The sequence below is a fragment of the Leiobunum rupestre genome, chromosome 9 (assembly GCF_980474605.1).
Source record: "Leiobunum rupestre chromosome 9, qqLeiRupe1.1.hap1, whole genome shotgun sequence".
NCBI lineage: Eukaryota > Metazoa > Arthropoda > Arachnida > Opiliones > Sclerosomatidae > Leiobunum > Leiobunum rupestre.
Window position 1 is genome coordinate 47,585,211 of NC_143392.1, and position 56,224 is coordinate 47,641,434.

Here is a 56,224-nt window from a genome sequence, read left to right on the forward strand (position 1 = left end):
GCGAAAAACGGGATTTTTTCATTTAATGAAATTATCGCAAGAAGAAAATTTTAGATATCAAATGTGGAAGCCCTGTATAGACGTCTGCTATGCTGTCGTAACTCGATTCTGCAGTTTTATATTTCAAACTACTACTGGCAAAATATTATAACCTTAATTAATATGCTGTTTTATATGTTAAATTAAAATTTTGTATAAATACATATGAAATTAAACGGTCAAAGCAGTTTGCAACTTTCTATGTAAGCTAATTCTCTTAATAAATTTGTAAAACAGACATGTACTTAATTCTATATATTCAAGTCTGCACTTATTATTTTAAACTTCTGGTTTAAAGTAGAATTATACATCAGTATTTAAATTTAGCATGCATCATGAAAAACTGAAGATCCTCACAAGTCAAGAACCCACTGGTAGTAAAAAAGAGGGACATTAGAGTTACATTAAAATGACCACATTTCTTTCTAGAAAGGCCTGATGAAATGTGTGCAGTTACCCTGCAGTAGCCGGTTTGAATTGTTAAAGGGACTTTCAAGAAAGACCTAGTCGAATTGAAATAAGTCATTCAGTCATAACTGTGGGTTCCCAATGTTCGGCAACTGAATAACGTATTTTAAATTGACTAGAGGGTCTCTTGAAAGTCTTTTTAATAAAAGAAAATTCATGACTTATCTTTTCTAAGCTAAAGGACAAGACACATGGCTCTCCTTGCACTTGCAGGCTCTCTCTATAGGTCGATAATATCATCGGTTGATTGTGACAGAGCCGCCTAGATTTAACTCTAGGCGGCTATTATTGTGAAAATAGAGGCTATAACTGCACCTATTCTGTTAACTTTAATAACTTTCTTGATAAAATTGATTGCAAATCACTTTTATTGATGACTTTTTTTACTAGTTTAGTTTCTATAATGATTTTCAGCCATTTAAATGCTGTAATTTTACACGTAATCCTTTACAATTTAAAATTTTCTCAGTTTACTGTTACAGTTTCAAGGCTCAAATTTAAGGAAAGGGTTTTAAAATATATAAAACGTGAGGAAAAATTGATGGAAATTCTTTTAGAAATATATTTTGCTTTTTAAAATAATTCCAAAACATAACTCTTTAATTCTAAAACATTTCCAATATCTGTTCCTTCATTGATCCCAACTTCCCCTTAAATCAACCTTCCAACTGTTTTGATTAAAGTATTTTTTATTAAATAGGTGTCCCTTTGCTCTGCCTCACAGGGCATATTTTTCCTAAAATTAATAATTTAAAATAAAAGCCATAAGTTAGGAAATAAATAGGTTTAATTTTAAATATTTTGAACAGACATTTTAATATTATTGAATGTAATTTAATACATTGAATATTATTTTGAATATTTTACTTAACATTGGGAAATAATGATGATAATTGGTTATGTCAAATTGAGTTTTAATTTCCCATTAAGACTTAGATGACAAGATAAAATGTGTATAACTGGTTCTAGTGAGCAAGTGAAATATGCTAATTTTGGTAAAACTTTCAATCAAAAACAGACCTTTGATGAGATAGTGTTTATGGGTAGCATAGCATGATTTGTGAAGAGCTTTGAATCGTTTACTTTTCCAACTCTGCCGAGCTTTCAAATTAAAAACCAACCTTCTGTAATTTATATTCACCGAGGCAAAGTGTAATTTATATTCACGAAGGCAAATGTGTAATTTATAGCCACAAAGGCAAACATTTATCAACAGTACTTGAATGGTGGGTCTCTTTAGCCCGGTTCTGGCTGTACTACCTTACAACGGTATGGGTCGAACACTACTGATGATAACAGATCCTCAAATAACAATAATTTCAGTCTACTCACTCAAGCTTTTGAATAATTAAGACGCCTTTACATAGAGTCATAGAGGATTAAGTTTGAATGCCCAGAACGTTTATTGTTATGAAAAATTATTCAAATATCTACCATACTTCATTACTGTAACTAAAATTCCCAAAATTATTTACACCATGCTAGATGGATACACCTAAATTAAAATTCAATGATTCATTTTTTTAACTCTTTTAAAAATCAGCTTGGTAAAAACATTATGGAAGAGATAAAACAAAATTAACTTAAAAATAAATTTCACTTTCCACAAAATTCTTTCTGGTACTACTAAATTATCTAAATACGTTATTTTTTACCTAGAATATATGATCGGGTTCTACGGGCTAATTTTCCCTACGAAGCAAAGGCTTAACAGGTTAAATGTAAATTACTATTAAACTGCAATTAAATTAATTACGATAATGATAATTTTTAGTTAAAAAATACTTAATTACGTATAAATAATGAGATTTAAATAAAGTTCCCATAAGAAATGGTTTATTATTTCTTGAGTAAATTGCGAAAAACAACGTTAACTCGAAGACGGACAAAATTTGATTTTTGCATTTTTCCGGGAAACTGGTTACGAGCTGATCAGTTGGCCTTCCATGTCAAAAATAGTACACTAACTCATTACAGTACGAAGTTTCTTATCTACAGTCGACTAACTTTCGTTAAATGACGGGATTCTAATACGTTTCTCGCTGAAGTTGACAGTAGCAACAAATCCGTACGGATATCTCTGTACTGTACACAAACGCTGATACATTAAAATTAATTGTAGTACTGCCAGACAATAATTGTTGAAAGTAAGAATAATCCCGCTTGGCATCCTCAATACTGAATCTTGGGCATGAAAATCGCTTAAAATAAAGTCTTAAAATTTTTAGCGACCCGACTATTGATTCTCCTGCGATTGGCTGTATTAATTTTAACCATAGGAAATCGCGCTGACCCCTTAATTCTTAATTATACATCTTAATATATTGTTCTATTTCCTGTATTCGGTTATTTATGTATATTTATTATATCTTCGTCATATTGTTAACTCTAACCAATAACCATGTAACTCTGGTTTAAACCCTTATATTTAATTAAAGCCCTTTATCTTTTAAACCGTGGGTTTGATCTTCGTTCCGATAGCGCTCTGCTTGGTGTGTTGCAAATTTCAACAGTTTATGGGCCTAGCACGCTTCCACTGCGTCACTAGCGCACGGATGATTACCTGATGCTCTTAGTACCCTCGCTTCTGTTTCGATGTACAGCCTTCTATGTCATAATATTGACAAACTGTCTGGTCCCGAGTATCGGCGGAGCTGGAAGACACAAATCAGCAATGTCTGCACAATACGAGATGTATTACAGGCTTTTGCCAACTTAACAGACACTTATGAAAGTTATTAGAGGCAGTGATGACCCAATTTGTACGGCTTCTCTAGCCGAGGAGAAAACTGCCTTTCACATTCTTTGTAGCTGTGATTTTTATTTGGCTCAAAGGTTTGAGCATCCCGGTATGCACCGGTTGGAGACGCATTACAACTTCAACATCCCGGCCAATCACATTTTTAGTTTTTTGGCGGCAATAGGACTTTTTACTTAAAGTCACGTAGGTTGGGACTTGCAAAATGGACCTAGGGTCGAAGTGCATGGCTTGCCACCCCTTTCAATAAGAATATACTACAAAGTTGCGAAAATCGGAAACGGTATTTTAAACCAAGCCTGAGCAGAGCGAGCTGCAATGCCCTGGTTTACTAGGCTTATCTCAATTAAAGGCAAACGCAATCAGAGCAGTGAAAGCGGTGATTATAATTCATGGCTTGTTTATTAGGTAAAAAATAAAGAATAAGAACGATACGGAAAGTATTTTTGTATAGCGTTTGTTGTACACTCTGTTCAAAAAGTCTTTGCCCGTGGGAGATTTCGAACATTTTCGTCCGTCATTTCTTGTATAGTTGCATCAAGTCGAAGCGGACATCGGTAATAGATTAATAAAATGTTTAGCTACAAATTGGCCAAAATCATTTTCTGGATAGATTTATAATTTGGCCTATTTTGGCCTAAAAGAGGGGGTGTCAACTTTTTTATTTTTGATCTCAGGTCGTTTTAAACCCGATTGTCGTGTTCTCCGGGGTTGATTTATATTTAGAAAGTGTTGGAATTATTCAAATCGATGCATTGGTTCAAAAGATATTCACCAAAGAAGTTTTCACAGAAATTGAGAAATATCTAAACATCTTACCAAGCCATTTAAAATAATAAATGTTGACGGGTTTTGTCGCCATCTATAGTTCCTAGAAGTAACCTTTTTTGTTTAATTCTAAATATGTAACAAATTGAAGGTTAACATAAATATTTTCATGTGCTCATTTGATTCGGGGCATTTTAAAGCTGAATCACTTACTTAAACTGCAAGGTTCGCGCATTTTATACCGAAAAATTACGACCAGGGTATATGCATTTAGAAGAGCTAGGATCGTGGCATATTGATTCAAGCAGGGTAAATGTGTATGGATTTAAAGGAGCTATCGAAAGTCGCTACTCGGCGCGGACCTTTAATTGACCTTTAAAATAACCAGTCTAACGCAATCTCAGCTTCAGCCTAGCAAATATCCATACGGTCCTATATTAGTACTAACGATAACGTAAACGTATTAAACACATATGAAGTTAAGTGTTTACTAACATACGTAAATAAACTTTTGAAGTCATCCGTAGCCCTCGTTAGGCGTAATTTTCAGATTTTGGTAATTGGTGTTTGCTACATATTTTGCTGATTACCCGGGGCGGCACCTTCAATTATCTATTTCGATTTTAACCTGTTACCTTAAGCTCCCCTCACTTTTCAGGGTGTAGCGCGGAGATTTGTTTTCGTCGTCTTAGGATGCCTTCACGCGTTGCTGCGACATTAGTTAATTGTAAAAGTTTAAAAACCGCAACATTATAAAAAATTTTATAAAATTTCTCGACTTTTCAAATTTGTAACTAAAATAAACACTATATTTAAAATTTATATTTTAAAGTTAGTTAACACTTGTAAAATAAATTTAAAACTATTTTCAATATATAATATTATATAATTATAATATAATTGAGGAACTTTTAAAAATCTTTGCCTACACCTAAATATTTTCTGGCGTCGCCCCTGTTCGTTTCTCAAATGAGCACATGAAAATATTTATGTTAACCTTCAATTTGTTACATATTTAGAATTAAACAAAAAAGGTTACTTCTAGGAACTATAGATGGCGACAAAACCCGTCAATATTTATTATTTTAAATGGCTTGGTAAGATGTTTAGATATTTCTCAATTTCTGTGAAAACTTCTTTGGTGAATATCTTTTGAACCAATGCGTCGATTTGAATAATTCCAACACTTTCTAAATATAAATCAACCCCGGTGAACACGAAAATCGGGTTTAAAACGACCTGAGATCAAAAATAAAAAAGTTGACACCCTCTCTTTTAGGCCAAAATAGGCCAAATTATAAATCTATCCAGAAAATGATTTTGGCCAATTTGCAGCTAAACATTTTATTAATCTATTACCGATGTCCGCTTCGACTTGATGCAACTATAAAAGAAATGAAGGACGAAAATGTTCGAAATCTCCCACGGGCAAAGACTTTTTGAACAGAGTGTACATTGGTTAATACGAATCTTGGTTTATCTTTTAGTGTCCCAAACGAGTTTAAGTCTGTCAAGTTCTTGTTTTTGGCAGCTTACCCACTTTTATTTTTAATCGGCTAGTACAGGCCATTAAGCGCACTCACCCTTCGTAGCAACATTCAACGGGGCAAGTGAACGACCAGACAGTAAGTATTTTTATTTAATTTTTTGTATGATATAAGGAAAATATTGGTATTCTGGTATTCCCAAAGTAGCCTGAAAGCGAGAAATTTAGCGGGAGACTTCCAGGTAGTCAAGGATACTTTGGATAGTGATGACGACGATTTGGTCAATTCAATTCTGTACTTACTAATGAATGGCCAAATAGTTGTTCAATGTGGAGAATGACTTGTCGAAATCGAAACTGAGGTCGACGCTGATGTGGTTGGCACCATAAAACATATTTTCAACCAAATATGTAAAATAATGGTTTTTGTAAGTTTCGAATAAAATAACCACAAAATAACTGAAATGTCGATTTAAATAACCCGACCGTTTTTTCATCAATACTTCTTCCTATCTTTGAATACCCAAATGTTGTTGTTGTTTAGGCTTACATCCATACATAGAATTAATGTAATTATATTTTAATTCTATATTTCATATCAGTTTCATTTTGTTAATCGAGATCTTTTGTAGTTAATTCCCTAAATTAAGCGTTTAGTTTGATAAGAAACCGCAAGCAAGATCCATTAGACTGGTTGCCGGTTTTATTCTAAAAGGGTAGCTAGGAAAACTGCTACATATGAGTTTTCTGTAACTTTAATAAATTTAAAATTGTTATACCACCATGACATGAATCAGCTCCTCTATTTATATTTTATGTATAAAATCAGCATTTCTCTATCTACGGTGTATTCAGATTTTATTTGGTTGACCACGGTTAACCCATGGATTAAATAAACTTATATGTAAGGTTATTTAATCCATGGTTAAGCAGTGCAATTAAGAAAAGTAAGGAAGCACTTTACTTCTTGCTTCTGCAAACAGGGCGACTCGTAACCTATATCTGTTCTTGCTGACAAAAAGCATGAAATTAGAGTGTCTTGAAGTGCGTTTTTCCATTTTTAAACTGAAAATGGTCTTGCACAATTTTAAGCATAATCGGTGAACGTCGGTATAGAAATATAATAACTTCTTCTCTAAATATAAAAAAGAGTTAAATCTTGTAAGAACTGTTGCAATATGTTCATACACAATACTCATAATCCAAAGAAAACACATTTTAAATTTATTTTTGTTATAAATAGACGCATACGTTGTATTTAATTCATATAGCTTATTTCTTATATAAGTTGGACTTCAACTTTTCACGTTAGATATTTGTTCATCAACCCTTTCAGAGGAAAATAGATATCCAGAATATTCATATGAAAAGTTTCAAACTCAAATATTACAATAAAGTTCATTACTCATACGACTATGAGTTTTTAGAAAATAAACAGAGTTCTAAATTACCAAATCTATAAATTATCTAAAATATGGAACAACAAAATGATATGGATAACTCAAATATATTTTTAAATATACTAAAATAAAATAGTGCCAACTAACGAAATAAATGTAAACAATTTTTGCCTTATCGTTTACATGCATATATTTGCGAAATATTCAATTACTATTAACAGGAGAATCATTTATGGCCACCATGTGATTGATTAAGTGAACCCACGATTTTGGGAGTGTCAGATAAAAACCATGTTATTTAACCATTTTTCCTCAATCGGACAACCATGTGTAAAGCCATTTCTAGCACCTTTAAATATCTCAGTCTCTATCCACTGAATAGGACTAATTTTGATTTGATTTCTCGTTACGACACAAAATTATTTTATAAACAACAAAAAGCAATTAAATTGAAAACCATTTCCAGTTCATTTAAAAATAATTTGTAAATTGCTGTACAATAAATTTCACGAAACAATGTTTTGCAAGTAATAGTAGAATCTTATTTTAGTTTCCGGATTTCGAAATTTGCATTTTTCTAATCTCAAAACAATATTCTAGTCAAATGACTATATCATTTCAATAAAATATAATTTTTTCCTTAAATTCGTAACCAACGTGTTGGAAATTTCGTTTTAAAGGAGGATTGCCAGGTGGCTGGAGCGAGGCTTTAAACACCAGGCAGCTATTGATGATGCTGAACTCCCTAGCCATTCGCTACTAGAAGATATTATATTTTAGAAATATAAATATAAATATGTTAAATAATTTAAAAACACTAAAGTTTGCTTATCCGTAATTTGGAATCTAACATTTTTTTTTAAATACGCAATTAAAACCATAGTAATGTTTCTTTAATTTTCGCGAAATTAATAAAAGTAACTTTTTAGGCCCCACGATTTCTTTGACATAGACTTCGTAGTGTATGGGTTCACATAATGCATCAGCGGAAAAATGAAGAAAATCCCTTTACATATATGCATTTTTGGTAATATTAAGACATTTTCATTAACAACCTTCGACACTATAATGTTTAAACGTGTAACATATTTTGGCATCCGCCTAAACATCTCCATATTGACTTGTTGTATTTTGCTTTATTTGTGATAAAATATTTTCTTAAAAATATAATTTTGATGTTTGACAACCTACGCTACAGCCAAAAAATACGTAAATAAAAATCTACTCTACGGATGAAGAGATTAAATTTATACAGATCAAATAGTTAGTTCCGATATTGTTCGCTAGAGGTGGTTAGAATTATTATAAAATTTTCGGAATAACTGAACCATTTAAAAGTAACGTACACAAGGTTGGAAGTACACTTAAGCTCAAGAATGAACAATTCTGTATTAGAAAGTTTTTGATAATTGGAAATCATCGTCCACGATTCGTCTATGTTCAATTTTTTCCGATTCAATCGGAACGGAATTGTTCTTGTGGTTTCTCGAGTGGTTGTTAAACAAAGCTCGAACCACTTCAAGATGTCGTCGAATGTAGTCAACTTTAGGATGGATATTCGATGCTTCTGAAAAACAGTGTTCGGCTTCCACCAAGTTTCCGGATTCCAAAATGACGACGCACAGGTTGTGCCGTCCGTGAACATTGTTCGGATCGAGTATTAGCAATTTTTCGTAGCACTGCGTGAAACCATTTAATTAATTAGAATTATTTGAACCATTGTGCTAAGCGAGTATGCGTCATACCAAGAACCGTTTTCGTTAGCTAAGAATATTTAACTATAGCCTTTGTGGTTTTCTTCTTTAAAACACGGAAGAACAGAGTTCTACCTTCATATTCTCTGTTTACGTAAATGCATTCTTGTTCAAAAGATCGATCTTACTATAATACCGGACGAGATATGCTTAACAGCTGATGCGAAAAAATACAACACTACGATCATGGCTTATTATTAAATTAAAAAAATGTTTATATTAAACTTATTATTTACCATGGTGAATATTAGTAGAAATTATGTTTAATTCAGAGAAAACGGCATGGTATTAGAAGATAAAACTTATTTTATACATAAGCCGAATAACCCACTACGAACTATAGTAGCTTCATATGGAAACCCAACGTACAACACGGGAAAAATTTTATGTAATATAATTTCCCCTTTAATTGGAAACAATATTTCTTGTTTAAAAAACTCTGAAGATTGTATTAAAAAACTAAAATCCCATTGCCCTGTCTTATCCCAGAATGACGTCTTAGGGAGTTTTGATATAACCGATATGTATGGTAGTATCCCTATAAATGAAGCCCTTAAATTATTGGAATCTAAATTGAGAAATGACCCTAATTTATTACAAAGATCTCCTCTTAAAATCAATACAATTCTTAAGCTTTCGGAATTATGTTTAAATAGTACTTATTTTGACTTTAATTCCCAAATTTATAAACAAAAAGACGGCCTAGCAATGGGGAATCCATTATCACCGGTTATAGCAAATCTCTTCGTGGAAAATCTAGAGGATACCATTTTTGGGTCGGACATGGACAAAAATCATTTGGCTTGCTGGCTTCGTTTTATGGATGATATATTTTTTGTATGGAAGGGAGACTTGGATTCATTAACGACTTTTCACAATGATTTAAATAATTTACATAACTCTATTCACTTCACTCTTGAACTAGAAGTTAACCACGAAATTCCTTTTTTAGACCTATTTATTAAAAATGTTAATGGTAAACTAACCTTTTCATTATTCCAAAAGCCTACTCATTCAAAAACCTTTTTAAACTTTAATTCAAACCACCCCAACCATGTAAAAACATCAGTCGTAAAAGGTTTAAAACACCATATTGAATCCATATCTGATAACCCAATTGCGGATAAATTAAAAATTAAAAATCAGTTAATTGAATCAGATTATCCAAAAACACTTATAGAAACCATATTTGACAGAAACTTAATCAGCATGCCTTCTGATATGAAAAGTAAACCTAAAGAGGAGGTTTTAGTTTTACCCTATATACCTAAAACCACAGAGAAACTTAAACGTATTTTGAAAAATTATAAAATAAACTTAGTATCAAAAACCACTAATATACTAAAAAATCAAATTTCTCATTTAAAACCTAAAATAGAAGATTCCGCCATTCGAGGCGTTATTTATGAAATCCCTTGCTCATGTGGAAAAACGTATATTGGTGAAACAAAACGTTCCATTTTAGACAGGATACGTGAACATAAATCCTGCGTGGCTAAGGGCGATATGAATAACGGAATTTCAAAACATATTTGGTCTACGTTAAACCACTCTATTAAATGGGATGATTACAAAATTTTAAAACGGGAAACCAATTGGTACAAAAGAAAATTCTATGAAGGATTGTATATTCGTAAACTAGGTAATTTAAATTTAGATAAAGGATGTCAAGAAGTAACTAATTGGGGTAATATTGTGATTTAAAATTTTATTTTATTTTATATTTATATTTTAATAATTCACCTTTACTTTGGATTTATCGGTTACATTGATTCTATTACACACGTAAATTGTTAAAATCAGTAAAACTTTTGTTTATTTTTTAACACGCTGACCTTCTGCTCGCGTGATATTAGAACTTGAATATGGCGCGTGGTAAAATTTTAAATCAAATTAAAACTAACGAACGACTGAAGAAGAGCCTCGGCTCGAAACGTCTTGTATAAAATAAGTTTTATCTTCTAATACCATGCCGTTTTCTCTGAATTAAACATAATTTCTACTAAAAAAATGTTTACCATGAAGTCAGCTTAACGAAACAAAACCATTTAGACGTACCTATTTTTAGATAAATGTGTTACTATTTTTTTTATAAAACTTGAAACCTTTTGGGTTAATTTACAGTTGGCTAAAATATAAACTACTTAAGTACCAAAATTTAAGAAAACTCCCGTTAACAATTTAAGAAAACAAAGACAAAATTATGGAAATGCCAGCTAGTTCACGTTAACTAATCGTCATTTCTATATTGAACATATTATACCCATCAATTATTTATGCGCACGTGAAAAACCCTTAAACACCCATAAAATGTATACCTTTTGGGCCATATCTAAATTTTTCACGAAAGTGAAATAAAGATCTCCGAGTAGAAGTAATCCTTTAATATGGTCTGGATGGTCCTGAAACGAGGATAAAGGGCAATATTTAAGAAAATAACAATTTTTGTGCCAATTTCAGAAATATATCGATTTTAGAAAACAAATTATCGTTCACTTTCAAATTTCATTGATGATTTATTTTCTTATTTCTATGTTTCCTCCAATTTTCAAAATTATACACTAAGGCCGAATTATTGAAAATTGCGATACCGTTGATATTATCGTAGGGCCAAAAATTGGCTTGAAATTATTGACTAGTACTAATATCATTATAAATTGTGAATTCGCAGCGTCGATATATGAAGGCTTACTTTTAAAAGGTGTGTCACTACAGACAGTGCTTCGGCTTTACGTTCCTGCTCCGACAATAGCAATGCCAAATTATAGAGAGCGCTTCGAAATGAAGGTTGAATCTAAACGGAAAGATTTGGAAAAGTATAATTAAAATCATAGTAATAATATGAAATATAATATTGATAGTAAATACAATAATATCCCTAATGTTTCGTATACTGCATTGCACCAGACTAAAGGACTTTTTACAGAAATACAGGGAAATTGGAGGCGAGTGAGAGGGTTGTGGATAGCTCCGCAACAGCGCCACTATACTAATTAAACTAGTTTTAACCTTGCCTGTTTTATAAATAGTGGAATCCAAAATATTTGGATAAAACTCTTTTTCAAAATTCAAGAATGGATTCTCAGCTGTTGGCAACCAGATTTCAAGCGAAGCTAGAGTGCTAAAAATCATCCACAACTCAAATCTACATTTCCCCGACATTTTATTTATACCGGAATACGATTAAAAACAAATATCCAACCGGAATATTTGAAATATATATTTCGTGAATTTATCCTGAAATATAATAAAACAAGAGATTTTCTGGCAATTAAATACAAGCATTAGAAAAATGGGTTTGTAATTTTTATGGTGCAAGAATCAAATTGTTTAAAATTCTTTTCCTTATAGTTTAGATCGCGTTACCAATTGAATTACTATTTCATGACTAATATTTATAATCTTGTGCTATTAAAAGTTATTTATTAAATGGTACTATACGCGCCTTTTGGCAGCCATATTTGAAAAGTGTTGTGGATCAATTGCAGTGTAAATACTATTGGATTGATCTACAATCAGTTCGAAGAGAAAAACAGGAACGTTACTTAATTGAAAAGTAATTATTTATAAATAAATAATTAATTAATTATAATAAAATAAATATATAGTTATAAATAAATAAATAATTAATTATAAATAAATAAATATATAGTTATAAATAAATAATTAATTAATTATAAATAAATAGTAATAAATAAATAAATAAATAATTATAAATAAATAAGTAATTATTTATGAATAAATAGTTATAAATAATTAATTATTTAATTATAATTAATTAATTATTTAATTATAATTAATTAATTAATTATAATTAATTAATTATTTAATTATAATTAATTAATTTATTATAAATAATTTATTATTTAATTATAATTAATTAATTTATTATAAATAAATAGTTATAAATAAATACATGATTAATTATAAATAATTATAATAATATAAGTTATTTTTCTTAAAAAAAGAAAACCGGTATTATACGAAATATTTTTATATCTATTACTGTGTCGTCTATCTGTCTACGCCAAGCTCAAAATATATCAATATTCATAATACCAACACCTTATATAAATAACTTAATATCACGTACAGCACCATCTATTCTTTTACGTGAGACTTTTAATGTAAAAAGAAGCCTTATTGCTACAAAGCGGAACCTTTACCTCAATGGCTTTTCGGAACCATCTTTCGGCGGCCTGTTTATCTTTATTTTCCAAAGAGGACATTCCAAGTCTGAAGTAAAGTGTCTCGTTTTGTCTCCCTCTTGATGCGGCCTCTTCAAGCCTGATAAAAGAGAGCAAGGCGAAAGATCAACAAAAGTGAAACCTACGTACAGGGTGTTTAAAAGTTAGGAATATTTCTAGAAAAGTGAGATATTGGAAAGCTTGGGTTTAAATTCTTCGAACAAAAAATGAAGCACAATGTTAAACCAGCACGTTCTTTCGTTGATATTGAAATACTTATATTCTAGTTAACTTCTTTAAAAATTAATATTGATTTATTTTTTGGTAAATACTTGTCGAGGTTAACTGTAATAATTAGTGTAGGGAGCTGTTGTCTCTTATGACATGAAGAGCTTGCCATCACCCTCCTACTCAATTTTTCCCGGCCACCTAATTATATGGCAATAAACTTGCTAGATGCCTTGGGTATTTGCCTAGCTTAGTATTATTTATTTATTTTTCGATTTAGAAATTTAATTTAAAAGTGAAAGGGATATTTCTTTTTTACGATGAGCACAAGTTTCTCCCGCACATTTTAGGGTAACCCGATTACATTCCCCAAACTAGAAACCACTTATTGGCTGAATACACGTTTCGTGTGCGGATAGTTTAAGGGCTTACACCCTGTATTTATAAAAGTGGCATTAGCGAACAACGATAAAACGGATCAAATTTTACCTTTTGAGCCCATTTGGCGTCACACTTTTCGATCCCGGAGGTAAAATATTTCGGAGCTGTTCGTCTTTTAATATCGCATTTTTTTTTTCAAAGAAAGAGAAGATATCGCGAAAAGAGTCCGGGAAAGGTTTTATATTCTTTTCATTTCGTTGAAAATTTCTACAAAAGGTTTTCTTACTTCGCGCGGAAGAATTCCGGCTTTTCTATCTTCGACGGAAAACTGCGCCTGAGGCTGTTTCACGCCCAATTGAAAAGACGCTCTTTCTGTACGTTCGAACGATTTTCCGGAAATTTTGCCGTTGTAATCCACCAAGAATTGTCCGACCAAACTTCTGCCAAGTACTTTCGCGATAGAATAAACTAGTTCAGCTTCAAACTTGAATGGCCTTGTATTTATAAAAGTAGACGTTTAAATGGACAGTTTGGATAACGCGAGTTTATAGGAAGATAATTATACTGTATCTCTTTTAACGCGTTATAGCTCAAAAAGGTGTCGTAAAAATGAAATTAGAAGTATTAAATAGGCATTTTAATGAAAGGTATACAACTTCCATTACTGGTAATGTCATTCTCGTGAGATGACTTTTGCCGGATCCCGCTCATTTTTATTTCAAAATTGAAATATATTTTGAATGAAATTAATGTTTTGCTTGAATTGTAGTTAGGTGTCGGCGTCGGGATAATTTGAATGCTTTCGATAATTATCGATCGAAGCCAACAACCAATTCCGTTCTTCTTCCAAAGTTCTTATTAGGAACGCATCTACACGCGAAAAGAACAGATCTCCGCACGGATAAGCGCGGTTTGTTCTTTTGATTAATTTTCTGTGGAATCTTTGAAGTTCTATGCCAGCTATGATTTTGCTTATACAGTGCGATTGATACGTGAATTGAGTTTAATCGAATAAGTTCATACTATTGTTATCATTATTTTTATTTGCCCTCGCGTCATTTATACGCGGTTTCTGTCAAGTTTAAAATATCGCGTGAGGTATTTGTTGAGATACGTTTTTCTGTAGTTTTGATTAACACGTCTTCCTCGTGCAAAGGTTTTAAGAATTTTACGATTAAACGATGTAAAACAAATTCAAGAAACTCAACTGCACCTTTTGATTATTTTGGGTAGCCTAGTTAATAGGACAAAAAAACGCTCACTGACATGAAAATACTTTTCCCGCTGAATAATACCTCATAAAAATAATCGATTCATAACTTATTACATCGAGACAATATGATTTTTATATCAGAATATTTAAATACATTTCACATTTTAGATCGGGAATGGACACTTCTCTCATAGCTTAACATATTGACGATTACAACTTTTAATTATTTTCATTGTGGAGAAAATTCATTCAATTTCAATAAGATGTTAATTGAAAAACAGGTTAACTTCTTTCAGCACTAATGAAAATATGTTTTTTCTTTTGGTGCATCAGCATATAGCGTAAATAAGCGTTAAGAATGACTCAGTATTTATTCATGAAATTAAATTTTATGAAATTAAGTAGGAATCGTTCGGGTAAACTTAGTCAAGACCTTTATGTTTTTGTTTCATTTGTATAGTATTATATAGTCGTTTAACAAACAAACGCGACAGGAAACGTAGGTAAGAAAGACTAAAATTACTTCTTCAAAAATAAAATTGGTTCAAATTTAATATGTTTTAAACTAGACGAGAAGCCCGCCTTACAGGCGGGCCCTCAGCTAGTTGTGTGTTTAGAGACACTCCACCCCAGTACGCCCCCTAAACCCTTTTACCCATGCGAGAATTTCCGTGGCACCCTTTACCCCATAGTCGAACCACCGCAGTAAGGCACCCTCCCCCTTTTACCCATGCGAGAATTTACGTGACACCCTTTACCCCATAGTCGAACCACCGCAGTAAGGCACCCTCCCCCTTTTACCCATGCGAGAATTTACGTGGCACCCTTTACCCCATAGTCGAACCACCGCAGTAAGGCACCCTCCCCCTTTTACCCATGCGATAATTTACGTGGCACCCTTTACCCCATAGTCGAACCACCGCAGTAAGGCACTCTCCCCCTTTTACCCATGCGATAATTTACGTGGCACCCTTTACCCCATAGTCGACCTCACCCCGTAAGGACCCCTCCCCCTTTTTCCCATGTGATAATTTCCGTGGTACCCTTTTACCCGAAGTAGAACCACCCCAGTAAAGCCCTTCCTCCCCTTTTTCCCCATGTGATAATTACCAGGGTACCCCCAGTAAGGCCCTTCCTCCCCCTTTTCCCCATGTGATAATTACCAGGGTACTCACCATTTTTACCATGTGATAATTACCGTTCCTCCCCTTTTTTCCCATGCTATAATTACCGTGGTACCCACCTCCCCCTTTTTCCCATGTGATAATTACCGATTTACCCACCTCCCCCTTTTTCTCATTTGATAATTACCGTGGTACCCTTTTCCCCATAGTAGAACCACCCCAGTAAGGCCCTTCCTCCCCCTTTCCCCCATGTTATAATTACCGGGGTACTCTTCCCCCTTTTTCCCATGTGATAATTCCCGTAGTACTCCCCTCCCCCTTTCCAATGCGAGAAATTCCGTGGTACCTTTTTCCCCACAAAAATAACGCAAACTCTCAGACGTAACAAACCCCACTGTACCCCTTTAAACCCCCTGTATCCAATGGCTGATGCATAAAGGCCACGGAACTAACGTGAGAGCCATGGGACTTTCAAATCGGAACGACCCCTAAACCCTCCCCCCCCCCACAGCCCTTCTGAAACTACCCCATACGACCCCCCCCCCCCTCCGAAATTCGCCGCGGAAAGAGTTAGTTTCGGGTGTATTGCGAATTGGGACAAACACGACCCAACTCTCAGGGGCGACAGATTTTGAGAATTTTTAGAAACTGACATTTGCGTCACTTTTGAAAATTTGTAATAAAGAATTTAAAAACCAAATCGGAAATCAAAGCCGATTCGATGCGAAAACGCGAATCGCAGCGTACGTAAAAAAATGCCACACGACCCTCGCGCCCGTAACGCACGCGCGAAAAGCGTCAGAAAATCGATAAATAAATCTCCAAAATCGGTTGATGAACGAACCTACCTACCAACCTACCTACCACCCAACCAACAGCTTTTTATTATATAGATATGGTTTATGCTAATGAAGAAAACCTTAAATACATTTTTTCAATAGTTAAATATATATGCTATTTTAGTTTTTTTTTCAGTAAAATATGGATTATCATGAAAGATAGCGTGTAATAGAAACTAATTTCATGTATTTTAAAAGAGATATTGAAAGTCATGGAGTATCTTCGGCACCTCATAAATGGTGGAGGTGAATAGAAAAAAAAATAAATTTCAGCATTTATTTGACATGAAATGACTTAAGTATTTTTTAAGCGCACGAAAGACGTGTTTTTAAGGACGTGGTTTGGTTGGCGATTTGCTAAGTACCACTGAAACCTCCACTTTTTTATTGAAAATGCATTCCTCGTCACGGAACGATTTTTGAATAGAGAATGTTTGCCCTTAGACTAACAATACACCCGTGTGCTACAGGCTTAAAAAATTTAAGCCAAAACCCAGATAACCGAAAATCGAAAAACGATAGATTGATATAGGCGTAAAAATGTTTCGATAAATTTGGTTATTATCTACTTTCGCAACGTAACTTCAGAGGTCTGCAATCCCTTCGGCATCTATAAAATGCCAATAGTAGACGACGTACAGACAATATCGATCTACTAAGACTTGTCTGGGCAATTAGGATTTTGTTGAATTTATGAGAAAGCTTTAAATTAACAATAGACGACATAATAAATCTCCCGTTAATTTAAAACTACCAACACAATTTTTGAAAATGGTGAATGTTCCCGCAAATAAAAAACAGTGTTTGTTTATTACCTATTTATAGCAATCTTCTTAGCTGAAGGTGATCGAGATTTTTGAACGAACAGAATCAAATTAAGAAGAGAATTCTGGAAGTATAGCAAAACGCATTTAATCAATAAAATCATAATTAAACACTATTAACTTGCACAGAAATATTATATAAAAATAAAGGAAAAACAACGATAGTTAAAAGTGCACATGAAGAAATTTTTTTAAGTCCGACTAGTTTCGGCTGAGTTGTTGGGCCGTCATCAGGGGTATGACCCGTTTACAAAAGATTCACTTATTTATAACCTCGTTTCTTATTACAAAAAAATTTTCCAGTTATACAATTTATCGACACCAGGTCCGTAATCAGAAGAACATAAGAAGCATTCTCAACATTTGAATTCGAAATTCCTTCACCTAAATGAGACCCACAAGTGTAAATCAAAAACTGAACTACAACCCAACGTAAGTGAAAATGCACAAACTCTCATAAACAATAAAAAAAGTTCTCAACTTATCGTCCTTGGTGCTCTCCAACAATGAAACTAAAGTGTTATCATTAGGACTTAACTTCGCTATCAAACCTAAGTCTTTAGATAAACTAAATTTAGCTAGTACAATCGACAATTCTTTATATCGCCTAGGAGCAACTAGTGATACAGCTTCAGATATTAGAAAATCTACTATTGACGCGGTTAACCAAATTAATTATAAAGCAATTAATAGCAACCTTTCTACCAATGAACCAAAAATCTTACACAATCTGGAAAAAATGATAGTATTTTTATCACTAGATCAGATAAAGGAGGACAAGTAGTTTTACTTGATAAATCAAACTACCTAAATGAACTCCCAGAACTATTAAAAGACACTTGTTATAAAAAACTAGAGAATAATCCACAAGAAACTTACCATACTAAAGTTAAAAAAACTTTAAACTCTTGTCACACCCTATATCCCGCCACTTGTAAGAAACTCATCCCTAAAAATTATCATCCTCTTAGATTATACGCTCTTCCCAAAACCCACAAGGAAAAATTAAAATTTAGACCTATAGTCTCTAATGTTGGTACGTCAAACCATAAAATCGCACAATATATCGCAAAAAAATTTGTCCACTTTTCGAAATCTAATATGTACACTGTCTCTAATTCTAAAGAGTTTGTTGACATAACAAAAAAATTGGTTTTAAATGAAAATGATTTAATGGCATCATTCGATATCGTGTCCCTTTTCACTAATGTACCGGTTAAGGAAGCTATCGAGTATTTTGAACATAAATTAATCGAAGCTAAATTTTCCCCAATAGAGGTTAATGATATCTTAACCTTAACCAAACTTTGTGTAGAAACCCCCTTTTTTATGTTTAATGGTGAATTTTATGAACAAGCTGAAGGTCTACCAATGGGTTCCCCCTTAAGCCCCTTATTAGCCGATATTTTCCTTGATAACTTGAAACCAATGCTATTAGAAAATCTAACCAAAAACCTTTAACGTGGATTAGTTATATCGATGATATCTTTATTATCTGGCAACACGATATTGAAACCTTAAATAGATTCCATGATTACTTAGGTAATTTACATCCAAATATAAAATTTACACTGGAACTCATGGTTAATAATATGCTACCCTACCTCGACGTACTTGTTAAAAAAGTGAACAATAAAATTGAAACCACTGTGTATAGAAAACCCTTCTCAATATGTACTATCCCACACAACCGCTCTATGCACCCTACTTCTCAAAAAATGTCTTCTTTTTATACTTTGGTTTATCGTGCTTTAAATATTTGCTCTAAGGATAACCTTCAGTCTGAATTAGACTTTCTTAAATTGGTCGCTATCGACAGAGACTATCCTCCTAAAATTGTTGACAAAAAAAAATAACAAATTTGACAATTCTAACGACCTAACTAAACGAACTACTTTAAAACCATTTGATAAAAATTGCCCTATTATCTGTATCCCTTACTTTCCGAAAATATCCTCAAAAATAGCTAATAATATAAAAAAATTCGCTAAACTGTAACATCACGTTTAAACCAATTAATAAAATAGTTAATCGCTTAAAATCACTAAAAGATCCAATAAAAGCTGAAGATAAATCGGGCATATATGCTATACAATGCGAATGCAAAAAAGAATACATAGGACAAACTGAACGTAGTATTAAAAAACGTGTTAAAGAACATTACGCCGATGTTAAACACAAAAGATTAGAAAAATCTGTCCTTGCTACCCATATCGCTGAAACTAGCCGTGTTATTAACTTTGACTCTATAATATATAAAAAACATTGTAATAACCGCAACGAACTCGATATCTCGGAAGCTTTTTACATAAAAAATCAATAGAGGAAAAAAATTGTCTTAATCGTGATTACGGACCTGGTGTCGATAAATTGTATAACTGGAAAAAACTTTTGTAATAAGAAACGAGGTTATAAATAAGTGAATCTTTTGTAAACGGGTCATACCCCTGATGACGGCGCAATAACTCAGCCGAAACTAGTCGGACTTAAAAAAATTTTTAATAATAAAAATTTCTTCTTGTGCACTTTTAACTATCGTTGTTTTTCCTTTATTTTTATACAATAAAATCATGTTGAATATAAACAGTAAATATGAGCTAAATTCATCCGAGTTTACATGTATCTTCAAAACTAAGAAAATATTGAATTATAAAGTCGCTTCTGGTTTAAGGGGTTTCCCGCGAGCTCTTCGATTTCCCCTTCCATAAAAATTGGTAAGATTAACGGTAATAGTTAGTGTAGAGAGCTGTTGGCTCGCGTGATATGAAGGGCTTGCTACCACCCTCCTACGCATTGTAACCCGGCTACCTGATTTGATGGCTTTAAAAGTCGCTATATGACTTAGGCATAAGGTGGTGCCTTGGGTATTAGCGTAGCTGATTATTATTATTATTATTCTAGTTCATTGTATCGATCTAATTATATAGTTGATCATATGGTTTTATTTAGTGTTAGAAGTAGTTTACGCTATAGACGACTTTTTTCACAACCGCAGAATGTCTAAACCTTAAAGAAAACTAACTCGATGGAAGTAACGTAGATTACACGACGAAATAAAAATAAAAGTTTTAGGTAAAATGAAATTGACTTATTTCTAAATTCAAGGGTTTTTCCCTCCGACTATTGTTTTGCGTCAGTTAACTCGTTTGAGCTGAGTATGCGATGTGGCTTTCCCCATCCAACTTTTGTTGCCCATAATTTATCGCTATGGATTAATTATAATATTGAACACAATAACGTATGTGATACAAATACTTTCGAAAAGTATTCGGTTTGGTTCCGGTTCCTTCGGTTCTAAACAACTACCCTAGAAATAATTTAAGTTAATTGCGACTTAAAATATGAAACCAGCTTTTACACTAAAGTAGATCGCTACTCCAATTAGGTAATATAGTTCTAACTTCGCTGAGAGGAGGAATCAAGTTATCTAGGTAAAGGGTGATTTTTAACGGTTGAACGCGCTACATTTGTTGCAAAGAATAAACGATTTAAAAAAGAACGCTAAAATGTAATCACATGTTTTGTATATACAAATATAAAATCTACTAGTAATAACTGTCCACAAAAACTACCATTCGTTGTTTAAATTAGGCCAAAATTTAAAATATTTACAGTCCCTCTATATACGGCCAACCCGAATAGTCATTTTAGACTAATATTTCTACTCAAAACCTTCAGCATGTGGCGGATGTGTGTGACATTACTTATAAAGCCCATGTTTCTGGTACATAAGCAACCATTTTGTTGTAATTTCCCTGGAAAGCCTCTCAAAGAACTAAGATTATTTCTATCCTTAGTGTTTTAGATCCAACTTTGTATTTATAACTAGAGTGAACCCACCTCGTGATTAGGATCAATATCTAAGGCCTTTGTGAAACAAGAAAGAGCTTCATCACTTTTTCCTGTGTCTAAGAGCACCAATCCATACTGTAGAAAACAAAACCAAAAGAAGGTTCTTATACAAAATTGATGAAGACACAATAATATAGTCAAAAATCCAGATATTAAAAACTGTCAATTTTTGTTTTTTAAAAAAAATTCACGTAAATAAATAATTTAAAATTGAGTTTTATTTTCAAGACGAGCACTAACAATTTAAATACATACCAACTTTTGGACGCTGGATTTAAACAAAGAATTACTGACTCTCCTTTCACAATTTGTTAATGATAATACCAAACACAAATTCAATTTAGTACTATAAGCTACAATGTTTTGTAACATTTTATTGATAATATTTTCGGTGGTCATAATGCCAAAATTTCGTGTGCAATTCAGTGTTTAATAAGCTTTAATATTTTATGCCATAAAAAACTAAATTCATTTGTTCAAGAATAAAACAATTACGAGCTAAACATATTATATTTATATTTAGGAAGAATGATTATGTTGCGACAATCGCCGGGCACGTTGAACGCCTTTCCCCCGTCTCGCGCGGGGGGAAAGACAAAACGTCACCGGCGTTTGATTACCATCGCGTTAGGTGACGTATATTTTAAGCAGGCAATGAAATACCGGGACTATTCGTTTTATTTTAAGCGGAGGAGGGTACTGCGGGGACCAACGGGTGGATTGAGAGAAAGGCTAAAAACCGTCTCGACATAGACATTCTCCCTAGGTATGAATAAATACATTATTGTTATGACTATCTCCGTTAAATTTTTATAAATCTATGACGCTCGTAAAACAAATGATCTTTGATTGACTACTTCCACCGTTTCATAATGTCTATATCAAACGCGAGAATGAAAAAAGGATTTTTAATATGTTTTGATTGTGAATCCTAAGATGTGTTTTCCAGAGTAGCCATAAGAAAGCTCACTTTCCCCAAATCAATTGATTTTTTGTGGGGATTTGGTTTGGAAAGTCGGGAAGATTTTGTCATAAATGTTTAAAATTTGCAGTGTGCTATTCTTTCAACCAAAACAAACGTGTATTATTAAAAATAAAAGTAAGCGCTAATACGAAATTATTCCAGTGTGTGTTGTGCCACATTTATACTTACATTGTTATATAGATCTGCATTGCTGCCTTCGTTGTTTAGCGCCTTGGCGTACATTGCTTTCGCTTCTAAAGATCTGAAACATTAAATTCAGTGCGTTACGAAGATATTTATCTGACAACCAAACTCAATTTATGCCTTACTTGTTCAACTGCTGCAGTACTTGTCCTTTACTAATATAAGCGTCCATGTAATCAGACTTCATTTTTAAAGCTTCACCAATGACCTATGAATTCATAAATGACCCGCGTAAGTGAACAGTTCATAAATGAACTGAAGACTTGTTAAAATATCAGAAGTTTTAGTTCAAATTGAAGAGCACGACTGAATCTTCATCGTGTTATTCAATTTTAACTATATTATAACTAACCATGGTCCAAAAAATTTAACATATATGATGGTATCAGAAGCTATTTATAATGGTAAAAAAATATTCCTTAGAAAAGATTTCCGGAGACCAACATTGTGGAGACCAAACAAACAGTAGCGTCGCGGTGGGTGCCCGTATCGGGTGTCAGCTTTAGAGCGGCTTAGCCACATCATAGAATGTTAATTTATTCAATTTTAACGGCTAACAACAAAATCGTTAAAAAATAGGGAAAATAGATACTTTTCAAAGGTTTCAACTTGGCAGCTAATCTATTGACTCATTGAATCCCGTATTCTGGATTTTATTTAAAACACGTCCATCTATTGGGCGCTAGATCTTTCTCAATCTATTTACACTCGCAACTCTACAGAGGTTTTCTAAGAAACAGAAAAGATAAGTTGTTTCTGCAGATGAAATGGCACCCTTATTAAATAATAAAATGAGTGAACCAACTGGTCCGGTTACATAGTAACGACATAATTAACTTCACTAAAGATGTTTATCCTTTTTTATCCCGACGACTTGCTTAATGATTAAAATTATTTTCGGGATTCACCCAAAATTGAAAACATTTCTAATTAAAAATTATAATTTATGTAATCACGAAACTAACTAAATTATAAATATAAATAATTAAATAACTGTAGTTTTAAGTTTCAAATTCTTACTGTGCATTTACTGTATATCTGATTGGAAATACTCTCTATTTTTACGCCTATAGTTATAGGTTTTGAACATGATATATTTCATTTTTTGTAACTATAAAATACCTAGAAAGCGTAATTTTTCTAAAAGTAATTGGCTTTGGCTTTGTATAATCTTTAAAATAAGATAAATATTTTGAATTGCTTACTCTAAAGTTTTGTTTCTGTAATACTTATAAAATACACTTAAAGTCTCTTAAGAGCGCTGTAGAGGTTTTGAGAATTTTCATTGAAATGTAGTTGGATTTTAAGATTTTGTTTAATAATAGGATAAATGTCATGTCATTTTCCTTATAATAATTCATTTTTTCCCCTTATAGAAGCATTTTAGATTGAATTTCTCAAAAGGATTTTTACTTTAAAATAACGATCAAATACACTTAATGCAATAAAAGATCATAACATCTCAATAGATATTTGAAGAGGGTTTTGGAATATCAATAGAAAATGTGGTTCCTATTTTTAACGAAAATAAACGAATTTTAAGATTTTCGCGTTTGTGTCTTCGGCAGGTTACTTTTCTTTAATTTTAAATAAATAATAACTCGGAAAATAATCATTTACGCCACTAAATATTTGCATATAAATAATACTCACGTTGCTCTTTTTCAAAATAATAATAAAAAAACCAAAAAAGGTGGGATCAGCTATTCTTCAATTTTTCCGACTCCGTATTACTTTTAGAGTAAATTAATAATTGGATATAGGTCTTTTTCACGGAAACGAAACTGTGTTGAAGGCTTTTATATTTGGGGTAATGAGATTTTCCTCTTTTAACTAAACGAAAGCATTTTTCGTTTTTGTAAGTAAAATATTTTTACCCAAATGCATACTCAAGCTTCAAAATACCTTGTCAGCCTCGTTAAGACGACTTTGATTTTTGGCTATTACAGTGGCTAGGTTTAAGAATATCTGAAGGTGACTTGTGGTTATACGTAGATCCATAGGCAATGGTTCGTTGGAATTTAAAAATAAAGTTTTTGCCTGGAAATAATTTAATACGCAATGGTATAAACTCAATGTTATTTTTTAAAAATCATAATGATACATACTTTTAAAAACATCTCTTCGGCTTCTTTATGTAGTCCTAAAAAAGATAAAGTTCTTCCACTATATAAGTAACTTCTAATATCATCTGGTTGAAGACTGTAAAAAACACCAAATGAAGGTAAAATTATCATGCATTTATAATCTGTCCTACCTATTAAAAAAACAGTAAATCTTTATTCAAAATTGTTCTCCGGTTCTGGTATTCATAATCCTAAAAGTTTGACATCCACCGAAATAACTTCATTACCTTTTAATGATCACGGATACGAATTTTGGGTTAACTATCAGTTAAGAACTTTTGGGTTACTCTTTCTTTGGGAAATTTTGGTTATATATCTTTTATAGACATTTTAATAATATTTATTTTTAAGAATATTTAGTTCATTAAAAACCTTTTATTAAGAATTGTCGATTTACTACCACTTTATTTTCGGTTAACTTTCCCTTATCGCCTTTCATTTTATTATACATAACATTTAAATTTTTGAGTAACATTTGCGTTAAAAAAATTCAAGTACTTTAACCATTTTCTTTTTTAATTATCTTTTTAAATTTTGGGTTCATAAACATTTAAAAATCCAAACATATATAAATGCGTAAATCGGGAGATACATGTAGGCTTGAACTGAAAGCGTATGCAAACACTTACATCATGCTTCGTCTATAATAGAATAAAGCTTCTTCGTGTCGACCAAAATTTTCTAGTGACTTTCCGAAGTTGTTCAGTAATTTGGGATTTTTTCTGTTGACAGAAAGTCCGGATTCGAACAACGAATGATCGTTTTTCCTAAAGAAAAATTTAAACAAAATTGAAAGCTGTAAGCATAATGCTTTATAATCGTAGTAATAAAAACCAACAAAACAATACGGTATGTACTTCTACACCGTATTTTTTGTTTATTTTCTAGCAAACTTTACATCAGATCACGTATTTTATTAATACTTACCAGTCCTTGTTTCTGTGAAACGTTTTAAGGGATAGGCACATTAATAGGAAGACCATTTGAACTTGAAGGTGATTTTTTCTAAAAGTTAAAAATAATGGCGGATCAAAATTTATAAAACTTTTTATCTAAAATAAAGCAGATACAAATTTTTACTTTGATCGAAACTTTGATATTAAAATTATTTGTATTTGATCCAACTATAATGCATAATATTCAACTTTATTCCTATTTCATGAAAAATATTTAATCTTAAAGTAGGCCTAATTGTATGTGTCATGATTACAGTTAGATCTCATGTATAAAAATATATTCCATTTATTTAATGAAATATTTTTGATTCGGTTCTGTTAAAATAAGGTAACTTTTAACTAAATAACTTTTACCATAAGAACATTGAACTTTTTTATTTTCTTAAAATGTAAAAATTATTAAAATTCCAAAGATTTGGTTACGCTATGGGTATTATATTTTTATTTATCAAAACCATATAATCTAACGTATTAGGGAAATATATTTTGCAGAAACCATTTTTATAAGGGCGATAATATCCTCATTAACATAGTACCATCTTTTTCTTATCAAATATTAATTAGAAAATATTAAATATTAAATAATTAAAAATTAGGCAATTGCCCCTCAAATATCTACCATTTTTTTTACATTTCTAAGGTTTTTTCATAGTTAAGGCGAAAAAGTGGTCAGTACTTTTGTATGTCTGCATTAAAGTGTTCCCGATTTTTTCCACAACGAGAAATATATAATATAACATAATATATATATATATATATATATTATGTTATATTATATATATATATATATATATAATATTGTATACTACACGATTCACGGATCAAATCTAATGAACAGTTAAAGCAGGCCATTGATAATCAAAAACGTATAACACTCGACACACTTACGGCAAATATCCGTGTTTATACTTGATATTGAATAATATTAAAAAAATTGATGACTTTAGTCTCACTCATTGAAATACTTCTTAACCGAAATTACCCTATACGTATTTAAGCGACCTACTTTAACAATTAGTAACCCTTGCTTCCTCATACCGCGTTAGTTAATTTGAAACTGCCTATTGCATACAATATAATCTGACATATACTGAAAAGATTACGAAAAAGAACATACCTGTGATAAGTCATTAGATGATAGTATCCGTAGGCGACTAGAATGGAGAAGCCCATGCTTGGTAAATAGAGCACCCTTTCGGCCACAACGAAACCCACAGTAAAAAAGAGATTAGACGCTGGTAAAAAGGGAAATACCATCATCGTTAGACCCTGCAAAAGCAAGAGAGTTAAAAGTAAGAACACAATTTCACTACTACAGATAAGCATAAAGTACATCAGCTACATATTAAGACAATTGAGCTTAAAATTTATTTTGCGCGTTAAAATACGCCACCTGGTAAGGGTATAAAAGCAGGTAAATAAACCCACTCTACCTCACAATGTAAAGGTACTGCCACGCGCAAAAATGTAATTTTGAAATCGGTCAATTTGAGCATTTCTGAAGTAATGTGGGCTAGATATAAGCAATTTGAAAAAAATTTTAGTGTTTATAACCGGTTTAAACGAGCTGTCATTGAAACGCTTTTATAGGTATTGTGCTCATGCGTTACTTCGTAACCAATGAACTGACATCTCTCGGCAGCTACATTTATTTGGTTCCTCTTTGAGTCTGTTATAATGGCAAAATCTTACCATAGTAATTATGAGGCACTGTTTCTCATGCTTTTTGTGGTAAAGTGGATTGACAATTGTCCTCCATGATAAACAGCCTAAGGCAACGTATAAGGTCAGTGTCGCGAGGTTCCTGGGATCCCTCAGCCCTTGAACCAGAGGGACGCTGCCCATCGTCCAATCGCAACACAGAGAAGATGGAAAAATAAGTAGCCAAGAATTTAAGGCCAACAGGAAGTTATAAGTCAAATGCCGGGACGCCAGAGGGCTCACTCGTGAAGGGTTGTCAAACCTGAAATTTAAAAAATAATCAATTCACTTCAATTAATTACTCTTAAGAAACTGGAAATATTTACAACTGGGGCGTCGGCCCCAATTTATTCAGTTTAAAGTCAATCTTTTTAAAGCATAGACTAAGGAATATTTGACATGGGCATATCGTGAAATGTCTCACCGATTTTGCTTTTTCTAACTCTTTCACTGATTTTAATCCTTTAAGATTATAATTCTGTTAATCTTTGTAACCGTTTGTACTACGTTTTATATTTTGCTTTTCTAGCAGTATTTTATTAAAAAATGTTTAAGTAGACCCAGTGCAAAATTAGTTAAAAATAACAGCTTTAATGTACAATAGTATAAACTTATTAAACTTGGCCTTAGAACAAATAGACATTAAGGGGAAAAGAGTATAAGGGCCTAAGCTATTTTATGTTAAAACATAGTGTTAAACTAATTTAAAATGGTGGCCACCATTATAAAGACAAGTTTTTTCTTTTTCTCTTCCTTAAATTAGTTTGTAATGGTTTCTTAGTAATATATTCAAATTTGTATTAATTCTTACATAATTATGTTTTTTTAAAAAATATGTACACCAAGGGCTTACAAGTCACAAAAGGGACTTAGCTCAACCTCTTAAATGATGTAAATTTTTAATGACACCAGAAATAGAGTTTAATTGATTTGATTTAAATTATATGCTTCGACATCGCTAAATTGTCAATATGTTCCTGCGGGAATTTTTTTTTTAAACTCTCTAATCCTCCGTCTTTTAAAAAAATAGTTTTACGAATTAAATAATTGCTAAAACTAACCTGCTGAAAACGGGTAATTTGAAACCCATAATCCAAGACCTCCCTAAGAGTATTAAGCATACTCCTAGTATTAATGATACTAGTCTTGCTACTGTTGGGAAACGATATTGATCCTTTTCCATTGCTCCTCGCTTTCTCAAAGTGAGTTTTCTTCTATTCTAAAAAGCCAACGTTAGAAATTAATACAAGACTTATATTGATCCAATAAATCTTTAAAGATAATCTGAGACTTAAAATCATAGGGAAATATATAGTTAGATTAAGTTGGCCTGAACGAAAAATATATTTGAAGAACAAGAATCCTTTTCAAGTACTTTTAACTAACGAAACAGTCACAATATTAATCGCTTCTTGATTAAATATTTAATTTACCTTTTAGAAACGGCGAGTTAGCAATCCGTTGCAATTTAACGTTTTTCATACAACCAAAACCTTAATTATTATTTCGCCATATCTCTTTTATTAGTTTAAATTCTTATAGTTAAGCCATAACTCTCAAAACCTTAAAAATACAAAAAATATAAAACGTCTTAATTATGAATATTCATAAGTCAGAAGCCTTTGTTCGAAGAAATTGTAAACCTATACAAAATATTAAAAGATACGAAGAATTTATTAACACGTGTTTTGAAAAAAATATTATCGTTCTGCTTTGTGTAAGCTATGCGAGAGAATAGAATAGACTGACCACTCTGGTGGGAGAAACTAAAGCAAATAGGTTTCTTTTTCCGCTAAAAGTTGTTGGTCTTTTTCTTTTTTTTTTCCGCGTTGTGTTAAGTACTCCCACTACAAATTAACGTTGTCTCTCAGGACGCGTGTATGCATTTTTTGACATGGACTCCGTTTACAAATAAAATGCCGAGGTAGAGGGTTCCTCAAATTTCTGTTTTTTTTTAAATTATAATTTGATTGAAACACTTACTTTTCTATAATATGAGATTTCGTATACTGCACATACTGGTAGTACAGTTAAGCACTGTTCTTTGCAAAGTGTTCCTATGCTAGCTATGATAACGACGAAACAGGTTTTATACACACCTTTATCAGAGAGGGGAATATATTAATATTATATTCATTATTAGCTAGTCAAAGAAATCTAAAGTACCTCCTTCTTTAACATTAGCTGTCTTTCTGACGTAAAATATCAAGGCACTCAGATAAAACAGAGCTGATAGGACCTCTGAACGACCAACGACACTTGTCACCTACAATTGAAACAAACTTTAAGCACATCTATTTTAGGAATTAAATCATTAAAAAAAATTAAAAAATCACGGAAAATTAAACTTTTACTTTTAACCAATAATGTATTTTCTTAGGAAAATCGATTAAAATCTGCTAAAAATTTCATTATCCCAAAAGTTAATGTATTCTTGGTTACCCCAATAATTCGATCAAGTACCAAATCAAATATAGTCCTTAAACATAAATAAATAAATACATTAATGGCTATACACTCTAATTAAATAGTTAATTCAATTAAATAAGCGCTAGAAACTGGGATGCCTAAGAGTGAAGACATTCCGTTTTTTGGGTCAAACTGTTTACCCTTCTCTTTTATTCTATGAGGTTTAGCACATAATTAACCTGGATATTTCAAACAGTCAAAACCAAACGCCAGGTATAAAGGGATTACCGGCTTAAATGATATTTCCCAATGCGAATAAAAAGTCTTTTTAGGTCGTCAATAGAGAAAATAAACTACGAAAAGGCACCATCCACGAAACGCAAAGTTATCCAATTGAATATATCGAATATATAGTTCATCAAATTACTGACCAGTGTAAATATTAAGCTAAAATATAAACGTCGTTTGTATATTTCATTGGAAAACCATAGTATGAAATGACATCAATTTTCTAAGACGTAAGCTATGTTAAAAATTTCCTAACATTTGACATTCAAGAAGCTTTGGAGGCGGTTGCATAAAGATATCTTTTCCAACCCCAATCTTCATAAACCTTTTAAGGTAAACAAGCCATTGGATTTTACATTACATTTTTTTAAATTTTACGTGTGTTATAAAATATATTCTTCTAAATAATTTCCGGGAAATTATTGAAATGTGGTGTCATTTTCCAAATCGCTCTTAATAAATTTTAGAATATTGAAGATGGGGAACTGACGAACTTCTGTGAATTATAAAAGTATGACACTATAAATACTACTAGGGTTTTTAATAGGGAACGTCTTCATAAGTTGGACATTGAAATAGACTGATATCCTAGTCTTGCCATAGACTAATAAAATAAAACATCATTAACTATTGAGGATTTACTTACCGCGTCTGTGTGGATAGGGTGAACAGCGAATATAATGGCAGCAATAAAACTTGCTTTAGTTGGTAAGAAAAGACAGCAGCACCTTTGTGATAAATGTAATTGAAAGTATTTTGAAAATTGATGGTTATACTATTTTTGAAGGATTCTGAGTGTTAAACATAATTAGGAATATAGGATTAAGCAAGGAAAAAGATTCTAAATACCATTTAAGAATGTGATTTATTTAATTTGCGTGTAAAAATAACACATTTTAAATGTTATTAATATCAATTTTGAACTACATAATTGTGTTATGAAAAAATACCTTAAAATTCTTTAAAAAATCTGTACATATTTATTTAAGAAACTAAATAATTATCCGATAATCTATATTCAATTTTAAGCAAACAAGATTCATAGTTTTTAGATATGAATTTGTATCTAGTTTATCAATGAAAGGTTTAGATTTTGTTAAACTGTCATACATCTAAGTTATCAGTTACGCTTAACCCTTTAATTGCGTTATAATGTTAAGGTTTCATGCCATTATTATTTGGAACTTTCCTCACTTCGTATCCTAATAGCAATTGTTAAAAAATATAATAAAAGATCTTACCTGTAAAAGAGAAAACAAACTAAACAATGAAGAATCACGTTAACCAAGTGGTATCCGAAAGGATCCAATCCGTGCATGGCAAAATTTAGGCGGAATGTTAAAGTGCACAACGGGCGGTAGGACTTGTGACTTTCTTCCTAAAATTAAAATTCAAGCCGATATGTATGCAAATCATAGTAAGGAAGTCATTCCAAGACAAATAAGCACACCTCGTCAATTTTACCCCCTTATGTGTAATATAAATTTAGTTCTAAGGGATTTTTTATGTAAAAAGGTGTTTTAATTTTTGTGTATTAATTAATTAATAAACTTTACAGAGCAGCCACCGATTAGATGGCGCCACTAAGTACTTGCGTTGTTAATTTATTTCCACCAATGGATAATCAAGTGCTTTTTCATTTCTCATTGTTTAAAATAGATTAACCCCTACAACTTAGTAGTGCCATCGTATCAGTGGCTGATCTTAACATTTCCTCATTCCTTTGAAATATTTAAATCGAGACGAAAAACTTTATAATATGTTACCAAAGCTATTATTTCGCATAGCTCAAGGGGTTTTTACTCTTCATATTTCAATACACAATACTTTAAAAAACAGTAATCGTATTTTAAAAACAATTTGTAAATTTTATTATTTAACTCTATATCTTAGTATAGATGGCAGAATAGTCACTTTATCTATCTTTTTGTAAAGCAGCAATCAAAAGCGTTTTGTAATATTTTTTGACTGAGCCTTTCTTTAAATTGATCCTCAAGAACACCATTTCCATATTTCGACACGCTATCAAAAATTAGCACGCGTGACGTCAACGGAGAGTCCTATTATCTAACTATTACCATAAGTGCTTAAATGGAGAACCTAAATTTTGGTCCGTTTTTGGCGAACGATCGTTGATGGTGGTATGACATAGACATTTAGCCTTATAAACCATTGCTAATGCGAAGTCGTGTAAGTAAGTAAAGTTACCTTTCTTACGGGTGTCCCCCAGAAATCATTAAGAAAGATGTTAACGATCGGCGTTCGTGTTCGAATGTCTTTGTTTTCCTTAATGGCCACTACGTCATCAAAAACTAATCCACAGTAGAGGGCGTTCACGTAGCAAACGAAGGCTGACGTGACTATAGCGGCGGAATGCAAAGCACTTTTTGATAATGGCAAATTATTCCTTCCCGCAGTCGAAATGCTGGAAACGAACTGCTTGGTTTCACTCATAATTCAGAAACTGCTACTTAGCACTAGCACGGACTACAAATAGAAGTGCAAACAATATTAAAGATTAAACATTCCTAGGAAATATTTTATATCGAAATTATTTTATTATTATTATTATTATTAAAATAAAAATTGACAAAAAAACCATCAAAACTGATCAACTTTTGATCAATTTGAGGTCAAAATCCCTTGTTATTTTCAATGGGAAAATAAATATTTTGTGTTGTCAAAAACATTTTTCGTTGCCATGGCAAAATGGTTGCCCATTGAATAAATTCCCTTTAGGATTTTTCATGATACATGAAGGGCTACCAATCCCCCGAGTTTGAACAAAATCGGTGGTTTACACTTCCGGATGTCTCCTTGTCAGTGCTTCCAACCGATTCCTAGATAACAGTTGCGTTCCCTAAACCCAGAAAATAGTTGTGATAAAATATCAGAATAATTGCATTTACGTTCAGATATTATCACATTCGAAGATATAGAAGGAAACGGAAACAAGATAATTGAAGCCCGAAACTATTCTTAATTGAATGTTAACTGACCGATAGAGCGGGAACATTACTGTTATAGATTTGAGGTATCCCTCGTTTAAATTCCTATCGAAATTTTTAAAACTGTTTATTATGATTTGCTTCCACGAGATAATATATCTTTTGAATATAATGAGATAAATTATAGCGGATGAGTTAAGATCGGTAACTTCCTATAGATTCTTTAACGCGCGTATTTCATGGGAGTCGCCATTACCGTGCTACACGCGAGATAACGGGTTTTGGGGGAAAGAACTTTCCACGGAAGAGCTACGTGCAGTACGTCTATGGCAGCTGCCTGTGGAGAAAATCGTGGGAGGGTCCTTGATGGGGGGAAAGACGCGCGTAAAAGAGTGTATATTGAATCAGAAGAAATATGATATCAGATTTTTTTATGTGGGGAATAAATAGTTTAATTATCATAATAATCAGCTAGTGGTTGTTAATGCCTTTAAACAGGAGGCTGGGTGACCAGATCTGACTAACTGATTATCTTTAGGTATCTAAAAATATCTACCTCAATAAACTGATCAGTTGGCCGTAGGAAGCGCTAGTAAGGATTTGTATTTATTATAATTATTGGATAATGTTTGAACAGTTGAGCTGTTATAGTGTATATAGTTAAACCTCTTATTTGGGCTACATACGTTTTGTTAATTTTTTTATTATCAGATTCATTGAGATGTGAGCTCGACACTTTATTTAGACACAATTTTTATATTATCTACTCGAACATATGTAAACCCGGTCTTTTCAAATGACGAATAGATATACTACAACAATTATAGCGGCTAAAACTAGTCTTGTTAGTGTACGGTGTATTTATTTACCGGTCTTTTAACCGGCTCATGTGTCTACTATAGGATACATATAGATTCAAAGCATACACTCTGCTATGTAGGAATAGGTTGATTCCAAAATTCGGATGGACGATAAAGGTGATGAAAGCTATACATTCTTGCGAGTTGCTACTTCCGAGTTGGTTTCCTCTAAGTTTTCTTGCTATTTATAGCATATTTATCGTGGCAGAAACCACTGCAGCCAAAAAGGGATATGGATGCTTTAACATTTTGTTAGTGGGGTGGCGGAGTGTTTAGCGCTTTCGCCTCGCAGCAAGAGGAGCCGGGTTCGATCCCAACTTGTGGCACTGGGTGAAAACTCGGAACTACTCCTGCGTTGAGTTTGCAAGTTCTCTCCCCACTGGTTAAAGGGGTTTTCCCCCGAGTTCTTCGGTTTCCCCTTCGCATAAAAACTTGTCGAGGTTAACGGTAATAGTTAGTGTAGGGAGCTGTTGGCTCGCGTGGCATGAAGGGCTTGCTACCACCCTCCTACGTATTGTAACCCGGCCACCTGTTTAAAGGCATTAATAGTCGGTAGATGACTTGATTCTAAGGTGGTGCCTTGGGTATTAGCCTAGCTGATTATTTATTTTACTTGTCATTCACTAATTTTAAACAAATTATAAAAATTATAAATTAAAAATAAAAACTTCCAGAAAGTAAAACTTTATAAATGATAAACGAGCATTCCTGCTAGACCGAGTTAAGCTCTAAATAAATGTTACCGAAACGTTACACACTTTTCCACTTTTGTTTGCGGAGTGTCAAGATTCTTATATTCACAAAAATTTCATTTTCAACTTCAATTGATATGAAGAATTTTTTTCAATGCATACCATTTAACTTGGTGAATTTTATCATTTATAAAGCAATTGCTTTGACTAAACAATGCCTTGAATTTTGAAAGATCTCTCGTATTGGGAAAGTATTTTTCGCTTCAGTGAAAACTTTGGCTATAAACTATGATATATTTTCATATTCTTCAATTGCCTATTGGCGAGATAGTTCTTGGGAAACTTAATACTTAACCGACAGTCAGATGCTAGCAATATAATCAAACAGGCATTGGTCTCTCACTTGTTTCGCTTGAGTCTACACGTAATTTAATATTTTAACTTCACAAAAGTGTGTAAATTCCCAATCTGTATTAAGTCCAATTCTAGAATGACCGCGCATATTTGGTTGACTTCAGACCAAGTGCCTCGTGGTCAAGCCGAAGAAACACCGACATCCCCCAATAACTATTTCCACTAATTGACACACTTATGGAACATAATCATACATTTCTGATGTCGATTAAACAATTGGTTAAATGTTTGGCAAAATAATGTTATATTACTTATGTTAAAGGAATTGCTAATAAAATTATAGTGTATAGCTGGCGGCTACGTCACTTGCTTCAGACAGAAGCGCGTATGCAAAGGAGACGGTCTCAACGATGATGTCGAAGCAAAGTTTTTTTCCGAATCCTCGAAGGATTGGTCGGCCAGCAACGATGCGAGTTCTCAGACATAAAGTATCTTTTAATTAAGTGTCAGCTTGAAGCGACTGAAGTTGGACCAAGCACTAGGACGATTATGAGACGTGACCCCTTGCGGCGTTTGTTGTCTTTCCTCAGGGTAACCGAGGTTCAGACTCGAACTGTAAGAGAATTTCTTTGCACCTGATATAAATGACATTCTTCTCACGTGTGCATTACACTACCTGCAAACAAAAAAAAGAAAATTAATAAATAGACGGTAAAATAAATTCCAACGGCTTCCCAGACTCTGAGGGGTTTTTGAATTTGGGGTGGGAAAGAGGGGGAATGTTTCGTGACAGCATGGCTGCCAGCCTCACCGCTTAGCGACTTTAATTGTCACTGAAGTCATTTCAACTGTTTTTTACGTCTATTACGATTCATCTCAATTAACAATTTGTATTTTAATTTAAAAAATTCAAGTTATCGGTAAATTTACAGTTAAACAACCATTTTGTCAAGCTTTTATTCCAGAAATATAACGGTCAGTTTACTTAGATGGCACCACGTTCTCCACGAAGAATCACGATTTAGTTATTTGTTACTCGGCGACAGTAAAAAATCGGTCTCTGCCCATGCTCCACTACCAACCATTCCGGTGTTCCCTTCCTGGCTAGTGTCCAGTTTTTAAGTGGCAATGACGGTTTAGAATTCCACCCCCATTTATTTTACCGTCTATATAAACGTTACATTATATTTTACGTACAATTGAAAATATAGTAATTAACCATAATAAAATTTTTATTCTTCGTTACTAAATAACATGGTATAAGAATTTGACCGTAGGGAAATTCAGTTTACTACCTTAACCATGTTGAAAGACATGATTTGGTGTTGGACAATATTACTTATTCAATATAACATGGCACCAACTCGTAGTAAGAAGAACCAAGTTTGATCCCAGCTTGTGGAAATGAGTGGAAACCCGCAAACTCTACTCGGAAGGCGTTTTTTCCCGAGCTCTTCGGTTTTCCGTTCCCATAAACAGTAATAATAAGTGTAGGGAGCTGTTGGTTTCGCGTGGCTTACCACCACCCTCCTACGCATTTAAACCACCTAAATGAAAGAATTAAAAGTCACCAGTTGACTTGGGCCTTATGTGGTGCCTAGCTAGTAATTATTATTAACTGATTGTTACGATTGATATTAATGTAATATAGAACTAAGCTAGTCAACATTGAACTAAACATTCGTGGAATTTCTTGTTGGCGAGTATTATCTGCCCGTGGTTTAAACGGGGTCATTTTTAAAATACGATAACAGATATAACATTAATGATCTGTAACTTACGGACTTGGCCGTCGGCAGTTCACTTCAATGATTAGGTTTGCACTTTTGATCGATTAAATCCTGATTAAATCGAGATAAAAAGTATTTTCAAAATTTAGATCGTTATTTAATCACGATTAAGTCGATTAAATCTAGACTAAAACGTGCTTAAATCGGATTAAAAATTTAATCGCGATTGACACGATGAATACATTTAATCGGCTTAAATCTGATTAAGTATGTACCCGAAAGTGGAGTGATCTGCCCAACGGGGCTTTGCACTTAAGCTAACAATTTAACAATAATGTGTTCATTTAAATCGAAAGATTTAGCTTTTTCTATCAAAATAAAAATATTTTTTAAAACATAAATATATATGCTTTACTCTTTTAATTAATTTTTAATTTTTAATACGAAAATATTGGTATTAAAGAAATATCTTTTACTAGCTTTTTAAGAGTGTAATCGATTTTTAAGTAAAAACATATATTTGACCTAACTCAAATCTTATATCACTTCAGAGCGACCCATTTATCTAGCGTATAATTTTGTAGACGGAAGACGAAATTATCAGCCTTTGGTAATAGTCGCCGGTTATTGCGATTTCGAGTTTTTGGAACCTTAAAAGGTTTTATATTTACGTCGCTCCCATTTGACCCTATGCCACTAACTCAGAGAAAAATACAATTTACGAAAACTAATTACTGAACGACACCGCTGGGCCTCAAACCCGCAAGCGACGCTCGTGTTATTTTACTCCACCCATATCGGGTTTTATAGATGCATTTATCTTGTAAATGTTTACATTAATACCCGTCATCAGGGGAATATCGCCCTTTTTAACAAGTTGTTTGAGGCCAAACCAGCAAGAAGTTAGATCTCGGACCCCAATTACATGAAAATGCTTTCGGCGACTGAAGAATCATATATTACTGATATTAGAAAAGCTTTCAACGTTACTCTCACTGACATCGATCAGCGGAGTGGCGCGATTATCAATGTAATAACTAGGATTTAGTTGAATACTATACACGTTTTGGGCTGAGCGAGTACTTTTTGAAAATATCGATCAAATTTTAATGTTTAACATATGATGCGTAAAATGCTACACGCTGATCTTAGTTAAATGAAAAATAAGCTTATTACAAAAAATTAATTTCTAATTTGTTTAAAACAAGATATATAAGACAGAAATACGCATTTAGGCCACACCCCGAAAATGTGTAGGCGAAATTGGTTAGAGCTTCTTTTAGTTAAGGCCCGGACGGGCTCCTTTGGGGGCCCTCGGCAAGGAACTGAAGAGTGGGCCCCTTACCGAGTGGTGTGGTAATAAAAATAACTTAAATATTAAAATTTCTAATAATAAATTTGGTGGCCCCTTGAGCATGGGCAGTCTGTGATCGCCGACCAGCCGCTTTGGTCCATCTGGGCCTGTTATTGTTTGAGATTAGTTTAATCTGTCTAACTTTCTATTTACGTTTTTTTAAATAAATATGTTTCAGAACTACACCATACACAACAAAAGAAGTAACTGCAATAAGCTTAAAACTATAGCCGAAATCTTCCGTTAATTTTCACGTAAGGACCAAACACGCAAACCAGAAAATATTTCAATTCTTCAAATAGTTGGCGATTGATCGGTGAAATATATTGTACGATAATTTTTGTAAAATTTCTGTAGGCATTATATGGGTATTTTAAAAATGTACTGTTTACCTTACAACCAAAATTAGATAATATTTTGTTTTCCATTTGTAGTTGAGATTATAGAGCTGTAAAATAGTTCTGCGTTTCATTGCCAGGCTTCGAAAACATAAATTTTATTTAACAAAAAAAATTTTTTAATGGCATTAAATATTAGAAAAAGATTATAATAAACTAAATGAAAATAAAAATTTATATTTAAATAATTTAACTGAAAAATTTAAACAAATTAATTTAACTTATATTAAAAGAAATTAAATAACATGTCTTAAATAAAATAAATTATATTATGTATTAAAAAATAAATTAAATTAAATATAAAAGATATTAAATAACATGCTTTAAAGAATTTAATTTAAATGTATGAAAGAAATTAAATAACTTAAAGTAAAAAATAAAATTACATTTATTACAGAAATTAAATAACAAGTATTAAAGAAATTTCATAACATGTATTAAAGAACATGTATTAAAGAAAATAAAGAAATGAAATAGCATGTATTAAGAAATTAGATTTCATCGATTAATATAGTAAAATTATGATTGAAGAACATGAGAGCTCAAATTTCGAATATGTAAGATTCCCGTTTTTAGCGTATTTGGAAACCTAGCGACCAAATTTCCGATTGTCTTCCACTGATGATATGAGAATGAGTATTTGGTTATATTCGGCTAAACTATAAACAGTACCTTATACTTATGTAAGTAGAAATTGTCTGCAGTTATTGTCGTAAATAAGAAACTAAACAAATAAAGCGAAATAACTATATAAAATAACTGAATTCTTTTGATTTCCTCGGGAAATTCCCCCTAGTTTTTGTGTATGACGCACCGACAGAAGCGAGGCAGCGAGCTTTGGAACTTTAAACCAAGGATTCTATATTTTAGAAGGATAGGAAGTGATGGCGCTTCGGGAAGAAAACGCGCCACTGCGCAGTGGCTCCTTCCAAAAATTACCCAGCCGAGGTCAAATATTGCTATTCGTGAAGGCGCCAAAGCCCATTTCGCCAGTGAACGATTTGGCCTTGGGGGTGAGTAAAAGTGGTAAAAGTGACGTCACTTTTGTTAAACTCCACGCTCTTCCCGCCAGGCCGTTTATACAGGGGAACCTAGTAACTTCCTATCCTTCTAAAATATAGAATCCTTGTTTAAACCTACCGAAAAACTGATAAAAGTAAACCGGTTTCTAAATATGAAACAAAAAATACACTAAATTTCTAATTAAAAACTATTAATTTACTAAAATATTCATATTGTAATTTTTTTTTAAAAAAAAGCCACAAAAATCTGGATTTTTTTCAAGTGGCGATAACCGGATTTAACCAGGTGGCTTTACCGGTATGGCTGGTTCTACGCCAAACCTGCCTACTGGACTAGCTCTATAGTCTGTATGAAAAGTTTGGCCGGTTTTGGGCCGATTTTATAGAACGCTCTATTTGGACATCATTTAAGTACATTTCATCAAGTTTGGGTAAACTAGAACATTTTTGGGGTAAAATTATTACAATTTTTGGGTAAAATTATTACAATTTTTGGGTAAAATAAATAAAAAAGTTAATTTTTGTTTTAAGTGGTCAAAACCATTTTTGGTTGCCATGGCAAAATCGAATGGGTAGTGCAGCGTCTCCTTTTGGGAAATTTCATATCTCATTGAATAAAATCGGCAATAAACACCTCGGGTACTCTCCTTGTTAGTCTTTCCCAAAATCCTCCAGCCCACGCCGTGATTCCCCGTGTAGGCTAATCGGCGGGCTTTTGAATCCGGGCAATGAGCCCAGCTGTTTATTTCTGACAGCTTTCTAATTTCTAGTGTCCTAATGACTACAAAGGGCTTCCATAACTTTTCTACTCCTCTAACCCAACACTAAAGAATCAGTAAACATGTAAATTTTGTCTATTTTCTGTTTTAAAACCCTTTAATATCATCAACCACCGTAGCACCTAAGAGGCATCCCATAAGCTCTAGTATGGGGCTGATAGCTCCGATTGGTTTTCCGTTTCTTTAAAGGGGCAAATTTTGATTTAGAGGTTATCAGCGACACACCTATTTTTGATTGGAATTAACGTATCTAACGTAAACAGAAATCTTGTACGCCGTTGTACTAGCGTCGCAAAAGCAGCGTATTTCTCTCTCTATTATTTCATCGTCGCGTCGGTTTCGTGAAAAAAATTTCTGGGGAGACTAGGTTATTTAATTCTTCTAAATCCCCGCAAAAAATTTCGAAATCCACCTTTATTTCGTTGCCCAAATTTTTATCCCAATCTGACTTAATTCTCCATAATTCCTGGAACAAGAGTTTTTCCCTGAAGGTAAATGGCGTTAATATCCATATAGGATCGAAAATTTGCGCTACTATACTAAGTACTGATCTCTTTGTTTTAGGGATTTCTTTGGTCTTTCAATTAATTTGGAAAAATTTAACGAAATGCTATCTGATGGATATTCCACTCCATCCCTAATATTTTGATTTTATTTGCCCGATCATACAATCGAAATAAACTGGTTTGGGCCGAATTTTCATAATCTTCCCACATCTGTCTTTAATAATGAAGCGAATTGGTTTCTCACTTCATAAGCTTCCTTTGGGCTTTTAACATTAATTCGGCGCATCCCTTGTATAACTGAAACGCGCTTTCTACGCTATTTCCCCCACTCGAAAGGTCGTCTACTTATAGCGATTGGTCTATCTCTTCTTTAACCTTCGCGTTTTCTACTTCGCTACGTTCTAAATGAAATTTTATCGATGCTGACAGTTAAAAAGGTTAAGAGTTAACACCGAGAGGTACTCACGCAAATCTATAGGTTTTAGTTTCATTTTCTTTAATTTTGCATTTATCTAAGATCACCCAAAAATCGTACGCTATCTCTATCCTCTTCGGCTAACGCTACCATCAAAAAGACCATTTCTATGTCACTAACAAAGACGATTTTGTGATTTCGGAATTGAAGTAAGAGGAGCAAAATATCTGGGTTTAAACTAGGGCCTTGCTCGAAACAATCGTTTAAATATTGCATACCGTTACTTTCGACGAAGCGTGGTTCAATGTAACCAGGCGTAGAGACTTAAGAGTTTGAAGCATTATTGGAGGGGCTCGGGCCGTCCGTCCATTACACAGAACCATGGTAAAATATTTTAACTTATATCATCGTATGGACTACATTGAATAGGCATACACCGCTTAAAAAGGTCGTTTCAACCTTAACATTATACTTTATACCGACATAAATCATAAGTCAAAGAATGCATAATTCACGAATTTTCTTAAAATCGACGTAATTAGTAAAATCATTGGCACTTACTTTAAGTTTTATAAGCAACACACCTTTTAGCACATTTGTTCAGCTAATCAAATATATATAAATTTAAGCAAGTAAGAAAGCCTCTCCGAGACAACACACTGGTTCTTTATTACGTAAAATTTCGAAAGTTCGTGAAAACAACCTTTAAGAGTAAAGAAGGTTACGCGACGAACTAAAAATTGCAGGAAACTACCAGTCTAGTAACATTAATGTAATTTTATTGTCGTCTATATATTTACGCCCTCTGTGGGATAAAATATGAAACAATTAAAATCTTTAATCCACATAATTTCGGCGGAATATTTTGAAATTTGCATTTCCTATTGATAATTATAAATTTATATTTAAGGTCTTAAAATGCGTTTCAGTGCCAATCAGTTCTTTTTTAGTTTACCAAACGACGCTGCTTCACACAATTCGGGCCCTTGGTGTAGCCATTATCCTTCGTGAGGCTATTGTGTTTAAAAGAAATGCACTGTTTTAGGGCATTTAGTTTATTATACCACGTTACAATGTAAAACATAGGCCTAACTGTAAATTGCAAACACATTTCGTCGTTGATAATTTTTTTTAACTTAATTCGTTTATGAGCTTTTCAAGTGAAAGTTCATCAAGGATTTCCTTATAGCAATGACTGCAATGTAGTATTGCTAAGTGGTTTAATCCCTTTTGCTTCATAGTTGACTGCAAATACGATTTAAGACGGCGTAGCATGCGAAAATGATCGTTCAGCTGTGCAGGTGGTAGCTGGAACAACGTAAAATAGTCTAACTAATGACACTACTTCAGTGAAAGTTGTCATTACACCTTCATTTCTCAGATGTAAATCCTTTATATCATTAAAATTACTTGGTTTTATTTTGCGAGTTTTGCAAATGTCTGACAGCATTTTCAAATGTACGTTCAGACGATCAAAATTTAAATCCCCGGGATATCTTTCTTCCACAACTTCTTGCACTACTCAACGACGAGTTAAGAGCGTTAATTACAGCCTGATCTAAATTGCGCAATTTTTAAACCCTTCGTAATTTTTATATATTTTGTGAATTGTGCAAAGGTCAGTGTCTGCTAGATCGAAAAAGATTTTTCGGTAGTAATCTTTCGGAGTTTCAAAAGCGTGAGGTTGAGAATTGGTGTCGAATCTTTTCGGTACCCTAGTATCCGTGGTAAAATTGGGGCGTCTAAGCCTAACTTTGATGTTTCACCTAGCGAAAACTGCCACAGTTTATCGAAACATTCCTCTTTGCGAAGAGAAACTAAAACGTCGCGAAGGACATCGAGCTTTTAGAGACATTTGTGGAATTTGAATTTTGGCATTAACTTCTTCGACCGGACCCAAAGTATATTCAATAATTTTTAACGAAATGTAAAATCCAAAATTCATGAATTGCTTCAAGAATCCGTTGCATTTCGACGCCAACACGTTAGCATTGCATACATTTCCAAATTGTTCAAGAAATTCCATACACTCTTGATAATTTTCTACAACGCTTTCAAGACTACTTACACGATAGAGCCAACGAGTTGGGCATAGAGAGCGTAAGGCTTGAGGGTCATCGTGTTGCACATTTTTGAAAATTGCTCAGCGTTTTGGAGACTCCCTAACGAAATTTACAAAATCTTTGACAAGGTTCATAGAATCTCTCACAATTGTAACAAGTTCCATCACGCCAGACACTGCTAGGTTCAAACAATGAGCAAAGTAATTAACATAAATTGCTGACGGCTGCTTTGTTTTCATTTTTTCCTGAAGGCCATTTAGACGACCAGATACATTCGCTGCCCCGTCGGAGCACTGACCTCGGCAATTTTAAAAGGATAAATTAAATCTTTTGAAAACGTCTTCCACTATTTTTAGTAGTGTCTCTGCTGTTGTGCTTTCGGTCTGATAAAATCCCAGGAAATTTTCGAAAACCTGAGGGCGGTTATTTACGTGCCGAATTGTAATGCTAACTTGTTCCTGTGTGGAAATGTCCGTAGTTTCATCAATAATCAACGAAAAGTACGGTGGACTCTCGCCCTGAATCGAATGCCCTACATTCCGCAACACGTCTTGCGGCATTGCTTGTAACATTTCGTTCTGAATTTCAGGCGATATCCACTTGAATTTTTCTTTTCGTTTTAACCAAGACTGTAATGAAAAGCCTTCAGACCGTGTTTTCACAAATTGATAAAAATTTTACTCCGTTTCGGTGTGTCCTCGACGAGAAGGTATTTTAAACTAGAAAATATAATGCGAAGAGCGTTTCTGGAATATATCATTTCTACTTTATGGGCTGAATTGAGCTTTTCCGATATGTTCACGTTTGATTTTAAATAATTAAATTTTTTTTACAAGTGATAATGTTATTTTCGAATGCTTTTTGACAAAGCGAACAGAAGACTTTCTTCTTATCTTCATCAAAATAAATCCACGGGTATTCTTCTGTCCAACGATTTTGGAAGCTTCGTCCTTTATTTCGCTGTTTGGATTGCCTCTCTACTTGACGACCTTTACTGTCCTTTGCCCTATCACCATCCATTATTAGGCGAATTTTTTCAATTATTTATTTTAAGTATTTTTAGTATTACCTGATGATGATAGCCGAAGACCTTTGATAACAAATTTATCAATTTTCCGGAAAATCCGTGCAGCTTTTTTTCAAAACAAATGGGTAGCCTATCAAACCTCTTCAACTCGAGTAAGTTTTGGAAGTACATATACGTTAGTGAAGCGGAATCACGAAGAAATAAAATAAAGCTAGAATTCTTTAAGTTCTCTAGCGTTTGCTCGTAAAAAATATCACCTGGTCTGAAACTACAACGATAGTTGCGTGCGACTATTTGGTAAATACCTTGATAGCTTAGGTATTTCTACTGAAGCAAGACACAGGACGAACGAAATTGTTTGTTTCGACAATACTAAAAACTTGGAGTAAATTTGTCACAAACAATGCTTACAATTTTTGGGAGGGGCTCGATATCACATCTAAAATTATTGGGAGGGCTCGGCCCAGTCTTTAAAATTATTGGGGGGGGGGGGGAGCTCTACGCCTATGTTACCGTTTGACAAGATGCTGGGGCATGTAATAAACCCCTCCTTACTATTTTCTATCTCGTGGGGGTGTTTCCTCTACTATACCTAGCTCTATTTGTTCGTCAATGATCGCATTGTACTCCGTGTAAAGAGCTACATATGAACTAACCCCTTAATTCTACGTAAAGCAACGGCCTTGTTATCGGGCAACACAATTTTCTCAACCTTCCAAGGAAATTTCCCGTAATATCTCCCTTCTCTAAAGTTCTCTGAACTCAGTGGTTTCCTTGAAATTTTTTGCTTGCTATTATTTATGGGATCCTTTTCGTAATTGATATCCAAACTTTCAAGTTCAAAATAATGTTTAAGGGTGCGATCTACGTTCCTTTGTTCCACGATTATCTTCATAACTGTGGTTAGATAATTCACTACGTGTAACGGTTCTGCCCTTCGAATGGTTGTGCCTAAAATTACCCACCCAAACAGTGTCTCTTTTATCTAACCATTCTTATTGTGATTCTATTTTTTGATTGGGCTGGATTCGAGACTATAGCTTTCGCCATTCGTAAAACTGCAGTCTTATTTAATTTTTATCTCCGGTTTGAACCAAGCTACTACGGCGCTATCACTACTACAATAACTATCGGTTGGTTTGTCTATCCTTGCCTGATTTTTATCACAAACTACCATATTATGTACCCTTCTACAAATCCTACAATTTCTGAATTCCGAGCAACAGTGTCTAGCCGAGTGACCTAACTTCCAACAGATAAAACAACGATAGCTATTTTTTATGAAGTCTCTTTTCTTTTCTCAACTAAGGTTCGAGCAGTTTGAAGTTTACCCTGGCGAAATATACAAAATACGTTGTCGTCGCTTTTTAGGATTTGAGTATTTAATGCGGAAGCACTAAATCTATCTCGGCAAGGGTTCCTCGGTGGGTTAGGGCTCGCATTATTGTGAAATGTTTGATTTGGCACTTAAGAATCTAGACATTTCTCTACTTTCTACCTGATGGCGCAAAAATTTAACTTTCTCGTCCGCGTCCCATTCTCGTTGCGGATCTCTAGTTTTGCAAAGTAGCGTTCGCATTTCATTGTGTAAACAAGAGTGAATTGTACATATTGAATAGTGTTTTCAAAATATTTAAGGAAAACATTTCTGGGATAAAAAAAGGTTCTCCAATTTAAAATTGAATAACTTACTACTAAAAATATTAAATTGATGGCAAAAATATAAATAGTTTGAAATCCAAATGTTAAATGGCAACGATTATGGGACAGCTGTTGCTTACGGAAATTCTATTTTGTCACTCAAATATGTAGTTTACCGTTACGGAAATGTAAATAGGTACACTTTTATTTAAAGTAAAATAAAAGTTCATAATGAATATAAATGCCTTTGATACTATAATAAGGCCAGCTAATATTAAATGATCATTATCCAATCAAAAAGAACCTATGCTCTTTATAGAAAAATATTTGAACCTTCATTACTTCAAACTTATCCTTAAGCTCGCTCTACAGTATCGGGTTTCAATTCCAACGAACACGAGCTCATTCGCGGCGGGAAATTCATTATCATAAATATTTATATGGATTTAATTAATGAAGAAAATACTATTTTCAAAACCATTTTCTTTTGTAATTGAATTCGAATTTCAGAGGAGTAGTTAATGTCTTTTCACAAACATTCTAAAAATTGGTTTTTAAAGTATAAGTTTGACTTATAAGTATATTTACACTGCATTGAATAATGATATACACCATATTTTATAGATTATATCGGAGAGTTTTCGTTAAGAAATAAAATTTCAAACAAAAAAGGTTTCGGACTATGTATTGTTATCTGAGGCTGGTCCAAATCCTAAGAAGTTTCCTAAATATTTGAACAATTCACAATTTTCTAACTAAACAAGCATTTATAACGTTAAATTTGAATAATTGTATTCTAGTTTAAATACTTTGCCGAAAGTAATAACATTTACTGATTTATTTGAGATATTTTATCTTTTGTGTTTCAGCCTGGTAGCGTCTTATGGAATTGCATCGAGTAGCAGCGGGTGGGTAGCGAACTCCTGTACACAATGCGTCTGGGAGGCAAAGAATGCTTTGGGTCGTTGAAGGATGACCACTCAGTAGCGGCGCCAGGATTTTTGGGGAGGTAGGCCAACTATTTGGAGGCCTTACTAAAATTATAGTTATGAATCTGCATCTTGTAAAAGGGTTTTCGCCCTTTACAAATATGTGTGGATCTGCAGTAATTGCTTCGCGCCAAAATTTGGCCGGAGGCCTTAACAAGCTAAGGTTGAAGGCAGTAGATTTTCGTTACTTCAAGATAAAGCAAGAAAATCACCAATTAATCTGACATTTTCTACAGAATGTCGATTTCTGTACAGAACAAAAATTATTTTCGTGAAAAGAATGTTTCTTTTAAAAGTATACCATTATAATAAATGTAATATTAACTAAACACTGAGATAATGGAATTTCATGCATGCAATATTGTGTTTCAAAACTTTAACCGATGAATGAGTGATGGGGTATCGGGGTCACATTGCGGAAGCCGGAGGGAGGACTCAATCAACTTGGGAGGAACTACACACTCAGAGACAATGGCGGACATAGTAAGGGGAAATAAAGGCATTGGCGCGAAACAAAGTTTATTCTCTTGACCAACTTTTGTTCTATTGTAGATTTATCAGAATTTTCTAGCTCCAAGGTGTCACCAAAGGTGCAATATAATATTAAGGGAAAAAGAAGTAAATAAACATAATAATTAAAAATTATTTTGTGGAAATTTATATTAAAAAGTTGTAATCATGTTTATCACATGTTTTTTTTTTTTTATAAAAATGACTTTTCTACCTTTCTCCGAAGCTGTGATTAACAGGCTGTAAAATGTATGATGAATAATGTTATGGCTTTCCGTCCTCGAAAAGTTTTTGACATAGGGGTTAGAGAAAAAAGAGTAAATAAAAAGGGAACATTTCTTAAGAATATAGCTGCCACCCATACCATTTCGCGACTTCAAAAGTCACTGTGGTTTTTCCGACCGTTTTTCATGTATGTGACAATTTATTTCAAGTAGTAAGTTTCTTTTAAATTTAAGAAGCTCAAATCTTTTCAAAACAAATGTTAAACGAGCATTTTGTCAAAACTTTATTTCCGAAAATATAATGGTCAGTTTACTTAGATGGCGCAACGTTCTCCATTATGGGTCTTGATTTATGTCTACCATGGCTATCTGTTACTCAGTGACAACGAATAATTCGGTTTTGGCGTTTGCTCAAATATCAGCCAATCCGGTGTTCCCTACCTAGCTTGCGTTAAGTTTTGAAGGATCTACGACGGTTCAAAAATCCAAACTTATTTCTTTTAACGTCTGTTGGCAAAAGTGATCTCTACATTCAAAACGTGTAACTCGAAAACTTGCCAAAATATTATAATAAAAAATAAATTTTATACGGTGTAATTTCGACCTTGAAAATGGTTACCTTGACCTTCTAAATGGAAATTTGGGTACCGCAACGTTATTACGTAAAATCCCAAAAGGGGGTTACATCATCAGTCATCTAAAAACTAAATTTAAATTGAATTATAAAAATGACTTCACATGATGTGATATATTTTTTAAGTATGGCCAACAAAGCACGTTTTATTGGTTTATGAATATTCTTATCAACACTCCCAATTTTACCGTTATTCGAACAAAAGCATATTTTTGCGACACAGATTTATTATAGGTTTACGAACCAATTCATATCTTGAAATCGTTTCCTTCAAATTAACATAGTAAACAATTGATAATATTTAAGAAGGAACGAAACTTTAGCGTTCCCGTTTGTTTATTTAGTACCAAAATTACTTAAAATATTTTTTAATACCTATAATTAATAAAAATAATTTATTTGCAATACATTTTTTTTATTAATATTGGGTATTACAATTTTTTTTATTAATTCTAGATAATACTTAAAATTAGTAAAAATGATATTTTGTAACACCTACAACTTAAAACGAAGGATTTGCCTTATTATTAAAATAACAGCGTTGCATTCTTCAAAATAATTTAAACTCTCGTTCTTTTAAATACTATAATTAAACGTCTTAATGTTGTACTAAAAACATTGTTATTCTTAATTTAATTAAGTATTGATTAGCTTTAATAATATATTTTTTTATTAAAATAAATAACCAGGACAGAAAGACAAGATTTGATTTTTGTCTTCCAATTCGACGTCAAGAATCAAGCCACTATACAAATGTAGATCAGTTTCAGATTATTCATTTTAGCTTGCGGATTAATTATTCAAATTATTTTAAAAATATTATATTAATTTTCCGGATCCCAAAAAATTCAGCTCACCTTAGTTTCAAAACCAATTAACTTACATAAAGATATTAAAAGTTGTGCCAGTCTGGTAACAAAATTGCATAACTTTAAATTTTGGATAAAAAATTGCTTTACTATATATAATTTTGAAACTAAGGTAGTAAAGTTCGAATACTGCTTTGTTGCCAGTCCACCCGTCACCAACTTGAGATGCTAAATGTACGGGCTTCGCCAACATAGGGATACTAAATGCACCAGATCACTCGTGACGGTGGTAATTCATATTACTAGATTTCATTGCTATGGTCTACTTTTTTATTGTTTGCTTATGTTTTTAGATAATTATTCTTAATTACCATCTTACACTTTTGTCTTGACAAACGGTGGAAACTTTTTATAATATCAAATATTATAAATAATTTTAATACTTATAATTAATTTTAATTTTTTAAATGACTCTTTATTTTTAGTAACTAAATTAAAAAATCGCATTAAAGTATTTACATTATTTTTAATATTAAAAATTGTTCAAAATAAGTTTCAAATAAGGAATTTATTTTGTAATTTTTTTATTTTTAACATCCCGATATATTCAAAAGTCTATTTCCCTTTTTACGAAAACGTAATTTCAAAAAAATTAAGTCTTTAAAATTGTTATACACGTCAAAAAATTTCCGTTTTCAGTCAACAGATGGTGTTTTGTTTGTTTGTCTTCAGGTGTCTCGATCCGCTTTGGAGCTATCTGTCCTGAAAAATTTACTCGTTAGAAGATGCAACTCCGAATAGTAGTATAGTTCAATTTTGGGTCGAAACGTCGTAAAGCATGTGCTGAAATAAACAGCCAAAAAAGGAAGGCTATTGTTTCTAAGAATATTTAAAATATCTCTTAATTTCTAACAAGAGGTTATTGTTATTTACCCTCTTACAAAAATATTTCTGGTAATTTTTGAAAGAGGAATTCAGGGATGACAAACGTATTTAAGGCTCATTTCTTTATGTCTTTCATTTAAAGATATAAAAAAACACATAGAATTAACGTGTTCTATTTTCTTTGAATAACTATGATTTGATGTATATGATATAAAAACAACAAATATATAAATATATTCTCAATACATTACAGGACAATGACGTGAGTACAAAACAGAGCTAAGATTACCGTATTCATATCGGAATATCTATAAATTTGGCTAATTATGCGGCCAGATTCCAATTTTATTTGGAAACATACGGTAGAATAATCAATTCTGCGGTTATAAATAAGTGTAAAGGCTTAGAGAGATCGAAACATATCCAATTCACGTACGTTCTCTGAATAGACTATCTGAGTCAAAAACCACATTCAAACATTTTCGTATATCAAATGGATAGATTAATTAACGGGAATATCAAAAAGAAAAATGAGCCTACCTGGCGTCGCAATCCTCCTCAGAATGGAATGTAAGCCGTTGCGTTATCCGTAAGTGAAAGTAAATCGTGTACGTAGCGAAAAAGGTTCAAGTGGCTGCAATTTCTACGTCTATCGCGACCAATATTAGCCTTCGTAACGCCAGACGTTTAAATATTTAAACCACGATTAAAGGTACTTTAAAATTTGACTTTTCGCTACTGGGTTTGCTCAAAGACATCGACAAGAGTCCCTACGCGGTTGACGCGCGACGGACGCGTTGAAGAGCGCAACCCCGAATTATGCCGAGAGGAGAAGCCCAACACGACCCTTTTATATAAAAAATGCCTTCGTGGAGGAGCACTGCTGCAGTGAAGATCGCAGCGCCGCCAGCGGGAAGATAGAACAACTTTGCTAGCATTGGCGAATCCGGCGCTGGATGGCGAGAGAGGGACCACACACGAGAAACGAGTTGCCGCCTATTGATTTTCAAGCTCGGGACTTTTTCTCGATCCACCTTATGGTTTGCACGAAATTTCTTTACGAAAAAATTAACAGTTATTTAATCATTTCATTTCAATGTTTTAAGCAAAATGGTCTTAATAACTCGTTAGCTGGAATATATACGTTATTTGTACACGGTGTTTAAAGGCTAATAATGATTTATTTAAAAAAACATATTTTTGAAAGTTTGAAATAAATTAGGGATGAGAATTTTCCGGAAAAATAAAATGCGGAAAATTTTCCAGAAAAGTTGCCGGAAAATTTTCCGAATTGCGGAAAATTTTCCGAATTGCGGAAAATTTTCCGCAAATCGGAAAAATAAAAATTTGAAACATAAATTACCTTTAAAGGATTTTTAATGTTTTTCATTTTTTATCGATATAAAATGTCTAATATCAGTAAACATACTACAAACCATTAATAGCATTACATTGTTAATCAGTCTAGAGGTTTAGTTTTACTTTCAGATTCGAAAAAATGAGGCGAAAATACCGCTTTATTTCAATTTGCAAACAATATATTAGACTTATCATGGAATAAAAACTTTTTTTATTTTTTTCGAAAAAATACGGAAAATTTTCCGGAAAAAAGACCTCGGTCATTTTCCGAGCGGGAAATTTTCCGCGGAAAAGTTTCCGACTTACAACACTAAAATAAATCAAGGTTTGTAATTTTTTCATATTAATTACTTTTTATATAGATTATCTTTGCTTGCTTGATAAGGAGAAAACAAAACTTATTTAAAAAATCATTTCCGTAGAATGATAAGCTCGTAATATTAATTGACAGTGTTGAAACGTTGACAGCACTCAATTATCCAAATATATCCAGAATTGAGGTCAATTGTTAAAATCAGACCAATTTAATCGTATATTTTTCCGCATTTTGAATTTGTTTCCAGTTAATTGACGAGAAGTGGGCCTTTCAACTTTACTAATTAGGAAAATAATTTAATAATTTTAATTAAATTTATATATAATTATAATTGTTATTATATTAATTTTTACATTTGAATTATATTTATTTCTTATTGTTATTACAGTTCTTCAAATGTATATTTCTAGGAAAATACATTACTAGTAATACAATAAACCCTCACGAATGCTAAATAACATTAAATAGCTTACTAAACCTGAAACAGACAAACGTTTAAAACAAAATGAAGTACTTAAGTATTAATAATTTCAACTCTCAGAAGTTTCGAACAATAGCGCTTGAAACTAAATTGTTGAGAATTGACAATAGAGTCAGTCATCATTGTAAGAGCCTTCGAGAGGAGCGCGCAAACAGCCAAAAGGCGGAGGCAGCTGAAATGGCTCTTGACAGAGGCGGACATTGTCTAAGTAAGACTTGAAACCCGTGTCAATAAGTAGGACGGCACTTCGTTTTAAAATCCCTGTAGCTGTGGACGAGAAACCCTTTAGGCCAACAGTTGAAATAAGTGTCTCAAATAGAATTAATATAACTTGAACGAGCTGTTGCTTGGCAGATTTTAAATACTTTATATAACATAATATCAAAAGTATATAATATCTATCTTAATAGCCAGTTACCATTTATTCATCCTGATAATGTTATTGGTTGGAGTATTTTACTTCGTCCTTTACAGCTCAGACATTGAATTAATAAAGAAAAATCTAGGACTTCATATTGCCAGAAATCATCATCAGCCGGAGAAAAAAAAAACAAATCAACCCAGTATATCATTTTTTCCCTAAATCTTACTTCTGCCTCCGCGATTGAAACACAACGGTGACGTGTATTCTCCCCCCTCTCATGCGGTGGGAAACTAAATCATGATTCATTCATCCTAAGTATACATAAATAGGCAGATGAGGTCAAAGCTTAAATAATTAATAGAGTTAATAAAAATAAATTAAGAAATAAAGAAAGGAGCTTGAAAGCTTCGTGAACAGTCCCTTTAAATACAAGAGGATGGAGATGTAAGCGTCTGATTTATTGGATTTTTTCGCTCTTTTCCGCACTCCATTGGTTTCTTTAAAAAGTAATAAATCTTTTAAATTTTTATTTCAATAGAAACATGAACAGCCACAAAAGAACTTTTTTTCTGTAACTGGCCATCAAGTCTACTTTCATAACGAAGTTACATGTGTTTTTTATTCAAAGAGGGACTTTTAGGACTTTTTGGGTCAATTTTTATTTTATGTCAAAATATTTTCTTTCTAATTTTAAATATGCATAATTTTCAATTAAATTCTTGGGGCTCGGCGTTTGGATAAGAAATTTTCCGTTCAATTCTTTTATATCCATATCCGAAAATTACCCGAATAAAAACTTATATGTTGCATACTAAATCGTATAATAGTCGCGAATAAAATCCATAAATAAGCGGATAATTTATCCATTTCCCCGAGCTCTAGAAATCCTTCATTCATGGTTTTTGCCAGTTGCTTTTTTTTACATTTACCAACAATATCATTTTTGTTTGTTTATTTATAGTTGGTTGAATTTTGTATACTACTACTTTGACTTTCGCTGCCGTTAACACATTAATATCAAATTTATTTGTTTGATTCCACGAATCCCTGATAACGAAGATGAGTGCGTGGGTGTGTACATCAATGTGGTGACAGAAAAGCTAGTGAAGTTAGTGCAAAACGAGGTTGAAACGGAGATTAATAATAAAATTCCAAATCTGAAGATTTCGTCATCTTTAATACTTCATCCTTAGCATGCAAGGGTAATAACAAATTATTCTCTATAGCCTGTAATCAGTGACGCCGCCATGTTTTTTATGGAAGGTAGACTAACTAAATAATGTTCGAACAGATATTTTGATCAGAAACAATAAACGCTAGAGTATTGTTTTTTTTATGATTAGTTATTCCTACCGGGGGATACTGTTTTCTGAAAACTCATCGATTTCTGAAAATATTTTAACAATTTTGTTCACCACTAGGTGCTAGATCAAAATTTAAAATGATAAAGTTGTAAGGCGTCATCGAAAAGAGACCAATTTTATTCGAAAAACCTGATTGGAAAATTTGACAAGTTGGGCAAGCTAAATTACACTTTCAATACTATGAGGTTACATAGTTTTACTAGAATTTAGCAGGGTATGGTGGCTTAACCGATAGTTTAAACGTTGGTTTATTTCAAAGGTTTACAAATGGTTTTGTTTCATTTAAAGCACGTTTCTCCTCAACTCTGACATATTGCCATTTTAAGGGAGTCAATATGCTAATGATTTTACCAAAAAACTGCCTTTCAAAAGAAGTTTTTTTCTTGTTTTTTTTTAAGGCAACGTTTTCTTATGTTAATAGCGGTTGCATGATAAGGTAATAAATTGTAATAATGTTTATTGAAAATCCAAATTGACCAAAGACATCAAAGATTGTAAATGATATCTAATTAGAAAAACAATATCTAAAAGTTAGTCAAAAACACGTAAATTGAGAATAAAATGGAAGGCATTTTGTGTTATTTTTTCCATTTAGGCCACCTTATTGTTTAGCGGACCGCACTGAGATACACTGCAAATCTTTATGACATCTGACGAGCGTCTAAAAACATCGGTTGAACATATAAAATGCCTACATATGTCTTACAGGTGTTCCTTACGTATGACTTAGATGCTATTTACTTATATACAAATGCAATACAGATGTTCAACGTGTACTCTAAGTGGTCTAATCCGTACTCTTTATGTCCATAGGACATCTGTTGAACATGGAACATCTATGTTGCATCTAAAGGGTCGTTTAAGGAGCGCCTGTGTTACATATTAATACCAAATAACCTATGTCTTGCCCTCTTGTTGAGATAGCTGACAGCGGTTTTCAAAAAGTAACGGTTAGGTCGTAGTAATATCGGACTTTGCCAGAAATTGCCATGCAGATAAAATTATCATCACAACAAATAAGTAAGTAGAATTTCATAATAATTAAGTAATACTTAAATAAATAATGAAGTCATTAAAGCTGAGTAAATATATGTATTGTATTTTTCATATAAACAAATGGCCTAGGCTTAACTAAATACAAGTTTAAAAAAATGGCACACCTATAATAGTATTTCCACCCTCACTTACCCAATACTGACTAATTATACTTAGAGCAATAATAAGGGTGGTTAAATAATTTTGGATTAAATAGTTTTATTTCTGTGGGAAATTGGCATGAATTAAAGTAATCGCGTTGAACAGAGGTACAGTGTTTTCAAGTTGCTTTTAAATATAGTTGAAAATAGGCATTGTTTTCACTCATTGATTATGGTAGAGGATGGACAATTTTCATTTAGGTAGTTTTTTCAAATTTGAATTTGAAATTTTAATACCCTGCACCTGAAGTCTGAAACGCTTTGTAGGTTTAAAATAAGTGGTTAAATTTTTTTGGGTTCAATAGTTGTATTTCTGGGTGAAACATTTGCATTTATTAAAGTTATCGTGTTGAACGGAGCTTCAGTGTTTTCAGAATTAAATGTAAGCGAAGATTATGGTAGGATGTAAAAAAAAATTGCCTAAATGAAAATTTTCTAAATTTGAGTTTTAAATTTTGATATTCTGCACAATATATTATCATTTATTTAAAACTCAAATTTGAAAAAGTGGTCTAAATGAAAATTTTCCATGTTTTACCATAACCCATTGGTGAACACAGTCTAACAATTCCTATGTTCAACAATATTTAAAGTCAACTTCACTTACATTTAATTCTCAAAACACTGAAGCACCGTTCAACACGATACCTTTTAATAAATGCAAATTTTTACCAAGAAATGCAACTATTGAAGCCAAAAATATTTAGCCACTTTATTTTTAACCTACACAGCCTGTCAGACTTGGGGAAGGTTGTTTTTAGTGAGGGTTCAATCACATTTGAAAAAAATTGCTTGGGCTTTAATATCCTGCACCCTATACCATTTATTTAAAGCTCAAGCAATTTTTTTCAAATGTGATTGAACCCTCACTAAAAACAACCTTCCCCAAGTCTGACAGGCTGTGTAGGTTAAAAATAAAGTGGCTAAATATTTTTGGCTTCAATAGTTGTATTTCTTGGTTAAAATTTGCATTTATTAAAAGGTATCGTGTTGAACGGTGCTTCAGTGTTTTGAGAACTAAACCTAATGTAAAATAGCTTTAAATATATTTAAAAATAATCATTATCGGTCTGTGTTAACTTATTGATAATGGTAGGAGATATGAAATTTTCATTTATGTAGTTTTTTTAAATTTGAGTTTGAAATTTTAATATCCTGCACCCTATACCATTTATTTAAAGCTCAAGCAATTTTTTTCAAATGTGATTGAACCCTGACTAAAAACAACCTTCCCCAAGTCTGACAGGCTGTGTAGGTTAAAAATAAAGTGGCTAAATATTTTTGGCTTCAATAGTTGTATTTCTTGGTTAAAATTTGCATTTATTAAAAGGTATC

General features: G+C 32.8%; 1 protein-coding gene across 2 annotated transcripts; it reads right to left on the reverse strand.

Moving 5' to 3' along the window:
- Positions 1–6,875: 6,875 nt before the first annotated feature.
- Positions 6,876–50,568, reverse strand: LOC149928561 (protein O-mannosyl-transferase Tmtc3-like). 2 transcript variants are annotated; one of them, XM_090159120.1, is made up of 22 exons: positions 50,350–50,568; positions 35,363–35,499; positions 32,178–32,456; positions 31,211–31,347; positions 30,616–30,697; positions 29,439–29,538; positions 29,256–29,371; positions 28,334–28,491; positions 27,264–27,534; positions 26,689–26,840; positions 25,543–25,620; positions 25,245–25,382; positions 24,598–24,691; positions 24,395–24,529; positions 22,615–22,697; positions 22,475–22,547; positions 21,310–21,396; positions 17,461–17,534; positions 12,840–12,960; positions 11,366–11,467; positions 10,992–11,075; positions 6,876–8,598 (listed from the first exon to the last, which is right to left on the reverse strand). In XM_090159120.1, the coding sequence occupies exons 3-22, from the start codon at positions 32,421–32,423 to the stop codon at positions 8,311–8,313; spliced, it is 2,619 nt and encodes an 872-aa protein (XP_090015246.1). In that variant the 5' UTR covers positions 32,424–32,456; positions 35,363–35,499; positions 50,350–50,568; the 3' UTR covers positions 6,876–8,310. The 2 variants fall into 2 exon arrangements, with proteins under 2 accessions (XP_090015246.1, XP_090015245.1); XM_090159119.1 differs by having other exon boundaries at positions 35,135–35,499.
- Positions 50,569–56,224: the final 5,656 nt, after the last annotated feature.

Excerpts from the sequence above, each read along its gene's own strand:
- LOC149928561 (XM_090159120.1), bottom strand. The coding sequence starts at position 32,423 with ATGAGTGAAACCAAGCAGTTCGTTTCCAGCATTTCGACTGCGGGAAGG. Across the intron at positions 29,372-29,438 it reads AGCTAATGTTAAAGAAGGAG|GTGTGTATAAAACCTGTTTC; the intron begins GTACTTTAGATT and ends TCTCTGATAAAG. Across the intron at positions 24,692-25,244 it reads TATTATAGACGAAGCATGAT|TCTTCAACCAGATGATATTA; the intron begins GTAAGTGTTTGC and ends TGTTTTTTACAG.